Source organism: Periplaneta americana, chromosome 11 (genome assembly GCF_040183065.1).
Source record: "Periplaneta americana isolate PAMFEO1 chromosome 11, P.americana_PAMFEO1_priV1, whole genome shotgun sequence".
NCBI classification, from domain to species: domain Eukaryota; kingdom Metazoa; phylum Arthropoda; class Insecta; order Blattodea; family Blattidae; genus Periplaneta; species Periplaneta americana.
In genome coordinates this window covers 156928854-156995465 of record NC_091127.1, presented here as the reverse complement: position 1 = coordinate 156995465, position 66612 = coordinate 156928854, and the positions used below count along the sequence as shown (strand labels likewise).

The 66612-nt window shown below is 37.5% G+C and overlaps 1 protein-coding gene across 2 annotated transcripts; it reads right to left on the bottom strand.

The window, feature by feature from the left end:
- Positions 1–6007: 6007 nt before the first annotated feature.
- Positions 6008–60774, bottom strand: LOC138709477 (LIRP-like). 2 transcript variants are annotated; one of them, XM_069840269.1, is made up of 3 exons: positions 60574–60774; positions 14156–14348; positions 6008–9226 (listed from the first exon to the last, which is right to left on the bottom strand). In XM_069840269.1, exons 1-3 carry the CDS (start codon positions 60748–60750, stop codon positions 9024–9026), a joined length of 573 nt encoding a protein of 190 aa, XP_069696370.1. In that variant the 5' UTR covers positions 60751–60774; the 3' UTR covers positions 6008–9023. The 2 variants fall into 2 exon arrangements, with proteins under 2 accessions (XP_069696370.1, XP_069696371.1); XM_069840270.1 differs by having other exon boundaries at positions 60583–60774.
- Positions 60775–66612: the final 5838 nt, after the last annotated feature.

Genomic DNA, 66612 nt, shown 5'->3' with positions numbered 1-66612 from the left:
AGGAAAAGTTTGAAAAAGCGAAACGTAGTTGAGCTTTTTTAATTTCCGAGAATTGAAAGAAAACATACCGCTCGTGTATCGTACATTATTTTGTGCGAAGATCGTTTATTACATACCTGAAAGAGGAATTTCTAATTAGTTGCAATCGAATACAGAAATGTGAAGGGCCAGCAGGACCGAGTATATTGAGAAATATACCATACCATACCATACCATACCAATTAGTTGCAATGAAATCTCCATCTTGGTTTCTGTTCAGTGACGGCAAATTTGCAAAACAAAAATATCTATCTTCAACATTGTTGCTTTAAAATGTTTTCTGTGTTTACTATGCTCCAGCAGGCCGTGATATACATCTGTCTTTTTTTTCCCCCAGTCTATGATGAGTCTGGAATCTTGTTGATTTTTTCACGGCTTCCTTAATGTTACTTGCATCGCGAATACAGTGGAGTTGTAGAGTTTACTTAATTTTTGCAAATATTTAAAAACAATAATTAACAGTGCAATTTAGGTGAAATTGCAGTGGTAAGTTTCCAATTTATAATCATTACTATATTGAACGCCCCTAAAAATAATATGTTAAAAGCCTAAAGCAGTAAAATGAATATGTCACTTAAGCGGTAAGAAGAGGGAAATTGTTATGTGTGTTAGGTTGGGAATACTGAATATGGACTTTCTGTGGATTGGTTTTGTGCGGAAACCAAGCAAATACGCACAATCTCGCACAAAAAAATATGTAGTACTATACCTTATACAGTACCTATTTTTTCAATAGTGTGTCATTACAAGCCTTTACCCCTACGTAGTACTACTGTCAGCAATAGGAAGTTTCTTGAAGCTGTTTTTCTCAACTTGTACAATAGTCACTACTTTCAAAGAAATGGTCCCAAGAACTTCTGCAGCATGCAGTTCTTGTCCTGTTATTCGAATGCCTGTACTTCATAACTTATATACAAAATATCTTTCATACATGTCAAAAGTGTTCTGCTAAGTATCAAAATAAAAATGCAAATAATTGAGAGGTTTGGGAAAAGAGAAACTGCGGCTCATCTCTTATCAAAATATGAGATTGGCGTTACATCTATGCACGATTTAATTAAAAACAAATATAAAGTGTATGAAGTATATAAATCTACAACAGGAGGTCTGTACTACTCCTATCTTTCCACAAACAATCATCACGGATTAGGCGGTGCCAACAGGATCCATCACTGGGAACATGTTCTACGCAATGCTGGTGACTACATTGAAGGCTTGTAAAACTTAGAACCATGTAAGTATGTTGTTGTTTTCTAATGCCAGGCGTTTGACAATAAAGTCATTTGACCTCGTGCACTCCAATATTTTTCAAAGATATTATCATGGCCAGCCACTGAAGCACAGATTTTGAGGTGTTCTGAATCCATTTCTTGGTTTGAGTTGCACAATGGGCAGTTAGGGGACTGATATATTCCAATTCTATGCAGGTGTTTGGCCAAACAATCATGGCCTGTTGCCAATCTAAATGCTGCTACAGACGATTTTCGTGGTAAATCGGGAATTGACTGTGGATTATGATGCAGAGAGTTCCATTTGATTTTTTTTTCCCCTTGAGAAATCAACCTGTGTATTAACATCTTTCCTTGTTTTTCCCGATTTATTATCTGATTTCAAAACTTCTTACTGATGATGATGATGATGATGATGATGATGATGATGATGATGATGATGATGATAATTTCCAAGAAATATAAAAACTATGAACAAGAACACCTTTTAATGTCCTTTGGATTTTTCATAATTATGGAAGTATTTACTGTATGAGCTTTATTCTAACTCTTAAAAATCATATTAATGAAAGCAAAGTCAAGATGTCCTTCAATCCCCTGTGATTTGACGCAAAAGTTCTGCAATAAAGACAAAAGGCTGAGTCCAGAGAAACACTGTATTCCAGCCTCTATACCAATGCTTTTGAAAGACTCTTTTCTTTTATTATTGTTGTACATGAGAAACAAATTTTAGATTCATGAAGTTCTTTCTTAAGTCTGATACCCTTTCTCTTCTTGTTCTCTGAAAGCTTAAAATAAGCATAGATTGTATCATTACCAAAAAGATGGGTTGACTGTTAATACATAGGTTGATTTTTTCCTCGCGATACATAGCATACTTACATGGTTCTAAGTTTTACAAGCCTTCAATGTAGTCACCACCATTGTGTAGAACGTGTTCCCAGCGATGCAGAAGCTGTTGGATCCTGTTGGCACTGCCTAATCTGTTGATGGTGCGAATAGAGCGGTAGGTTGTCTGTAAAACGTCCTCAAATATTCAGAAGCGAATCCCACGAAGTGGCTCCTTCATCTTAGAGATTAGATCGAAGTCGCAGGGACTTAAATCTGGAGAATATGGAGGGTGATAGAGCACTTCCCAGCCCCAGCGATTGAACAATTCAGACAGAATTCCTGCTGAATGTGCTCTAGCATTGTCATGCAGAACAATGCTGGGTTATCCATAAAGTGTCGCCGTTTTCTTCTCAGAGCTGCTCGCAGATTGTTTTGCAAAAACGAACAGCAGTACTCCGCATTAACGTTCTGCCTTGGGGAACGGTATGCTTTAAGATCACACCATCCCAATCATAGGCAAGAATCAGCATAGCCTTCACATTGGTGGGGGTCTGCTGAATTGTTGTTTTTTGTGATGACTTCACTCGTCCGAATGGGGTTTCAGCTGAGGTTCATAAGATCTGGCTCAGGTCTCATCAATTGTAATGATACGCTGTAAGAAGACCCCTCCTTCGCGCTCATAGAGCTGCAAGAGAGTATGAGAAGCGTCATATTGCTGCCATTTCTGCATGTCCGTTAAATCATGCAGAACCTATTTCGAGGCAGTTTTCCGCATTTTCAGGCGGTCCCTCAGGATATGAAGCACAGTCGAAGGTGCCAATCCTGTATCTGTTTGGATCCGTCTCCACTAACATGGACACAGTCTGTACATGTTCGTCCTTACTGGTGGGTGACCAGATTGAGACATATCCAACACACTTTCGCGTCCTTGTCTGAAGGCTTGCTACCGTTCGGTAAGGTAACACAGCCGCACCGCAGCCCTGGATGACACTGTCGTGCTGTGTGACCTCTAGCACATTGAATTTCTAACCATCTTCTCTGTTCCTCCTTCGAAAACATTGTGACTGTATTCTGTGACCGCTTGCTCACAACTGCTCGTCTTATTGTTGTCACTGTGAAAGGACATGGAGGGGGAGGGAGAGTTCATTAACTGTGAGGGAGGGGAGGCATGTAAGCAACCTGTGGTATAAACGATATTGTCTGGTTCCTTTGCACGGCATAGTTGCCACTACTAAAAAATCATGTATATGCATTTAAACATGCAGAATAAAAATATATATGTATTTGAAAGGAAAAATCTTCGAAATATGCAAAATAACTAACATAAAACATAAAACTACGATTGGCAAAGATCCACTTTTACTTTTCCAATATGCCAAATCAATAACAACATGCAATTGCATGAAGCTGCGCATTCTGTGTGATCACCACACCATGAACGAAGCTCTTACTTCTGCATTGAAGACCGCACTCAACTACAAGCAAAGGATCGCACCGTGTTCAAACAAGGAATTTCCCTTCTTCCAGTTCTACTGCGTACACTAACATGTTAATTACTGGAGGTTTCACAAGGATGGTATTCGGCAAGCAAAATCTAATCCTCGTAAGATGCAAGGGCTATTGTTTTGCCTTTGCGCACAACCTGTGGAAGAATTTTTTTTCTGTGCAAAGTGTTGGTTTTGGCTAATGTTTTATGAACAATTCCAGAATTTTTACTGCATTTATTTTAGAACAGAGCTTTTTATTACTAAAATAAAACGTGTATTATTCATTCATTCATTTAATGTTCTGCCCAAGGGCAGGTCTTTCACTGCAAACCCAGCTTTCTTCACTCTTTCCTATTTTCTGCCTTCCTCTTTGATTCCTCATATGATCCATACATTATATCTTAATGTCTTCTATCATCTGATATATTCTTCTACCTTGAACTCTTTTCCCATTCACCATTCCTTCCAGTGCATCCTTCAGTAGACAGTTTCTTCTCAACCAGTGACCCAAACAATTCCTTTTTCTCTTCCTGATCACTTTCAGCATCGTTTTTTCTTCACCCACTCTTTCCAATACAGCTTCATTTCTTATTCTGTCTGTTCATTTCACATGTTCCAGTCTTCTCCATATCCACATTTCAAGTGCTTCTATTCGCTTCTCTTCACTTCGTTGTAATGTCCATGTTTCTGCCCCATACAATGCTACACTCCACACAAAGCACTTCACTAGTCTCTTCCTTAGTTCTTTTTCTAGTGGTCCCCAGGAGATGTTCCTTCTTCTATTAAAAGCTTACTTTGCCATTGCTATTCTCTTTTTGACTTCCTGGCAGCAGCTCATGTTACTGGTTACAGTACACCTCAAGTATTTGAAGCTGTCCACTTGCTCTACTGCCTCATTTAGAATTCGCAAGTTTATCTTCTGTATTCTTCTTCCGCTGACTATGCTCTTCATCTTATGTGTATTACGCAGTTTGGTGTATTAACGAGTCAAGTTAATAAAGTAACTTTCTATAGTCACATTGTGCAGTATTGTTTGTCATTAAAAAGTTGAGTAATATGCAAATAAGACCATTATTATTTAAAAAATTAAAAATGAAGAAGCAGGGCTCTCCAGGTTGCAGAAAAATATACCAGGGCGGCATCCTGACATGACTACACCCCTGAACGCAGGACCGACTTATCTACATTGAATCTACTTATCTTTCTCATTCTAGATCGACCGTAGAAGATTTGAAAGATAGGCATAGTGAGATGTTATACAGACTTGGTGGTGTTGAGTCAGAAGCTGAATGTGTGAGCTGAGAAAAACCCTAAGAGACTTAGAAATAGTGGAAATGTTACAGAGACCATTAAACCTACATTTTTTCCTGCCACAAGAATGCTTTAATAATCTCAATAGAGCAGTTTTGTTGTACGAGTACTTTACAAAGGTCATTTAGTACTTACGATGATGAATGGTGACTGGAAACCTCTTGGTCTTGGAAAATAAGGAAGAGTTGGATGGATGTTGCAGAGAGATTTTCTGAGAACCCAAGACTTCTTGTGTTACAATGTTTTGTAATATATGCGATTTTTTTACTGAACACCTAAGCCTAAAATTGGAACTTAGCCAAGTTGGGTTTCATTTTATTGAGTAACTAAATAGATCAGTTTAATGTCGAAATAACATTTCTTTGTTTTAGGACAAAATACTCAATAAATACAAAAAACAAACTGAAAACATGGTATTTTCTAGAACTGCCAGTGATATTAAAATGATGCTGTGTAACACAATTCATACTGTTCAGATCCCACCGGCCGTCACCAACAGTAATGCACTTGCATCTAACTTACAGGTACTCCACAAACTGTTTTATCTTACTTTCCATTTTCTGGGATGTGGCCTTAGACCGAGAATATTTTCACTCACTGTTTCACTTATACGCTATTAATTGGATACAGACCGATCATATGCAACAACGAATCATGACCCTCGTACTACATTATTGCTCAGCAATTATTATTTGATGTTCCCTATCAATCATGTCTGCAGTGAAAACAAGCATTAGATTAAAAAAACAAACAAAATGGTGTCTGAAAGATTTTGGCAGGCAACAAAGGAGGAAATTAATGCGAGAAGCTAAACCTTAGAATACCGAAATGAATAGAAAGTATGTACAGTGTTATATGTAGTATTTGGTTCTTTATTACCATCTCCAATGCCACTTTTAATTTATATTTGGTAATCATTTATTGTAAATATTTCAAATATCTTATTTTATGGGTTTTATTAGTTCCATTACAGTAGAACCCCGATTTTCCGTCACTCTATTAACCGATTGGTGGATTATCCGATTGTATTTCTCTCTCGCTTTTTCTTTTTCTGCAGAAGAAATACGAAGTACTGTGCATTATATTAGTACAAGTTTTTTCTACAGAGTGTTTTTTTTTTTTACAAACAATATGATTTACTCTTCGAGTGGCCGTACTGTCTAACTTCTATGCAAAATGTCTTCCACAGATATCAAAAGAAAACGTGTTGTGCTACGAAAAAAAAAGTACAAGTAGGCCTAATTGAATGGTTTGGAAAAAGAGAAACTGTGGTTCATCTCGCATCAGAATATGACATAGAATTATAACTGGCGGGATTTAATGAAAAACAAATATAAATTGTATACAGTACTGGTATATAAATCTACAACATGAGACCTGTACTATTCCTATCTTTCCAGGCATCATAAGGAGTTTCCTTGGCCATTAAAAACCTGTTGTTGAAAACCAGACTTCTGATTCACTATCTAGCATATTAAAAAAAGATCACGGAGCAAATTACGAAACTGTATTATGCACTCATTTTATGAAAACCTTTTATGAAACGGATTATCCGATTTTTTCGATTAACCGTTCACTCTACCCCTTTCATTAGCATAGATAATAGAGGTTCTACTGTATTTCGTTTTATTCGTGAAATAGTCCAACAGATACAACTCCTAATTTTGAACTTGTGGCATTACATTTGAAGATCAAGCGGGAGAAACTCTTCATGTTCACTTTCGGTGCAAATTGAGATGATGGTGCTATCTGGTGGCATAGCATGAACACTCACGTGCCTAAAGCATTCTGAGTCATTTGAAAGTTGGTTCGGGATTATCTCAAACCACAGACTTGGGACACGAAGTGTTCTTACCGCTTATCAATGCCAAGAGAAAACTTAAGTAGAAAAGGAGGTTCAAAAGATGAAGGTGAAGGAAATCCAGCTCAACTGAAAACAAAGTGAGATAGAGTCACTGGAATCTGATTTGTGTGTTTTCCAATTTTATGTCAGAGAGCAGCAAAAAGATATCTATCCATGCGAAGTATAAACTTCGAGTGAGAAAATGGCCACTGATAGTTTTGCTCGGAGACTTGTTTATTCAGAGCTGCTATTCATGCAGTTAGTTTGAAGGAAGCTGTGCTAGGATTTCTGTCTGTTTCAACCACTGAGGGCTGTCACGTAGGATTCTGAAGTATCTGGAATAGTCTTCTGTCTCATGTCATTCTGTTTAAGATATTAGCTTGTTAGGTTTCATCATTCAGTGGAAGCACTGTCATCACCGAGCATGTTCTACACACTACAGAGGAGATTCAGATTATGAAATTGCTTCCAGAGAATGACCGGTTGTTATATAATTCCTCTACACAGAAAGTAGCACATTTAAACTTAGGCCTATGAACAGGGCTGGGCAGTATTTGAAATACATGTATTTCAAATACGTATTTGAAATGCATTTGTATTTTGTAATTTGTAAGGATTTTCGAAAGTATTTTGTATTTAAATACATAAAATTGATGTATTTTGTATTTCAAATACTCAAAATACTTTTTTCTTCTTCTTGTTCATCAAGTTTTGGATTTGGATTTGAAGAATGAATTTTTGTCTTATTTGCCTACCCATTTCAGTTGTGCTAGCCATACACTTAGTTTTCTTGCCACAACTGATTTCCTTAATGCCATAGAGAAATCTCCAACAGCATCAAGGAACCATCACCCAACACTTGCTAAATGTTCAGCATTATGGAATGCGTCTAGGAGACCCAAATCCTCAGAAATTATATCAGATGTCTTGAAATATTAATTAAAGTTTCCTTGCCCAACTCGATGGAATTCTCTTTATGACTCAATCTCTCAAATTGCAATTCAAACATGATTAAACAGTATATATGAAAAACTAGGATTGCCAACCTTCAAAGATGTTGAGTTTCAGTACCTTGAAGAATATTGTGCAGTTCTGAAACCCATTGCCGTAGCCCTTAATCTAATGCAAATGAGAAGATGTGCTATTACGGCCAACTTTTGTCCACATTAATTTCCCTTAAAAACAGATTACATATTCTGTTACCTAGTAATCTACGCCATCTATTCCAAGTAACTCCAATCCTAACAAGTTCACTTTCATCAAGATTTAAAGTGATGTTTGATCTGATTCCAGAAGAAAATTGAGCTATTTTGGCAGCTTGCTCCACCCATCATTGAAGATAAGATGGCTACCTGACATTTCCTCACTAAGTGATAAGAAGAGGACATAGAATATGTCTGTGAAATCAGCTGAGCAGTTCTCTGCTACACTTTTGGTCAGTTCAGATGATGAAGACGATAAAACAATTTTTATGTTTTCAACTCAAGTACAACAGACTTTGAAAAGCAAAAAAGAAAAGAACTTGTCTACTGCGGAGTATGAGCTCATACAATTCTTCAATGGCAAAGGGACAACCCTGTGCACTCTAGAGAATTACCAACAGTGAAACAAGCTTTTATAAATGTAATACAAGTTTGTGTTCCTCTGCGCCTGTAGAAAGACTGTTCTGTTTTGCAGGATTTATTCATTCACAAGCAAGGGGATCCTTATCTTATGAACATTTGAGGAACTGGTTGTTTTCAAAGGGAGAATAATTATTCATATGTAGCATAATTTCATTGCTGACTGGGAAAAGGAAGAAGTTCAGTTACAGTGTTTTGTATAAAACTTCGAGGTAAAAATACTTTGAATGTTAATATAATATTTTAGATTTTCAGTAATATTCTTATTTCTTTAGACCTATATATTTTATCGAGTATTTGAAATACAAATGTATTTTGGTTAATTTTTTAAAAGTACTTTGTATTTGTATTTCAAATACAATTATTTGAAGTATTTTGTATTTGTATTTGAAATACTTGGATGTCAGTATTTTGCCCAGCCCTGCCTTTGAACATGATAAGGAAATATTCTAAAGTGAAAATATTTGTTACAGTTGTGGTACGGGTAATAACGTGTAATATGACTTGTTAACAAATATCAACATTTCTCATTTTAGCTATGAGTTATGCCACTCTCTTAACTGAACCACATAGTTTAATTAAAATAGTGACAGTTAAAGATGCTGAACAGTTTGTTGAGTGATTAGCTGTCCTGGTTGTGAACCGATACTTTCTTGTAATACTATCGTCTTCCACAGTAGCTCGCCATTTCTTGAACTGTGCAGCTCTTGCGGCAGCATTCATCGTAAACTCCACGCGTGCGTCTCCTGAAGGAGTCAGGAATAAGTGATGCGCTTGTTCTTGAGCGGAATGGAAACTGTAGTTGCGGTTCTTGAACTGGTTGTGATTGAATCCAGAAGCCAGAGTCATTCATATCATCCACATCTGTAAAAGACGAGTGCGATAACAAAAAATTGACACTGCTACATACAATCTAGCGAAGTAAATGCTGCAAGTATTACATCATTGTTAATGAGTAGCATAGAAAATAAAGCTCTGCATCTGTACTAATATATGGCATTGTGCTATATACAGTAGAGGCTCATGAACATTCTTATTGGGGGGAGAGGGGAGGGATAACACTTTTGTGACCAGCAGCATGTGTTTTAATTTATTTTATGCTCAACCATGCCGAAATGTAGTAAATTATACACCTGGTAGCAATCCTTTAATGCATGTCATTAAAGTACACCTATTCATTAAAGTTCAGGTTTTCGATTATTCTCGGATATGCAATCGAAAGACAATGAGGGAAATGTCACGGAGGTTGGAAATCCAATACTGTCGAAGGAGGCTGGAAATCCAATACTGTCGCAGAAGGTTATGTTCTGTTACTATAATAATTAGCGTTAATTGTAAATAATATTCAAATAAATTCAATTTGTCATCTCGTTTTTCAATTCTAAATCAATTTCCAGGTTATATCAAAATTAGTTCATATTATTCTTTACATTACATCAAGGTCAATGACATTATTGTTCCTCGGAAAAAAATCAATACTTACGCGTCTGCGCACATCTCACAATATACGAGCTATGCACAAGGTCACTTCCGATCTTCAGTCAGATACAAATAAAATGAATACTTTTGAATAATTTCAAGTTAGAAATATGGTCGAGCATAAAAAGTCGTATGAAACTTGCCTATAATGATAATTAAGACGTTCGTATGAAAATTATGAAACTCACTTGCGCTCGTTTCATAAACAAACATACTCGCGTCTTAATTACTATCATTATAGGCTCGTTGCATAATGTACTATTTCATGTTGTGTATCTCTAACTACTCTATATTTTTAATTCTGTTATTTAGCGATGCTGTGTCAACTGTATGGATAGGTTGGCGATAGCAAGATGGCATTTATCGAGATGAGTCTGAGAATTCGTTATAAGATTACTTGACATTTGTCTTACAGTTGGAAAACCTTGAAAAAATTTCAGCTCAAGCAGTCTGCTGCTGCCTGAACTGTGACTAGTAGTACAAGTCTAGCTTCATCCTGCTTCCTTCTTTTATAGAATAGGTCAGTGGTGTGCAGTCAACCGTTTCTATACACCGTTATTTTACTATACCTACTATATTCATTGTTACGTAAATCTAGTTTGAATTTCCCACATGCGAATCCACATGTGCTGTCAGATGAGGGCTCGCCAGACCCAGCAATACTGAATTTGCTGAGTCACGCATGCGCTCTCTTTATTTCGGCTGTGCTTTATGGTCGTATTTAATGTAAGAATCCCTGCAAGTTGGCGTCAGTGTTTGGAGCCATAGAGGTACAAAAAATGTACGTGTAAATAAAAATGTGGATTCAGGTCAGGATAGCCAATAGTACCTATAGTGTAGCAGCAAAGTTTTAAAAATATGGTACTATACTATTATTGAACATATTTTACTCGTGTCAAATTGAAAGTTTCCCGTTAGCTGGAATGTAATTTGTTAAAAAATAGTAGGCCGACAAAATTGTATATTTAATATGTTTTATAATGCTGTAATTATTTCTGGACTGACTTTTATTGCATTCAGTTTGTTAACCTGGTAAGCGTGGCCAACTACAATGTGAATTTGTAGAATTTACACGCGTCGCGAATTAGTTAATGCAGATCGCATTGTGATTTAAGTATTCATCTATTTGTTATATTAATTTTATTAAGATCATTTGTAAATTAACTTATTACTTATTGTTGTAATAACATTTATTATCGCGGGCAGTTAGCCCATAATGTGTGTTCATGAAAAAAGAGTGTCGGAGTGCATGAGACGCTACATGGGGAACCATTTTCAACTAGGGGTTTTCAAGAAAAGAAGAGCATTATACAGGAAGGTAGGCCAACCCCTGAGTTGTCAGATTTGGTATATAAATTTAAAAATTGGGTGAAACGAGCGTTGAGGGACTTCCGCCGATTTTAGCAAGACTTCTGACTTCTGTTGCATTCAAATAATTATAAAATACGATAATTTGGTCCAGGGAGCATCCATATTTGGTGCAAAGATAATTCGTTTGGCGTGTTTCTTAATTGAAATTAACCTAAATGGGTCGGTGTCCATTCCAGTGTCCAGACATTTTACTCTATTTTTTGAAATTGTTATTTGGCCGAGATAGAAACATCAGCTGGACAAAATCAGGTTATGTTAACCTAGGGAGCTTCCAGTGGCGGTTCGTGATCATTTTTGTTGATGAGGCCAGATATTTCACAAATTTTGCGATATGCGTTAAATAATGCACTAAGATTTTTTATTCCATTTTAGTTAATTGTTTCTACTTAAAATAATACAACTGAAACTACCACCTACATAATAACGCAAATTCAACATTAAAATCACCAATTTGCAGAATTATTTATAAAGAAGATGTGCTCGTCTGTCCTTTCTGGCAAACTTTTCTCATGACCCTGTTCTGAAGTTCGGGATTTGATGGAGATGCTCCTTAAGAATAGAACAGAAAGCCAGCGAATTCAGCCTATCTTGACCGAAGGTGTTTCTGAGAAATGACTTTATCCTGTTTAATGTGCTAAAACTCCGTTCTGACTCAACTGTTGAAACAGGTGTTGTTAATGCGACTCGAAGGGCTTTTCCCACTTCAGAGAATGAATCTTCAAAGGAGTAATCCATTAAAAAATCAGAACAAATCATACACAGAGGAAATATCTTTAAATGTATCATTTCGATAGATCACTGATAGTTCTTTAATATATTTTTCTTTCGAAATTAAAGGACTATAATTTTTTACGAAAATATTGGCCCGGTCAGTGGGGAACTTATCTCTGTATGAAGCAAATTTCTTTGGATCAAGTATATTAAAGCTGCCACATATATGTGACTGCAGGAAAACGTCAATTGAATTGGTTGATAATGATATTGCATATTTCTTTGGCATCTGCCGACAGGTTTACTTGCCTACTGAGTTTCAGCCTTTTTCTTGGAGGAAACGAACGTTCTTCATCATCGACATTTATTTCATATGTTAGTGTTCTCTCTTATTTCCAATACAGCTGACTCAAAATGTTGTAATGCGTCAGATATTCTCAATCTACTAGCAGTTTGCATCTATATTATATTGTATAATATATCAACATGTTTCATCAAGTCATAAAAGAAATTTAGAAAAACAAAAATTCATTATTTAATATTTTTTTAGGCCAAAAGCTTCTCTCACTGCTACATCATCCCATTCATTTGAGTCATCACCCTCTTCAATCCTTTCGAAGCATTTCAATAGCTCCGATTTATTTCCCTTAACGGAGGATACAACTCGGGACTGAAAGTTCCACCGTATTGCTGAAATGGCTGGTATGCGCTTACAGCACACAGATCGCAGTAGGTCACTGCGTTAGGTGAAAGTGTCGTTCATATTCAACGACGGCACGCAAGGTACTTCCATCGCACAAACTATAAACATACACAATATCGGCGTATTCTGCAGTCGAAAATTTATAAGGCATCTTGAAAAACACAACTTATCATTTCCGATAACTGTACCTGTATAACTACTGTACTGTAGGTAGCTGACTGAACTGCTGTGAACCGATAAGTGATAGCGTATTTGTTGTGACATTTGTAATGCCCCACCACCCGGTTTGTTTCTTTTCTGTTATCTACATCGCTTACAATGCAGATTCCAATCTTACGTCATTCATCGGTGATCTTATCTCACGTCAGCAGCATATGGCAACGTCTGATTCACATTGGGGCGAGACGTTTTACCAAAAAAATGCATCTAGCTCCGCCATCGTTCGAAAACGGACCTATGTTCATATGAACTTTTTCACTCAAAATGGCCTAAGATATCGTATCCTAAATTTTTGACCTTTCCTCGTGAATCACCATGTACAGGGTGTCCGGGAAAGACCTGACGAAAAATAAGTAATTATATATCTGAAGCTGTTACAGTTATTACCTCAATGTTTTCACAGTTAGAAGGAGAAACTCAATAAGTTTTGTTACCCAGCAGCATGTTACACGCGTGCGCATACCATTGCGCTAGAGAAAACGAGAAAAAGCTCGTTCTGCGCAGCGTATATAGTCAGCCTTGCTGTCAGAGCTGCGAATGCAAGTTGTGCGTGTACCAGCCGAACAATGTTTACCACAGTAGAAAAAGCAGAATGCGTTTTGTGACTGGCTGAATTGAAGCCAGTCAAGCGTGTACAACGTCGTTTCCAAACGGATAAGAGCTCACAGTAACAGGTAACATATACCTGGATATGCTGCGAAATTACGCTGACCCACAACTACCACCAGAAACCGTGTTTCAACAGGACGGAGCCCCCCACACTATGCTAACCCTGTGCGCGCTTTCCTCGATGACACGTTTCCTGACCGTTGAATTGGAAGAGGCGGACCTACACCATGGCCATCATGGTCGCCGGACATAACCCCACTGGATTTCTTTCTGTGGGGTTTGTAAAGGACGTGAGTTACGTGGCCGAATCTACGAAGCAATAAGACTAGTCACACCGGAGATGCTTTCGTATGTGTGGCAGGAGATTGAGTATCGCCTGGACATAGCCCTGGTCAAAAATGGTGCTCATATAGAGGTACATTAAAACTTATTGTGTTTCTCTTTGTAAGTGTGAAAACTTCACGATAATAAATGAAATAGTTTCAGAGATATAGTTATTTATTTTTCGTCAGGTCTTTCCCGAACATCCTGTATAACACTTAAATGTTAATGATATAGCATGGTAATACTCGGCGTCATCTCATTGGTCATTAATTCCTTCGTTTTCGTCATCAACAGCGCCATGTCTACGAAAATAACAGAGCGTTCTGGTTCGTGAAAACTTAATTTCCAGCCCAGTTTGTGAAGTATGAATAATTTACCTTGTGAGGACTTTTTGAACATGGGGTAGTAGTTCCCATTGCAGACCAGCTGCAGCATGTTGGCTAAGTTCCTGCCGCAGTACTTGTTGGTGTTCCTCTTATCTGCGAACTGGAACAGATCTGACTGAGCTTGTGCGAGCGTGCAAAGACACAGCGCTGCCACGGCCACCAGTCGTAGACATAGTCTCCACATCTGCAACAGAACCTTCTGAATTGGCCAGGAGTCTGGGCTACAATTTGTTATTTTTATATAAAAAAAGTTGGAATACTTCAATACACAAACATCACAGTATTATATTATAAGCACTTACTTACTGGCTTTTAAGGAACCCGGAGGTTCATTGCCACCCTTACATAAGCCCGCCATTGGTCCCTATCCTGAGCAAGATTAATCCAGGCTCTACCATCACATCCCACCTCCCTCAAATCTATTTTAATATTATCTTCCCATCTACGTCTCGGCCTCCCCAAAGGTCTTTTCCCCTCCGGTCTCCCAACTAACACTCTATATGCATTTCTGGATTCGCCCATACGTGCTACATGCCCTGCCCATCTCAAACGTCTGGATTTAATGTTCCTAATTATGTCAGGCGAAGAATACAATGCGTGCTGCTCTGCGTTGTGTAACTTTCTCCATTCTCCTGTAACTTCATCCCTCTTAGCCCCAAATATTTTCCTAAGAACCTTATTCTCATACACCCTTAATCTCTGTTCCTCTCTCAAAGTGAGAGTCCAAGTTTCACAGCCATACAGAACAACCGGTAATATAACTGTTTTACAAATTCTAACTTTCAGATTTTTTGACAGCAGACTAGATGACAAAAGCTTTTCAACCGAATAATAACAGGTATTTCCCATATTTATTCTGCTTATATTATAAGCACATGTAATATAATTAAGGGTCTTTACCCAAATGACGAAAAAAAAAAAAAAAAAAAAAAAAAAAAAAAAAACATACCCATTATCTGTGTACACTGCCGTTCAAAGATATCTGACCTCTAATTTTCTAATCGTGCAAGCGAATTTTCTTTTGATGTCAGAATCAAATATAACAAATTGACACACTTTGAAATAGTTCCGCTAGTTCTCAGTATATAGTAGAGATGAGAACGGCTCGAGCTTTGCTTGGCCTTTCTCCACTTATATTAGGATTTTTTTCACATTCAGCAATTTATTGATAAAGTACCAAAACAAATATGTTTTCTGCCTTTTCATATTTAGTGTAAATTCAAATAATAATGCACAAGTATTGTTCATGTCCAGCTGTCAAAACAATTGGGCACGGAGACATTAATGTATATGTTAGGAAGTCAGAGGTTGTGGAAAAGTGCATGTTATTCACTTAAAAAAGATTTTGGTGTTATGTGTTTCTTGTAGAAATTTGCATTGTATTGGCCAAGACGCTTCATGAATGGATTTTCACTTGAATTTGCACTGTTATAAAACTTCTTAAAATATTAGGAAACCGGCAATACAGAATCAGTTCTTCATTTCCCCACCATGTGGAGCTTACAGGAGCCGAAGGACCGGGTTTGACTCGCAGGCTTGCAGTTCTGCCTGCATTGCATGGCTCTCAGTTGCTGTTCATGTAAACGTGTGTCGTGTGTATTGTAGTTTATATAACATGACATAGTTGTCTGTAAGGGATGTTATGCATAATCTACGAATAAACTAATTCAAAGTGGGAAAAAATTTGAAAAGAGTAATTAAGTAATGCTGTAGGCTATGGGACAATTTTTTAATTGTTGTAGATGAAGAAGGAAGCATTGTGGGATATGTTCAGTGTAAAACGGGGATTGCCTTCTCCAACCACTTCTCAAAAGACATAACTGTCAGGAAAGGGCGGGATTACAGGATGAAATGTCCGGCCGAGTATTGCCAAGGGAAGTAATGCTTCATCGGAGGTTACTAATGCTCTTTCTCAGATGTGTGCTTTGGGTCTTAGACCATTAGCATAGTTAGCGGGCATACTTTCCAAATTCTTATTGATATTGGAGCACAATATGAACGTATGGCTGCTGAGAAAAATCTTATCAAACAGAGCAAGTGTGTTGGCGTGCCGAAATTATACCCCAGTTTCAAGAAGATTTGAAATTTCACTCAGCTGCTGCAACAACATATTTGGATAGATATCATGTTTACCGTTAGGTAGCCACAAATTTGGATGGATCGTTGCACAAAGATAATATCCTCGCCTGGTGGAAACGGCACTTCTAAACCTAGCACTTGTGGCTAAGAAAACTTTGTGCTTTCCAGCCACAAGTGCACCCAGCGAACGCATTTTCAGTATAGCAGGATTTGTACTCGGTGAGAGACATTGCAAATTGCGTCCTGATGATGTAAATGATTTGGTTTTCCTTCACAACCTTTCTATTTCTTAGGAATTGACCATGTGGCTCCTGTATTGCAGCCGTGGCGAGAACGTGACTCGCGAGACATTGTGGCTCGCAGTGATAGCTGTGCATTTCGCTTGCTTCTAACCTCCGCCAACCCTCACCCTCTCACTCACTGGAGTCAAACTCCGTTCCATTTGTATTTGTCTCTGACCTGCGAGTGGCATATGTCTCTCTCGAAACCATGTATGAAAGTTCCATTAGGATGGGAGGACGCATTTTTGTGCTGTCAATATGATGAGAATATTAAATGTATGATTTGTTCACAAGTATTACGAGGAAAACGGTTGTATAGCATAAAACGGCATTATACTACATGTTACTGATGAAACATTATAAGGTTAAGTGTTACTGTTATCATCATCATCATCATCATCATCATCATCATCATCTCTGTACGTCGACCCTTTTTCAGCAGATGTACGAATAATGCGGTTAGCTCTTCAATTTGAACACACTGATTTACTATGTGATGTTATATGAAAGCTAGATGTAAGGACTTGACAAATGTTGAACTTTCAAATCTTTGCCAAAAAGTAAATACCCGAAGCTTCGTTCTTTCAATTGCTCTGTTGAAGCCATGTTCGCTGCAACTTACGTGTGTGAAAAATTATTTTCAACAATTAAAATAGCAAAAACCAAATTTAGATCACGACTGACAGACAAATACCTTCGTGATCAACTACGACTGGCAGTAAGTGACATAATTCCTGATTTGAAACTTTGTCGTAGAGACATTCTGAAGACAGTTAATTTTAGGTTGTGATATTGTTCATTTCTTTCTTCGTTACACGTACTAAACATTAGTTTGTAGCCTTGTACTGTATAAAATTATATTTAAGTGCTTGACGTAAGGAAAATGAAAATCCGTTAATGAGTCAGACAGTTGCTTCACTTCCCCTTCGGGTGTCCGCCTCCCTCCGTAGGTGCTATGCACGTTGCAGGTTACACAGTGGCTCGGCGCACGATTACATTTTCGCCACCGCTGCTGTATTGGCACGGTTATGTTATTCATTGTTACAGAAATGCAAATGAAATATTCTTTTGCAATAATTGGATTATAGTTAAGTTTGTAGCAAGCTTTTATTTAGGTTTAGTAAGAGAGTGAAAATTTTGTTATATTAGTTAGGGTTTTCGTTGCGTTTGGGAACATGACAAATATTTATTGAACGATCATTTTTTGAGTTGAAAACTTTTCCACATATATGTTCAGTTAAGAGTTTCTTCCAGAACAATGGAACTTTCAATGCGTTATTTCTGTGAAAAGTAATTTATTTTCCTTCAGATGTTTGTCATACTAGAAGGATTTGACTACTGTACATAAGTTTTTATTTCGTGACTTTCGTTAAAAGCTTACCTCATGTGCTCGGAAGATGCCCACAGGGAGAGCTACTGCACATGGGACGTCACGGTATCGTTCGAGCAACTATAACCAAGGCCCTCAAATTACAAAATATTAAAGTTTATGAAGAGATCCATTGTGTAGCTGAAGGTGGAGCATTCGTCGAATAGACATGTTGCAATAAATCTGGAAAAATGAAGTCGGGATCATTGATCCTACGATAAGGTTTGAAGACTCCATCTCCCAGCGTTCTGATGTGGAGAGATATACAGTACACGCCAACAATTCCCTTCTTTAACACAGTTATAACATCAATAACATCTGTGTTACAGGATTATTGCTGGGCTTCAGGGGAACCGTGTCGAGGTTATTTGTTAAATGGCGTGAAAAATATAAAACTAGTTCAGGAAGAAATTGTGATAACAATAATAACATTCTCTGTTGCAATTGTTAGAAACCATTTAAATGGCACACACAGCATATAAGACATTGTTGATTTACATTATCGATTTTCATTGTTGATTTACACGACCGATTTACATTGTTGATTTACAGAACATACCTAATTATTTAGAAACTATATTTTATGGAGAATACTGTTTCATTCCTAAAACAAATATTCTGTGTTGGCAAACACATGTACAGGGACATTATTTTATTTTTACTTCAATTTTTATTGTACCTGAGTTTTTGAATGTACTTCACTCCCACCCCCTCTACTACTAAATTTCCAACCGTTCTCCACACAGAACCGAGGCTGCGTATGCAGTACTGAGTTAGTGAGTATAGTACTTTTCAGAAATATCTTCGCGTTTTCCAGTGACGAAAGAGCTTTCAATATTGAATCATATTTTCGCGCAGGTACTGTCGTCCGTTTTTCCTACGTCGCATCCCGGTTTCCCCCACCCGCTTCTGTTCGCCCTTCTGTAAAGTCTAGTAGCTGGACTGTCTTAGCTCTTTTCTGAGAACATTAATTTCTGTTAGGAATTGGACGTCTACGTAATATTATACAACTGTTTAAAATAACTTAAATAAAAGGGTCTCGTTAAGTAATTAACTGTCACGTGATTCCCCCCCCCCTTTCTACGACCCTGCGACAAAACCACTTGAACGGACAGTAGATAGCATTTCTGAGTAATTTGATCTTTTCGGATCGGGCAGAAGTGAAGATTAAATTTACAGTACGTAAGGTACTCTTTTATAGAGTAGGTATAGAATTATTTCAACATGAGTTAATCGTACGAAGGACGAAACTGGTAATTGGAATTAGATACAATAGTCTATAGTGCGATAATATGCATAAAAGAACTGAAGCCTGTATCGAAATGAACGGCCACCATTTTCAAAAATGTGTTTAAATATCCATATTATGATTATTTTTCAATTTAACTTCATTCTCTATATTGTACGCTAATGTGCTGTAGACAGTATAATATACACTGCATAATTAATAAGTCCGATTGGATAGCTCAATTCGTGAGTTAAAACACTAAGTGTTAATACAGTACTGTATTTTGATTAAACAAAAACCTAATGAAAATTATCAAACTCAAAATTGCGATATTTCCTAGTTTACATAAATGAACTACTTTTCTTCCCTCCTATACCTAGTAAAGCGATTTGTATTTTACGCCATTATCATCGAACTCCAGTCTTGGAATGGGGAGCAAGCGGTGTTTCCAGTTCTAGACCTTTAATCCAAAGATATAGCCTAGACAGGTTAATATTAAAAATGTTAGTAAAAATAAAATGATGTCCCTGTATTTGTGTCAGACTTATATAGATTTAAAAAAGGAAATAAATGTGCCAAGTACGAGATAAGCGTACATGAAGTAGGCTACATATTATTTTGATTTTGAAAGTAATTTTTTTTCTATATGCGTAAATAAAAGTAAATATTCTCCGTACAATTTAAGGTTGTCATTTCTGTTGCTTTGTTTCACTGCCAGGCTAGGTTAGTCACTCTCGAGGATAACGCCTGTCGCAAAGCAATCTGCTAAACATGACGCCGGAGAGAGCTAGGAGCCTTGTTTGCTCATGTCTGTCTACTCAGTGGGCGGCTGTATTATTGCGACGGGTGTAAAAGTACTTGGGAACATTTTTATGTAGATTAAAATATAAATGATTATCATAATTGACAATATCAGCGATTTCCCGCTAAATCTAGTGTTTTTTACAATCAATAGAGGGGGTAAAATTTTGAATTTTATAATGTACTGTTGGTGACTGACTTATTTTCGCCATCTATTCATAGAAGTGATAACTAAAGAAGCCACACTTACACGAAGAAATTATTGATTAGTACGAATCAGATATCTTTGAACTGAACGCCAGTGTACAGTGCCGGAAAGAAATAATGGGCTGTCTTTTGAAGACAGTCCTCCTGTATGTACGGGCTATTCCATATGAAATCGATCAGTAAAAAACCTCGCATTTTTTTATACTCTAATTTTTTCCCTATTTATACAAAGTGCTGAGGAGCGTGCATTTTCAAAAATATACTATCGAAAGTCAAACGGTTTTCGTATTATCGAGCGACAAATTTAGCGTATTTTATAAAAACAAGCCTCTTTCAGCTCTCAGAACTCTGGAACCATTTACTGCAGAACATTGAACGAGAGCTCATTTTGAAGCTGACATTTGGTAGGTTATGTTAAGAAGTAATCCTTATTTTTATTGTGTACAGAGAGACAGATAATCTGATTTTACTTACTTTTAGGCTTTTTGCCCATTTGTAAAAATGTAAAAAAATATTGAGAAAAAACCTTGCATTATTAAGAGGGATTCGGCATTGTTTGCTTAGTGGTATGGCAATAAGTTTCGAGGGTATTAACTAGATTATTTTCACACGCCTGGACTTGAACGGCGCAGTACCGCACGCACTGGCCGAGAGCTGAAGATAAACGAGCGTTGGGCGTCATTTTACTCCTGTGTTTATGAAAACCTGTGATAAAGCTAGCACAGGCATGACTGCTAGACGACACATCACGTGTTTATGTCTCCTGGTCTTGCTTCCCTCGGCTAGCTCCCGCCTCACAGTCAGCTGGTTAGTTCACGCGCGTACTATTTATTTTCTTTATTTGATATTTTCAATACTTTCTTATCAACGTGCCATCAGTAAAAAAAGTGTTTATTTGTACTTTCAATGAGGAATCTAACTATTTTTAAAATATTTTTTTTCCTCGGCAAAGGCGTCTTAATGAGAAAAAATCTAAATTTCTCCATTTCCATAAAAAGTAAGAAAATCTGTTTACATGTCAATATAAACTTTAATTTCTCAGCATCAAAATAAGCCATTATTTTGATCATTGGGTGAAATGGTTTCGGAGCTATAACAGTTTAAAGATGCTAATTTTGTGAAAATACGATAAATTTAAATATTATTAATTTAAACACTATGAAGTTCTGATGCCTCAAACTTTGCACAAAGCATTGTATCACAGTTCTCTACGTACAAGAAAAGTTTTATTGTATTTAGAAATTGTAAGGTCAATTTTTTCTATATTTCGGTCGATTTGAGATGGAATAGTTCGTATGCAACAAGTTTCGCAGAACTGTCCACAAGTAGCATGTATATACAGGCGCTCTTGTTTACTGTACATGCGCATTGCGTTATATCTGGAACTTCATAAAATCAGACGGCCCATTTTTTTCTGGAGCTGCACGAATTTTCAACGGGAGCAATTGGACTGATTTTATCCACACTCAAATCTACAAGTCACTCCATTCAGGAATACCGATAGGCACATGAAATATATATATATATATATATATATATATATATATATATATATATATATATATATATATATACAGGGACATCATTTTATTTTTACTAACATTTCTGATATTAACCAGGCTATACCTTTGAATCAACGGTTGCTATCCCCTTCCACACGACTGGAGTTCGATGGCGTAATATACAAACAAATCACTTTACTAGGAGGAGGGAAGAAAAGTAATTCATCCATTTACGTAAACTATGAAATATCACGCTTTTGAGTTTGATAATTTTCATTAGGTTTTTGTTTAATCAGAATACAGTACAATATTAACAATGAGTGTTTTTACTCACGAACTGAGCTGTCCATGCGGACGTATTCATTATGCAGTGTATATTATACTGTCTATAGCACATTAGCGTACACTATACAGAATGAAGTTAAATTGAAAAATAATCATAATATGGATATTTAAACACATTTTTCAAAATGGTGGCGGTTCATTTCGATACAGTCTTCAGTTCTAATGTATGTAATTCCAATTACCAGTATCGTCCTTCGTACTAGTAACTCATGTTGAAATAATTCTGTACCTACTCTGTAAAAGAGTACCTTACGTACTGTAAATTCAGTCTTCACTTCTGCTCGATCCAAAAAGATAAAATTACTCAGACATGCTATCTACTGTCCGTCCAAGTGGTTATGTCGCAGGATCGTAGATAGGAGGGAAATCACGTGACGGTTAATTACTTAACGAGGCCCTTTTATTTAAGTTATTTTAAACAGTTGTATGGGTATAATATTACGTAGATGTCCAATTCCTAACAGAAATTAATGTTCTCAGAAAAGAGCTAAGACAGCCCAGCCACTAGCGTTTACAGAGAGGCGAATAGAAGCTGGTGGAGAAAACCGGAATGCGACGTAGGCAAATGGACGAAAATGATGCAATATTGAAAGCTCTTTCGTCATTGGAAAACGCGAACATATTTTTGGAACGTACTGTGACGGTAAGGCTACTATGACTGTATATGCGGTCTTGGATCTGTGTGGAGGACGGTTGAACTTCATTAGTAGAAGAGGTGGAACTGTAGTACATTCAAAAACTCAGGTACAATAAAAATTGAAGTAAAAATAAAATGATGTCCCTGTATATATATTCTGAAATAAAAACATGAAATTATTTGAAGGTCTTACAATTAAAATAAACTACACAAAACGGTGACTTATTTTTGTGTAGTGATGAAAATTTTCCGAAAATTTCCCCCTTATTAAACAATTTTTAGCGCCATAGTTTGAAATTGAAGCATGCTTAAAATCTCGATCTCTAACCAAGCTCAATAATTCCTGCCCTGCGCCCTCGCTGCTCTTCTATCAAGATTACAAAATATTCATTTTTGGAAGAGATGCTCAAGGGACTTCTTAATCAGCCTACAACCTCGAAGAGTCAAAGGATTTTTTTAATTCTTGGGTAGTCAGTTGACTGTAATTCTTTCATTAATTGAAGTACGGCAGTTTGTAAGCAATCAGCAACCACTGTTTGCAATTTGTGCAGCTTTGAGAATTTGATGATGAAATTATCATCCTATTGTGTCCTTAAGAATGTTCATACAGCTCTTTGTTCTGAGAAGTCGCTTGTGTGCTCTTGAGGAATGAATTGTTGCCAACTTGAAGATTCTTGACTTAGCCGTGAGAGACCATGCCACGAAAGTGAATTGAACGGTTCAGAGCTATAGTGGGCCAAGCGCCATTGACTAAAACCGTAGAAAACAGTGGTTAAAATGAAGTTGTTACCATAATTCAATCGAAACATATAGGCCTAGCAAGTAATATAAAGTATAGGCTACACATTCTAACTAAATGATATGTCAATCTTCATTAAGCTATGGTATTCACTTAACTTTAACCCTTGCTTTCTCCGTATGTAATAAATGGCCCTCGGCCCACTATGCCTCCGAACCCTTCAATTATCAATATCTTCTTAGGTCGAAGTCCTTGTGGTACTAAATCTGTGGGATTACCATTAGTAGGTACATGTTGCCATTTGCTAACGGGTGCATTTTCCTGAATTTCTGCAATCCGATTAGCAACGAATGTCTTCCATCTATGCCAGTACTACAATGGAGTCTGCCCAGACAGTGGCGTACGCACAATTTTGTCAAAGGAGCGGTTATTATTAAAACTGTTTACAATTTACATTATCGGTATTTTAAATTTTGTGTATTATTATTATTATTGTTATTATTATTATTATTATTATTATTATTATTATTATTATTGTTATTATTATTATTATTATTATACTGCGGTATATTTATTAAGATTATACTATGTTCTAATAGAACACATTCATGAATATCCTTATAAAATCTTTGAAACATTTGTTTCACAGCCATCCAATTTTTAACAAATTTTAACTTCTGTAAATGCTTGTGTCATTTATATGTACATCTTAGTCAACGTTATTTGTATTTGATAGGTAAGACACTTTACTTTATATAACAGGAAAATTCATGGAAACAATTAAGTATATTGAAATAAATTTAATTAAAAACAATAATTGAATATGGAACTAACCAAGGATGAAGAATGAAACTGGCATGATGAATATATTGAGGACTATGCCTTAGGGTGTGTCGATGTAGAGTTTGTTACTCTGACAGTGAAAAATTAGATAAGGGAAAACGATTATGTATAAAAAAATACTCAAATCTAAATGTAATTTTCTTTAAGTTCGAGGGAGGGGGGTTTCAAACCCGGTAACCTCCCTCTTGCGTACGCTTCTGGGTCCAGAGTCGTATTTTAATTGGATTCAAATGTCCCAGAGCCCTTAGGACTCTTCTTAGAATATCCCAATATAATGCTTTTTAATTTGTCATTATTTATCTGTACTAATAATAAATCTGTAGCCGAAAATTTTCTGGTAACTTTCGATTTTCCAAAAATAGTTGGTCCTAACATATATAATTAACCATCCTGTAACCGAAAATCGCTTTTTTTTTTTGAAATTTTTGTTTGTATGTCTGTCTTGATGTTTGTTACCTTTTCACGCGATAATAACTGAACGGATTTCGATGAAAATTGGAATATAAATTAAGTTCGTTGTAACTTAGATTTTAGGCTATATGGCATTCAAAATACATTACTTAAAAGAGGGGTTGTGAGGGGGCCTGAATTAAATAAATCGAAATATCTCGCTTATTATTGATTTTCATGAAGAATGTTACATAACAAAAGGTTCTTTAAAAATCATTTCCGATAAGTTTTATCCTTTGAAAAATTTTGATAGGACTAATATTTAATGAGATAAATGAGTTTTAAAATTAAAATAACGGCCATCTAAGGCCGTGTAATGAAATAAAAAACAAATGACTTCGTCTATAAGGGGCCTTGGACAACAACAATCGAAAGCTATGAAAGATAGCCTACAGAGAATGTTTCCGTGTTTGTATGAAGTAATATTGGAAGCTAAATTAACCGATTTGTATAATTAATTATTATTTCACCATTGGAAAGTGTAGTTTCTCTAGATGGACATAATGCTATAATGTTATTACCAGGGAAAGGATTTATATGTAAATACATATTTACTTATAAAGCTAATATAATTTATATTTTGCATTATCTTTATGTTTCACAATGTGTAGGGTTGAAAAATCCTACTTTTATTTTCCATATTTTTCCATATTTTAGAGTTTAGTACATATTTTCGTTAATTTCCATATATTTTCCATATTTCATATAAAACAGTCCATATTATATTAGGTTTAACAATAAAACAAAACAAAATTCCATTAACTTTTAAAAATACATTTCAACAATAGAGATTTAAACACATGTTCAGTAATCCCTTTAACATCAGAGTTATTTGAAAATTAGCAGTCCTATCAACAATGGGAAAGTAAGTTACAAAACTGTATTAATTTAATTTAAAATTTTTAACAGACTTCAGTTGTGCAGCTCAACAGTTAAATGCCAGTCAGAGTACACATAGGTTCAGTTTTGTAAATCATACTATAAAGACGGTAAATATGCCAAAAGTACGTCATTCAGTCAATTTAAAATCAAAACTAACAAGTTACATTTCAGAATTTAAAGAAGATGGTTTATCAACTGACAATAAAATATTATTTTGTAATTTGTGTCAGTGTGCAGTATCATCTACACAAAAGTTCCTGGTGCAACAACACATTACAACTAGTAAACATCAGGCCAACAAACAACTAAATTCCAAGCAGAGACAATTGTTTTTAACACAACCAACAACATCGAATGTAAGATCTGAGTTTAACATCGACCTGTGCCGTTCTCTCATCTCTGCTGATATTCCTCTCTACAAACTAAAGAATAAGGTCTTCAGGGAATTCCTTGAAAAATATACTCAACATACAATCCCGGATGAGTCAACACTTAGGAAGACGTATGCTCCATCCATCTACGATGAGACAATACAGAAGATAAGAGATGAAATTAAAGATAGTTCAATTTGGGTTTCCATTGATGAGACTCCCGACAAAGAAGGTAGACTTGTTGGTAATGTAGTTATCGGTTTGTTAAGTGAACAATATTCTGAACGAATTCTTTTACATTGTGATGTTCTAGAAAAGTGCAATAACAAAACTATAGTTAAACTGTTCAACGAAGCTATGGGTATCCTGTGGCCAAAGGGTATTATGTACGATAATGTGTTATTCTTTATTAGCGATGCTGCCCCTTATATGGTCAAAGCTGGACAAGCATTATCTGTTGTATATCCTAAATTGACTCATTTTACTTGTGTGGCGCATGCATTTCATCGTGTGGCAGAAGTGGTCAGAGACAATTTCCCTAAAGTAGATTTGTTGATTTCATCAGTGAAAAAAGTATTTCTCAAAGCTCCCAGTAGAGTTAACGTGTTGAAAGAAATGTACCCTGAAATTCCATTGCCACCAAAGCCAATTTTAACTAGATGGGGTACATGGCTAGAAGCAGTTGAATATTATGCCGAACATATAGACTCTATTAACAATGTTCTCCTTGCATTGGACTCTGAAGATGCAGTCTCAATTGATACTGCGAAAACAGTTACCTGTGACATAAGTGTGAAGAATGACTTAGCTCACATTCAGCATACATTTTCATGCATCATAAAAACGCTCAAAAGTCTCCAAAATAGGCACCTTTCACTATCTGAAAGTTTTGAAATTATAAATAGTACTGTGGAACAACTGAATCGTGGTAGAGGTAAAGTTGCAGATGCAGTAAGAGCTAAGGTGGACACTGTACTTTCAAAAAACCCTGGATATGAAGAACTACAAAAGGTTGTTGCTGTGATGAGTGGTGAATCAACAGTGAAGATTAACTTGGACTTATCCCCAGCAGACATTGTGAAATTGAATTATGTACCAGTTACTTCTTGTGACGTCGAACGCTCTTTTAGTCAGTATAAATCTATCCTCAGAGACAATAGAAGAAGATTCACTTTTCAGCACTTGAAAGAAATGTTTGTAACCTATTGTTATGGTAACAGACAATAAAAATTGTGTTTTGTTGAAACTACATTGGAAGATAAGGTACGTCCATTATATTTTTTGTTTAGTTTGATTAAAATGTACCAATATTTAACGTACATAGTCATTTTTTTATAATTTTAAGTCCATATTTAATTCCATATTTTGGTAAAAATCCATATTTAATTCCATATTTTGGTAAAAATAACTACATATATATTTACATATTTCATATATTTTTAGTCCATATAAATCCGTTCCCTGGTTATTACAGTATCTTCTGAGTGAATTGAGGACAGGTAAGATTAAAATAGCTTCTTATGCACAGAAAACTTGATAGGCTATTCTGTACATTCGTTTCCTGTATTTCCTAAAATAATTTTTATGACCAAATGAGTGGTCTCTGGATCAAAATGATCGCATTTTAATTATGCAAATACAATTTAAATTAAGTAACATAATAAACGATTTATCCTTCTATCAAACACGAATGTTCCCTGGATCAAATGTCCTATTTTAATTATGTAATTACTTTATATTTATTTCTAACGGGTGCAGCGGAGTGCACGGGTATGGCTAGTTGTGTAATAAAATTAAGAAGAAAATCTTTATAAACTATTTTCATCGAAACTTTTTTTGGTACAATTGTTGTATAACAATGCAAATAGTTTCATATTTTATGATTAAAATACTCATATATTTCGGATGTCTTAGCAAGTATTACATATGAAGAAAATTCGTCCAGTAGTTCATGATACTGTAAACAGACAGACGGACGGATAGCTCACAAAACGCTATTTTTTCTGGTGTTGCATGTATAAATCTTTGTACAATCTTCGAATTCAATTTTTTAGCATCATAACTTGCGCCATACTTGGAATAATGGAGCGTGAATGCATATAATTAATGAACACAGGGCAAAGAATATGATTATGCCAAATATCATTCGCGTTGAGAAAGCCCTCCCTTGTCGGATTTGGTATGCGAGGTGTAGGTGAGCCCAGCAGACAGCGCGGCTGAATTGCCTCCCCAATTGATCGCAATTTACCAATCAGCAGCGCTAAGTATCTCGACCTTGAGCTGGCGAACTGTGTCCAAGCCCTGGTGAAGGCGTCCACAGTTCGCTTCCCGGGGCTGCTGGTGGAGATTTATTTATCCACCACGACATCAACAAGAAACGAAGCTGTGTTGGAAAGAAAGAATGATGCTGAAACTGTGTTTAGCAAAGTCCGCCATCAAAATACAATGCGTATCCCAGAAAACTGTCACAAGCACTTTCTTAGCAGATTGCGTCAATTTGAATTTTTTCTTTACTGGGGAAGCAGCATGTTTCCGGTCCATAGAGGCCTGCTTTGTTTAGTGGTACGCCAGGACTCATCACAGCGACAATTGCTTCCAGAAAGTTATGCCCTTCTGCAGCGTAACGCCTAAGTGGTCCAAGCATGTCATCATTCGCTGTCAGGTTCTTAGGCACCCAGCGGCACGCTTGCCTGGCGTTAAAAGATCTACTTTTACGAACTGCTGTCTGAAATAGTACATTCTTAAGATCGGGAGCTCCACCGCTGTAGAGAAACGGTTAGCATGCCTGACCCTGAAACGAGTGGGCCCGGGTTCAAATTCTGGTTGGGACAAGTTACCTGGTTGAGGTTTTTCCGGAGTTTTTCCTCAAGACATCTGCCTTAAAAATGTACAGTTGTTTTTCGGCAGCGTAGGAGAAGTTCTTTTTTTTTTTTGCGTAAGTCTGGAAAGACAGCATTTCCGACAAGAAAACTGGCACTGGAAGTAAGTTTCCGCACGATTTCTAATAATAGGCTATACTTCTACAGAAGAATATAAAACTTTAATAATAATAATAATAATAATAATAATAATAATAATAATAATAATAATAATAATAATAATAATATACCAGGCTTTGAAACGGGGACATCTCGATCTTGTAGTCGAATTTTTTACCACTAACATATACCACCGCTTCCTTTTAATATGATGAAGTTTCACTATTACAGTGATGTAGTACGGTCAGCGCTTCTGGCCGCGAAACCAGGTGGCCCGGGTTCGAATCCCGGTCGGGGAAAGTTACCTGGTTGAGGTTTTTTCCGGGATTTTCCCCTCAACCCATACGAGAAAATGCTGGGTAACTTTCGGTGCTGGACCCCGGACTCATTTCACCGGCATTATCACCTTCATTTCATTCAGACACTAAATATTCTACATGTTGATACATCGTCGTAAAATAACCCAATGAAATACAAATAAAAATAATGTAGAATAAGGCAGTTAAGTCTCAGGAATTGTTGTGATTGCTGGAAAAAGTGCAAAACCTCGCTAAGTCCTGCGAACCAAAATTGTCAGGAATATAATAAACTGTTCTGTATTAAATTTGCTTGACATATGAACAAAAATATGGCCCATAAAATTATCCCAGAATCGTGTCACATAATTTTATGAAACATGCTTTTGTTCATACACCAAGCAAATTTAATAGAGAAGAGTTTCATTGCATTCCTAAAAATTGTGGTTGTCAGGAGTTACGAGGTTTTGCACTTTTGCCAGCGCCCTACTAGTACGGACGAACTGTTGACCACACACATGTTAAAAGTGATGTTAACTCGTTCGTAGGTTTGGTGCGCCCGGCCTTGTAGAACACGAGCAGTTCCCTCTCTACCCACAGGATTGCCAAGTCCGTGAGCGACATAGCTTCAAAGCGTCAAGTGCAAAAATTATTACTGCATTTATTTTTGCGTGATCGTTATCCCCAAAAAAATGTTTTCTGTAATGAATTTTAGCTTAAAAAGGAATACATCAACAAAGCAGGCATGAGTCCGAAGCAGTTCCGGATGGCGGCGGACGGAATTGCATTGCTGGCGTGCGCTGGTGCAGGATTGTTGCTCGCTTTGGGTTTGATAATACGGACTTTTAATTCATTTGATAGTTTTTGGAAATGCTATGCTTAGCTTTAATTACCTATAATTTTGGAGAGTGAGCAAAAGTTCCATAGATACAATGACTAGTATCCTTTTATTTTTATTTTTATTTGTCTAAATGTTTTCTATGAATTTTGTTAGCATGAATTTTATTTTATTATTTTGAAAGGGAAATACCTTTCTAACGCCCAATACTTAAAGCGTATCTCTCTGCCTATGCACAGCATTTTCATCTTAATTAGCCTACGGAATAGAAATTTCATTTTTGTTTTGTACCGATAAGCTGCTGTAATTTAATGTGTAACACTTTTATTAAGCCGCCAATGCTTATCTACTACAATAGTCGTTTACATGAGTAAGGTTTTTACATGAACGTTTTCGATAGGTACTATTTTTTTGTATCATCTTCAATGTTTCACACACAACGTTTTTCTTATTCAAAAATGAAGTTAATAATGTTGTTAACTATAAATATTGGGAATTCCAGTCTTCGTTTTGGACTATTTAATAATAATTATAATTTAAAATGTGAATGTGATTGTTAATGGATTATTAACAGTAATCCACATAGATCATTGGATGAATATATTTTATTACGAAAAGGAAGTTCACAGAACACACACACCAATGGCTAGGTTTTCAATCATTTATAAACTTAATTTATAATTATAATGCATCTGAAGATGATACAAAAAATAGTATGGAAAACGTTAATGTAAAAACCTTACATGTAAACGACTATTGTAGTAGATAAGCATTGGCGGCTTAATAAAAGGTTACACATTAAACTACGGAATAGAGTTCACACTCAGTGTAAGTTGGAAGATTATCTGAAGTAATGCAACATACTTCTACAGGGGCATCATTTTTATTTTTACTAACATCTTTAATATTAATCTGGCTATACCTTTGAATTAACGGTTGAAAACCGGAAACGCTGTTCGCTACCCCCTTCCACGACTGGACTGGAGTTCGATGATACTGGCGTAATATACAAACAAATCACTTTACTAGGTATAGGAGGGAAGAAAAATAGTTCATCCATTTACATAAACTAGGAAATATCGCAATTTTGAGTTTGATAATTTTCATTAGGTTTTTGTTTATTCAAAAGACGTAAAATCTGAACAGAATATTTCATTACGTCTATAGCAATAATTTTCAAAATATTTAAAGGAATTCCAAAAGACTTAAAACATTCAAATGAGAATTTTGGAATTGTTCCCCTTGCTCCGAACAATAGGCCAAGTACTTCAGTCTGTCCTTGTATATGATAATAATCTCTAAAGTATTGAATTGTAGGGTCATAGATTGTCTTCTTTTCTTCATGGACTGCTACAGGTTGTTCAACTGCAGTTTCAAAGCTTACGGTGGGATTGATGATAATTGCTCTGACATATCTTCTATCAATGGCAATGATGTCAACTCGCCGAGAACTTCCATCTTTTGCAAGGCAGTGGACTTCTTGGTGAATCTCGTAGAAGGAAGGAAGACTTTTAGCAATAAGTTCTCGTATTGCGTGGTGTCTAGTATTCCGGATGAGAGTTCCCTGTTGGCAGAACCCCAGGATGTGGGGTAAGGTTTCTATCTCAGTGCAGTGTCTGCACTGGGAGCCATCCTGGCATGGCACGCACGTTTGACACTTGTCCTATCATTTCAATTGCCTCCTTCCACTCGGATACAGAGAGACCATCCCTTGTTTTTATCCAACGGTTAGCTGGCGTCTATTCCTCAAATAATGCCACACCTCTGCATTTCAGCTTGAGTGTGCACCATTTTTTGTGTTCCTCATCTCTTAATATATTTCTCAGCATTGTACTAGTTATTTCTTCAATCATTGCAAGCAATTGTTCTCTTTTTATGCCCAATTTATGTGGGGAGCGCTGTCAATGACAGGAAAGAGAACTCAATCGTACTGTGTACCACAGTATTGCGAAATAGTCACTGAAAAATTTGGCAGCAGTCGAATGGTTTACTTTGCTTCTGAGAATTGCTGAATATGCCATTTTTTGTTTAAGAATATTATGTCCAGAATATGCAATTTTTAGGAAAATATTGCGTGCAATGTAAATAAATCTTAAAATATGCAATCATAATAGCTCCTGTTATTCTTACGCTGATGATACGGTGGTGATTTTCAGCGGTTTAACTTGGGAGGACACTTATAAACATGCCAATGTAGGTATAAATTTGATCAAAAACTGGCTTGATGCAAATTTGCTATCTCTAAATATAACTAAAACTACTTTGGTGCCATTTTCTTTAACAGTCTCTGGATTGAACAAATTGAAATCACTTTCTCATTTAAAATTAATAATCCACAACTCATTTTGTAAACTCTCTACAACCTGTAAACGCCCTTGCCTGAAAGAATCTGTAGATGTGAAATATCTGGGAATTATTGTTGATCAGCACTTGAAATGGGATAGACAAATCACCTTTTTATGTCACAGGATCCGTAAAACAATTTACAAATTTGTAAACCTTCGCCATTACTTGCCTACTCATGTATTACGTTTGGTTTATTTGGCTATAGTTGAATCTATTATCCAATATGGTATAACTGGATGGGGAGGCATTACAAAAACTGCTCTTCTTCCTCTAATTATGCTGCAAAAACGTATAATCAAAATTTGTTTGAAAAGGCGACGGGATTATCCAACAAATTTGATCCATTCCTAATTGAATGTTTTTAGAATTGACCAAATTTATAAATACTCTTTAATGAAATTCTATCTTAAAAATAGAATGAAATTTGTATCTCAGCCACATGATCATAATAAAAGACGAAATGAAATTCTTAAATTAGTTGAACCTAAATGTTTCACATCTGCTGCTTTACTACACAGTACAAATTATGGTCCACGTCTATATAATTCGATAATAAAATTTCATCCAGAATTGACTACTTTAAGCAATGAAAATTTCAGATCCAGAATTAAAAAATTTATATGACAGACTTCCCTGTAATTATATTATGTACCATGTATTGTAATAGTAATATACGTTACAAGAGCGGTATGTTGACGTTTTTTAATTTCCGAGAACATGAAAACAAACATACCGCTCGTATATAGTACATTATTTTGTGCGAAGATCGTTTATTACATACCTGAAAGACGAATTTCTAATTAGTTGCAATGAAATCTCCATGTTGGTTTCTGTTTAATGACGCCAACTTCGGAAAACCAAAATATCTTTCTTCAACATTGTTGCTATAAAATGTTTTCTGTGTTTACTATACTCCAGCAGGCCGTGATATACGTCTGTCTCCCCCCCCCCCAGTCTATAAATGCGAACTTAAAACAAACGGTAAGGTTATGTAATGATTTATTTTTCATTTTAATATTTTAACAATATTATTTATATAACATATTGCAGTAATAACATCGGCATCTGCAATCTTGTTGATTTTTTCACGGCTTCCTTAATGTTACTTGCATCAGGAATGCAATAACTTTTGTGGAGTAGTAGAGTTTACTTAATTTTTGCAAATATTTAAAAACAATAATTAACAGTGCAATTTAGGTGAAATTGCAGTGGTAAGTTTCCAATTTATAATTATTACTATATTGAACGTCTCTAAAAATAATATGTTAGAAGCCTAAAGCAGTAAAATGAATATGGCGCTTAAGCGGTAAGAAGAGGGAAATTCTTATGTGTGTTACGTTGGGAATACTGAATGTGGTATTTCACACTTACCGCGTATTGGTTCTGTGCGGAAAACAAGCAAATACGCACGATCTCGCACAAAACAAGTTTATTTCTATCCTAAGTGTATTTTCCTATCTTATCTTGGTTACTATATCAACATGACCTGCACTAATTATACTACTAATAATAATTTAATATTAATCCATCAATCTCAACATCGTCTCTTTTTCCACTCAGTTATTATTAGTATTATTATTTACTAATTTTATTATCATCTTTATGTGAGCTTTTTTCTTCAGTATCTTGTCTACAAAGTATGTGTATCTATGTAACGGAACTGTCCCCGAACACGAGCTTTGCTCTTTCGGGGTATTTTAATGTAACGTTTTTATGTATATGTTATTATTAAATGAAATCTAAAATCTAAAAAAATATGCACTAACGAATTTAATGTGTTTCAATAATAATAATAATAATAATAATAATAATAATAATAATAATAATGGCTTTATCTAACCTGGCTGAGTTAAGGCCGTAGGGCCTTCTATTGTCATGATAAATCGAAGAACATCATGTTTGCATAATTATTATGTAAGATTAGTTCGCATGCAATATACATTTTGCATATAAATCCGGGTTTTTAAATGGAATAATGCGTCGTGGTGGATAGCAGACTCTCGCACAGTATTTTCAGAGCATTGAAGTTGTTGGAGGCCTTCTGCAGACGGAATGGCGGTACTGCTGCACTCCAAGTATTTCCGTTTTGTGTGCCATTATCCTGCCCCCCTCCCCCCGCGCCCTCGCCCACACTCGACCGCGTGTGCTGAAAAAAATCTCGCAACTCGTTACGACGCGTGCAAGGAATGAGCGACCGACCGACTGCACATCTCCAGCTTGCTGCATGCTGTAGTCTGCGAAATGCAATTGAGGAGCAAGAACATAGCACTCGAACGCGGGTTCGATCCCCGGCGTTGACTGGAATAGATATTTGTAGTGCCCGAGGTCGCAAGATATGGGGTTTTCTTCCGTTCCCTTCAACACTTCCGTCATATCGCTGAATTTTATGAAAGGTAGGGATGAGACGATATTAGCTCCCAATCATGGTAGAAGAGCTCGACCTTGATCACGAGCGCATAGCGCATCCACTACGTAGCGTCGCAACGTACTGTCCGTTACTCAGAAGACGAGGGGCAAGAATGTGACCTTCTTGACTATCGCTGCTGATTATTATAAACATCGCTCAGATAAGCATCCCAGTAGCCAGGTTATTACTCGTGCAGGAAACATGAGTAACAACGTGTATGGAAATTAAAGCTAAGTTGAACAGAAGGAGACCTAATGTTTCCGCTTACTGCAGTACAAATATTGCACGTGTTGTCGTACGTTATCTGTTCACATCCCTTCCCCCTCAGTCCGCTCTCGTCTTCTCCTGAGTCACCGACAGTAGACACAAGGATGTACAGTATATGCACATGCAGCGAATAAAGGCAGCAATTATTACAGTAAAGGTTGGTTCACAATAAACCGGGAACGAAAACCAGAATGAAAACGAGAAGCAGAGAACATGAATATGAAAATGTTTGATTCACAACAAACCGAGAACGTAGACGACTATGCATATCGATATGCATGTCAATAACGATATGTAAAGTCGATATTACGCATTCTGATGTTATTTGTGTATAATTGACCAATGACATTCTCTCATGAGTACAAGGCAGCCAACATAAACACAGGTTAACCAACTTCGAAATTTCAACTGAAACATTTCATTAGGTACGGTACTATAAATATGCCCATGCATCTTTATTATCACAACCTATTTTAAGTCTACCATAACGTAAAATAATAATTAGAGAAGAAACATTTGTAATAGAACAAAAATGAACACAACAGTAGTTATTGAATTGAAGCATGAATATGTAGTGTGTAATACAACCAATACAGTAATAAAATATGATTCGCTTCCGATCGGTGTTCAAAGACGCAGCTATTGAAAGTCACGTATTCTCCTTCATTTTCTCATCTTTATACGAGGCGCACCGCTTATCGTAAACGTGAGGATTTCAATATTAGAATCTCATCAAATAAAACTTGCTCCATGATGCACAGCACAGAACAAAATAATGCATAGGTTATGTCACGGTCTTCTTGCTACAAAATATACGACGACAAAATAGCTTTTAGATGGCAATAGAATGAATCTAGTGGGCAGTGATCGGAAACGTGAACGCCAAAGTTGAAACTTGGGCAACTCTCCGTTCCCGATCCCGGGCTCCGGCAAGCTTTTCGTTAATTGTGAATGCTCACATTTAAATGTAAGTTATACATTTTAACAATTTTACCGTTTTCGTTTTCGTTCCGATTCTCGTTTCCGGTTTATTGTGAACCAGCCTTAACTTGCGTTACTAAATTTCTGGCTATGTAATAGGGCTAATTATTCATTTGTTTAATATACATGTACATATTGTGACAGCGACGTGAGAATCGAACTCACGACCAGCGTCCCGCAAGAAAGCAGATCGCACGGGCTCCACGGAACATTGAGTGACGTCGCGCGGCGGAGAGAAGGGAGAGAGGGTGTATTACGTCACGCGACGAGTCTGCGCGCGCAGCTGCTACGCAGTGGATGTGGAACGACCTTCCCGATTATTCCAGACGTCTGTCGATGTAGAGATATTGAGATAATTCTCTACACACCTGTAGAAGGTTCTCGCAACTATGATTTTGCTATAAAAGAGCAGGCGCCAGCGAACTAGACAGAGTCTTCAGAGTTTTCAGTTATTCAGTCAGTGAGAAAGCCAGAGCAAGCAAGCCAGCCGGAGTTCGACTCGAGTGTGCGTCGGCATCTGCGTCAGACTCCGAAGGCCTGAGTGCGAGTGCAGTGGGCCGCAGTTGGAGGGACCTGAGTTCGAGTGCAGTGGCCGGAGTTGGAGGGACCCGAGTTCGAGTACAGTGAACTGTCTCTGGAGGTCTGTGGTTCGAGATACTGTGAACTCGAGTGACTGAGATAGAAGAACTGTGAACTGAGAACTGGTAGTTCTGATTTGTAAATAGTACTGTGTAAATATTAGTTAAGATTAACAGTTCATTGTTGTGCGTAATAGTCCAAGTAAATTGTCATTGTCGTCGGTGGAGTGCTATAACGAATATTGTGTTGAGTGAAGATCCAATTGTTGACGATAGCGTTAAGGTGAATTGTAGAAAGGAATTATTGTTGTGACGAATAAATTACATTGTTGCTACTAATAAAATTCACACTGGTGTCAGAAGTGGGATATTATCGACAATGGAGAACCTACAGCAAATCCTGCAAGCCATCGCGGAAATGAAAGCTGAAATGAAAAACGACATAAGTGCAGTAAAAGCAGAAATGAAGAACGATATCAGTGAAGTAAAAGATAACATGAACGACATGAACAGGCACATCAGTGAGGTTAAGAACGACATAAGTGATGTTAAAATGGAGATGAAAAGTGACATAAGCGAAGTGAAAACAGAGATGAAAAGTGACATAAGCGGAGTGAAAGGCGACATAAGCGGAGTGAAAGATGACGTCACTACACAAATCGAAAGTGTTTCGGCCCACGTAGATGGAATTGTCGCCATTGTGAAAGACGAACTTAAGGCCGATCTGGATAAATTAAACCAGAATTTTACAACTATAAACGAGACAGTAGCCGAGTTGAGACAGGATGTAGACCATTTCGACGGAAAAATCCGCGATCTCGAGCGTCGTCAAGAGGAAACGTGTGTGCTGATGGACCAACATGCTGTAGAAAACAAGCACATCCTCGCGTTGGTGGATCGCCAGGCTAGAGAACAGAAACAGATAATTGCCGAGGAAGTTCAACGGGCCGTGGAAAGATCGACGTCAGAATTGAGGACCTCATGTAGTGGCCATGTGGAACCATCGCCCTCAGCCAGACATCACAACGTCAAGACGCCAAAGTTCGACGGTACGACGTCTTGGGCGATATTCCGTCGCCAGTTCGAGGCCATCGCAGAGCACAATGGGTGGACGCCAGCAGAGAAAACCACTCAGCTGCTGGCTGCGCTTCAGGGACAGGCGTCGGAGATTCTTCACAGCGTTCCAGAAGACGGGACAGCCGCTGAGATAATGGCGGCCTTGGAGGGACGTTATGGTGACCATCAACTTGCTGCAGCATTTAGGACCCAACTAAAAACGAGGGTCCAACAGTCAGGCGAGTCCCTGCAAGAATTCGCGATGGCGGTGGAACAACTGGCCCATAAGGCGCTCAGGGGCCTACCTAATGACTTCATCGCTGGAGAGGCGGCCTACACCTTCGGCAGCGGAGTTCGAGACCCGGAAATAAAGCAACAGCTACTCCTGGCAGAGCATCGCACCATCAATGCAGCTCTGGCGGCGGCCCTCAGGATGGAGGCAGCCAAGTTGACGGCGAACGTCTCGGCATCGCACCGGATTAGGAGCGTCGCGGCGGCCGACGTCGAGGAACGTCAACCGAAATCACCCGAGCGACGAAGACGAGGAGTGCCCACCTGCTGGTCCTGCGGCGAGCCTGGACACCTGAGGAGGGACTGTGACCGATCTGGTCACAAACAGGAAAACTAAAAGGGGCCGATGCGACGAGGGGCACGTCGGCGCCGTCATCACCATCCCCTCGGCTGATCTTGAAGACGGTTAACAGAAGATGCGACGATGGGCTGATTGCTGACGGATGGATAAGAGGCCGCCCATGCAGAGTACTGGTAGACACCGGGGCGTCGCTCACTATCGCCAGACCGGAAGTCGTGCGTGGACTACCTGGGAGGACGCCGCTGCGCCGGTATGAGCTACGTACTGCCTCAGGCGAGAACCTGCCCATCCAAAAAGAGGTTTTCCTGGACTTGACCTTGGGAAAGAGGAGACTGGAGATGTGGGTGTTCGTCGCCAACATCACTGAAGACGTCATCCTGGGACTCGACGCCATGCGGATCTTCGATGCAACGGTGGACGTCCGGCGCCGTATCCTCCGTTTTGGTCAGGATGAAGTGTTCCTGAGGGACGTCGAAGACCAACCCATGGCCGGCAGACTCACCTTGGAGAATCAAGTGACAATCCCAGCAGGCTGCGAGATGGTGGTGACGGCAAGACTGGACGGACAACCTAAGAGAAACCTGCTCCTCGATTCGCAAACAACTCCGATAGATGGGGTTTATGTGGCCAGATCCCTACTCCCGAATCAGAAGGTGGTACCGGTGAGGGTCCTGAATGTCGCCAATCGGGACAAGGAGGTGCCTAGTGGAACTGTACTAGGTAGCGTCGAGCCGGTGGTGTCTGTGACGTCGCTGGCAGAAAACGAGGAGTGTCACCGACCACATCCAGATCTAGACCCATCACTGAAAGAGCTGGCTCGAGAATTGCCGGCGAATTTAAGCAAAAGAGAAAGAAGACAAGTCCACGATCTACTGACAGAATTTCAGGACGTGTTCAGTCTGTCTGAAAATGACTACGGGAGAACGGAGAAAGTTCATCACCGCATCGACACCGGAAATGCTCGCCCAATCAGACAACCTCCTCGACGCGTCCCTCTAGCTAAACAGAGGGAGATTGACAGCCAACTGGAGGGCATGAAAGCAAGAGGGGTCATCGAGGAATCCGACAGCCCTTGGTCATCACCTGTGGTGCTGGTGAAGAAGAAGAATGGGGACCTGCGTTTCTGCGTGGACTACAGAAGACTGAATGACGTCACCAGGAAAGACTGCTTTCCCCTTCCACGAATTGACGACACCTTGGACACCCTGGCCGGAGCAGAGTGGTTCTCGACGTTGGATCTCAAGTCAGGATACTGGCAGGTGGCGCTACATCCGGAGGATAAGGAGAAAACGGCATTCTCTACAGGCCAAGGACTATGGCAGTTCACCGTTATGCCGTTCGGCCTCTGCAACGCCCCGGCTACATTCCAGAGACTAATGGAGTCCGTAATGAGAGGCCTGACATACGACACCTGTTTGCTGTACCTTGATGACGTCATCGTGGTGGGCAAGACTTTCGGCGAACAGCTGTTGAACCTGAGGAAAGTGTTCGAGAGACTGCGACAAGCCAGACTGAAGTTGAACCCGAAGAAATGTCATCTATTCCAGAAGAAGGTCAACTACTTGGGACACGTAGTAGGGACCAACGGAGTGGCCACGGACCCGGAGAAGCTACAAGCCGTCAGAGGATGGCCGAGACCGAGGGACAAGCAGGAGCTGCGCCGCTTTCTCGGCCTCTGCACTTATTACAGAAGGTTCGTAGCTGGGTACGCCAACATCGCTAAGCCTCTAACCCAGCTGACCGAGGAGAAACGACAATTCCAGTGGACGGGCGAGGCGGAGTCATCCTTCCAGTCACTGAAAGAGGCGCTCTGCACTGCTCCTGTACTGGGATATCCCATCCCTGGAAGGAAGTTCACGCTCGACACGGACGCTAGCAACGTAGGCATCGGCGGAGTACTCTCTCAGGAACAGGACGGGCAAGAGAGGGTGATTGCCTACTTCAGCCGAACACTATCCAAGGCTGAGAGAAACTACTGTGTGACGCGTAGAGAACTTCTTGCCATTGTGGAAGCCCTGAAGCATTTCCACAAGTATTTGTATGGCCAGGAATTCCATCTGAGGACAGACCATTCTGCACTCACCTGGCTATTGGGCTTCAAGAATCTGGAGGGGCAGACCGCCCGTTGGGTTCAACGTCTGCAGGAGTACAACTTCACCTCTGAACACCGACAAGGGAAGAAACATTCCAACGCTGATGCACTGTCACGACGTCCGTGCCCGGATGGCTGCAAACACTGCCTGAAAGTAGAAGAGCGGGATGGCGCCCACGCAGTCCGAGCAATTGCCGCCCAGCCGAGCCCAGGATGGGATAACGCCGCCATAAGGAGGGAGCAGCTGGAGGACCCAAACATTGGACAGCTACTACGTGATGTGGAGTCCGGCCAGAGACCAGTATGGGCCGATATCGCCAACCGTAGCACCACTTACAAGAGCTACTGGGCCCAGTGGGAATCCTTCACTGTCAAGGACGGTATCCTGAAGAGGATTTGGGAGTCGGCCGATGGAAGGACCCGCATAGAACAACTTGTCCTGCCCAGGAGCAAGGTGAAGGAAGTGCTGGAGGAGACTCATGCTGGAGTGACTGGAGGCCACCTGGGAGCCAACAGGACGCTGGACAAGTTAAGGCAGAGGTTCTATTGGTTGCATCAGAGGACCGACACGGAACAATGGTGCCGAAGATGCGACACCTGTGCAGCCAGTCGCGGACCAAGGACCCGCAGCAGGGGAGCCATGCAGCAGTACAACGTGGGAGCTCCTTTTGAGAGGATCGCCATCGACGTTGCTGGACCGTTCCCGGTCACGGATCGCGGGAACCGCTACCTGCTAGTCGCCATGGATTACTTCACAAAATGGCCAGAGGTGTACGCGATTCCCAACCAAGAGGCTTCGACGGTGGCCGACGCGCTGCTTGACAACTTCATCTGCCGATTCGGGGTGCCCCGGGAATTGCATAGCGATCAGGGGCGCAACTTCGAATCCAACCTGATGGGAGAATTGTTCGAGCGTCTGGGGGTGCATAAAACCAGGACCACTCCCCTCCACCCACAGTCCGATGGTATGGTGGAACGCTACATCAAAACCTTGGAAGAGCATCTGCGGAAGGTGGTGTCCAACCATCAACGAGACTGGGATGCCAGAGTCCCACTGTTCCTCTTGGCCTACAGAGCTTCGGTTCACGATACAACAGGGATGACACCGGCAAACATGGTCTTCGGGAGAGAGCTGCGCCTGCCCTGTGATCTGCTGTTTGGCACGCCACCCAGCGCCGACCAGCCAGCGACTGACTATGTGGCAGAACTCACCGAGAAGTTGAATGGAATTCACCAACTGGCCAGAGAGCACCTCAAGATGGCCAGCGACAGGATGAAGGTGCGCTACGACAGATTAGCCAACTCTGCAGGATTCCAGGAGGGCGACCTGGTGTGGCTGTATCGACCTACCAGGACCAAAGGGAAATCACCAAAGCTGCAGCGTGCCTGGGATGGACCATACCGCGTGGTGACCCGGATCAACGACGTGGTGTACCGGATCCAGCGACAACCTCGAGGGAAGATGATGGTGGTGCATCTGGACCGATTAGCAGCCTACCAAGGGACTGCCCGGGACGAGCAGCCCTAAGGAGGGGGCAATGTGACAGCGACGTGAGAATCGAACTCACGACCAGCGTCCCGCAAGAAAGCAGATCGCACGGGCTCCACGGAACATTGAGTGACGTCGCGCGGCGGAGAGAAGGGAGAGAGGGTGTATTACGTCACGCGACGAGTCTGCGCGCGCAGCTGCTACGCAGTGGATGTGGAACGACCTTCCCGATTATTCCAGACGTCTGTCGATGTAGAGATATTGAGATAATTCTCTACACACCTGTAGAAGGTTCTCGCAACTATGATTTTGCTATAAAAGAGCAGGCGCCAGCGAACTAGACAGAGTCTTCAGAGTTTTCAGTTATTCAGTCAGTGAGAAAGCCAGAGCAAGCAAGCCAGCCGGAGTTCGACTCGAGTGTGCGTCGGCATCTGCGTCAGACTCCGAAGGCCTGAGTGCGAGTGCAGTGGGCCGCAGTTGGAGGGACCTGAGTTCGAGTGCAGTGGCCGGAGTTGGAGGGACCCGAGTTCGAGTACAGTGAACTGTCTCTGGAGGTCTGTGGTTCGAGATACTGTGAACTCGAGTGACTGAGATAGAAGAACTGTGAACTGAGAACTGGTAGTTCTGATTTGTAAATAGTACTGTGTAAATATTAGTTAAGATTAACAGTTCATTGTTGTGCGTAATAGTCCAAGTAAATTGTCATTGTCGTCGGTGGAGTGCTATAACGAATATTGTGTTGAGTGAAGATCCAATTGTTGACGATAGCGTTAAGGTGAATTGTAGAAAGGAATTATTGTTGTGACGAATAAATTACATTGTTGCTACTAATAAAATTCACAATATATAAACAAATCGCAAAGGGAAGTGGTTTTTTAGGAACAAAAAGAGAAATAGGAAAAGTTAATTGTATGTAAATACTTCACTTCATTGGTTAGGAGAAACTAATAGGGTCTGCCTGCTCGACGTGTGTGATCTGTAAGTACTTTTGAGTATTTGTTGAAAAAATAATAATGACAATATTAATTGAAATAGAGTATATTGATTGTGTGATTGTGAAAATGTAGTCCTTACTCTCCAGTCGTGATTATGTAATGAGTTTTCTTAGAGTGATTTGTGAGATGCACGTAACACGAAAAAACAAATTGATTAAATTAAGATATTGAGAGCCATCGTAATTTTTGGGGTGAATCATTTAAGGGGATATGTATGATTTTTAAAACTTCCACAATTTTCGGCCAAAATTTGTGTAAAGATATGTTGTTGTTATGTATTGTGGTGAAATTGTCTTTTTACCTTTCTTATCAACAAGAACAAGGCATTACAATCACAGCTTAAAGTTCTTCTAACATTTTAAAAGTAAAACCTTATAACCGAAACACGTGTGGATTCAATAGAACCAGCTGAAACTGGTTCAAAATCAACATCAACTCAGAAGCCACTAGCTGGAGTCTTGAAGTGGGTTAAGTCAATTAATATAGTGTACTGGCTTATTAAGTTACAAGCTTTGTCAGACAAGATGCAGGGGGCCGTGAATATCACAAATGGCCATTATATAAAATTCCTTTCGGCCGGACATTCAGAAATCACATGTAATCGATTATAGTTCAGAAACCAGAGTCAATGAGATAATAATAATAATAATAATAATAATAATAATAATAATAATAATAATAATAATAATAATAATGCAAAATCGATTTATCTACGAAGTAAATTTTAAATTTATAAAGATGCATTATGAATAATTAGGCTAATTGAACGGAATGGATTCAAAATGTGAAGGTATCATAACGAAACTTTTCACATCATTTTTAAAGCATTAGGTACTGAATATCGAGATTAGACGATGGGACACTTCGAAGTCAAGTTGAATTAAAAGAACGTAGGTATATCACATTGTTATTAAGTCCACAAACCATGCCCATACTCATCTTCGAGTGGAGAGTTCAATAGTATCAATAGTGTTTATTTATTTCCGAGACCTGCAGTTTCATTTCCTTGTGGAATAATTAATGCTGAGATAATGACATCAGTGGCACATAACCTATACGTAACATTTTCACAAGAGAAATTTAGAACTTCAAAGTTAAACCATCTTTGAGTCTATATAGAGTACTCAAAATTGTAACACATATTCTTGAAGAATGTAAGATTATTTGTAGAAATCTTAACTGCTTAGAGCCAATACTGGCTAATGTATTACATTTCAAACTCCAATTCAGAAAATTTTAAGAAATTGATTCACCTTGTTCTTCCCGTGTGATCTTCATAATACACATACTACGTGTGTTTCACGTTTTGGGGGGAATGCTCTGAGTACGTAATAGAATATCTATATGCCACTCCTTGTCCATTCTCGTAACAGCTTACAGTACTGTACATTGTATTGATGGGATTTACTGCTCCTTTCCCTACACGGCTAAATTAATGCTAATATTTCAAATTATTTCAGATCTTTTTAAGGAAACATATTTTTCTCAAGCATTCCCGACAATAATATATATTTACAATTTGGGGTTATTGACGTATTTTTCACAAACTGACGTATCTATTTTTGAATTACTACCATCTTCGTGTTCCTCGTGACGAGCTTACAACCTCTCTATAGCCAGGCAACATACATTTGAAAATGCGCAGAAACATCTCTTACCGGTCATACTGGAGTGGGGATTAAGTCATGTAAAACAGTGACGTCATGCGCGACTCGACAACGGTAGAGCAGCATTGGCGTATCTCATTCAATACGAACTGTCGTAAACAAAAAATACACAGCGGTGACCAAAACTGATTACACACGAGAGACAGTCTACAATGAAAATTAAACATCACGTAAGCGTTAACTTAAGAATATAAACGTTACGGTAAAATCAAGAAGTCATACCATCATTCACGATGGGAACATAAACATAACAGCAAACATACTTGGTAACCATGGAAACATAACAACGACGCCATTTCCTCATATTCTGTCGTATACTTCAGCGCTCCACGATTGTGTTCTGTTTGCAAATCACGTAAGCATAAGCATGAAAGTTTGTAGTTTGCAAACTTTCATGTTAACATCTTACGTAATGTTTATGTCAGTGCTTATGTGAATCATTGTGAATGATCCCATTTGGTAGCCTGGGCGCAAACTTCTGTGTTTATGTTACGGTTATGTTTAATTTTCATTGTGAATGGACCTTAAGAAGTAAGGAGACGGGGGAGAGGTGCATGGCATGAAAACTACAACCAGTGGTGGTTCGTGCACTAACATTGAGTTCTTCTTCAACCCGCTAATAAAAATCGCAAGCTATGCTGTATCAGTAATGTCACTACTGTCATCAAGAGTCAATAAAAATATATACATATTTTCTTGCTTTTTTTTAAATATTCCTCATGAACACAAATCAAAAATTTCCTGAATTCTTTTCTGGATATTTAGTCGAGAAATGCGCAGTTTTTCAAAATTAATTAACAACTTTCAATGGACAAATTATTTCAGCTACCTTGATCATTACGCTTTTATAAAACTCTCCTCCGTTGGAAGGCTTAAGAGAACGAGCTATTTCGTTCGCCACTAGATAGCTGGCTTCCTTACATTTATTTGTCATCTTTCTCTTCATGACGACGATTTAAGGCTGATTTCAGTTCTTGGAGTTTAATAGCTCGTTTCATTACTACACTAAGACGTAATATTCAATCAGTTTCTCTATAATAATAATAATAATAATAATAATAATAATAATAATAATAATAATAATATACTTGTAATGCCCTGTAATGTCGCTTCTATATAGGCCTAATACTACTAATTGAACCGTTGAGCAAAGCAACATATTACAGTTTCTCCGACAGAACAGCGAATAAATTCCTCTTCCCATTCTGTGCTAAATCTTCTGTTCCTGCTAGAGACAGAGGTTTATAGAGCGACAAGGTACCGACACTGCTTACCTTTAGTGCGTGAACGACAGAGAGCAATGTACAGAAAACTCCCCTTACCAGTATGAACGTCTTTGACTACACGATGTAATCACGATACCCAGTTTGGTCACCGCTGATCTAAAGAATTTCCAACAAGGTGTTCAGGATATAACCCCTACTTTCCCTACGTACTGGCACCATTTCAGTCTCAACATCAACAGATCTCAAGTCCCTCGCTATATTGCATGCAGAGGATTAAAATAAGCCTCGTCATCATTTTGAGAGATGATGCTGAATCATCAGATGGAAATGATGTCAGAGAACTTGAGAACACATGAGGAGGGAGATACAAAAAATATTCTGCACTCCTTTACATTTCAGGTCGTGCTACTAATCTCCACATTTATTCATCAGACACCGATATTTTTGTCCTTCAACTGAGGTGGTCACATTTTTCCCCACCAGATAGTACGTTTGCCATAGGAGTTAGAGCTAATACGAGTAGTAGAGTTGTAGAGTTCAATCGTGTATTTTCAAGTTTAGGGTTTTACAAATGTAAGTGTAATGTTAGATCTTCAGAAGGAGATATTGCTCGATTCTTTAACGTTATCCTTCTGGAAAGCATTCAAGATTGAAGAAGGAGAAGCCCTTTAGAGTTTGGGAAGATTTGGCTGTTCAGATAATTTAAATGTGAAGATCAACAACGGATAGAGTGATTCATTTGTCAAGTCTGCTCCCCAAGAACAAGGATTTCGGACATTGGTCAACTGTGCTGGTGGGCGATTACAAAAATTAACTGCAAAATGAAACCTGCCACCTACAAAATCCTCTCTTGCATCTTAAGGACTGTTTAACAGGTGATGGAGTGGCGACACGCTGATCAACAATACCCACATCTTCACATCTTCAGTGCCGTCAAAATTTGATTGAGAGTTGTCAGAATGAACATTCTCCTACTGAGTACGCCTGCATGTGCATCGGAATCGATATCACGGCTGGCACGTTGCAGGACGCTGCGGTGGCGATGACAGCAGTGACTATGATAAACTGTTGCACTCGGAAGATGACTTTTAAAACCTTATAACAGGTATTGTGGTAATAAATAACTATTATTTTTTTAGATATAAATCAAGCTATTATTTCATGGTTATTAAACTAGTCATACACATTCAGCGATATCGTAGAAACGGTGGAAAATATAAAAAATGCATACGAATCTTTTTATTCTCTGTCTTATTAGGAATAAAAAAGTTCATTACGGCAATTGTCGCAGAAGCGACCAGAAACTAATTATGGAGCAAAAGGAAATAAGTGTCTGTAATGTCGTTTATCTTGAAATGATGACGTCACACAGACCCTCTGTCACAGATTCAGACAAAACACCTGGTAGTACGTGATTTTGTGACTCATAAGCTGTAATATTCAGTAGTCATACTATTCTTTCATTTAAAATCCCACTAAATTGCATAAGCCCCTACACTATAAGTAAATAAGTAAGTAAGTAAATGAATAAATAAATAAATAAATAAATAAATAAATAAGTAAATAAATGAATAAATAAATAAATAAATGAATGAATAAGTGAATAAATAAATAAATGAATAAATGAATAAATAAATAAATAAATAAATAAATAAATAAATAAATAAATAAATAAATAAATAAGCGAGTGAGTAAAAAATAGATAAATGAATAAATATATGAATAAGTAAATAAATAAATAAATAAAAAATAAATAAGTAAATAAAAAATGAATAAATAAATAAATAAATAAGCGAGTGAGTAAAAAAATAGATAAATAAATAAATAAGTAAATAAATAAATAAAAATAAATAAATAAATAAGTAAATAAATAAATAAATAAATAAATAAAAATAAGTGAGTGAGTAAAAAAAATAAATAAATAAATAAGTAAATGAATGAATAAATGAATAAATAAATAAATAAGCAAATAAATAAATAAATAAATAAAAAATAAGCGAGTGAGTAAAAAATGAATGAATAAATAAATAAATAAATAACTAAATAAATAAGTAAATAAATAAATAAATGAATAAATAAGTAAATAAATAAATAAATAAATAAGTGATTGAGTAAAAAAATAAATAAGTAGATAAATATATATATATATATATATATATATATATATATAAATGAATGAATGAATATATAAATAAATAAATATATATATATAAATGAATGAATGAATATATAAATAAATAAATAAATAAATAAATAAATAAATAAATAAATAAATAAATAAATAAATAAATAAATAAGTGATTGAGTAAAAAAATAAATAAGTAAATAAATATATATATATAAATAAATTAATGAATATACAAATAAATAAATAAATAAATAAATAAATAAATAAGTGATTGAGTAAAAAAATAAATAAGTAAATATATATATATATATAAATGAATGAATGAATATATAAATAAATAAATAAGTGATTGAGTAAAAAAATAAATAAGTAAATAAATATATATATATAAATGAATGAATGAATATATAAATAAATAAATACATAAATGAATAAATAAATAAATAAGTGAATGAGTAAGTAATAAAATAAATAAGTAAATAAATACATACACAAGTAACCGAGCGAGCGAAGGAATGAATTTGGGACCATATAAAATGTCAGTGGCTCAAATACTGAATAACCCCGATTGCAACATCAAAATTAAATTTTGTGATTAGTTTCTGCAGTCTGTACATGTCAGGATTGTGAGCCCAGAACTAATATTTTTTTCCTGACGAAGCGTGTCTATATTTTGTCGTAGAACTACGAGGTGGATGAAGGGCGCGTAAGGAAGTGGTCAGAGTGCTTGGTACGTAGAACCAAGGACCCGGCTTCGATCCCCGGCGCCGGAGCGAATTTTTCTCCTCAAATATTAATTGTCAACATTCCAGAGATCATTCTGTAGGACAAATTAATAAATTCATAATATTCTTTTTATTTTTGCAAATATTTCGCAACATTATAAACAACTGCCCTAGCATTGCTTTTCAATACACAGCACTTATTATTCATTCTTCACCTTAATTGAGATTTAATGACAAATAAGGAAATATTAAGTATATAAAAAATAGATACAGCAATACGTTTTCAGAACTTGGGTTTCAAAAGAAGGTAAAAGGAAATTTTAAACAAATGGAAGGAAATTAGTTACTACAAACAATTATTTAAGATTAAAGACAATTCAAAACACTAGATACGAAGATGGATAAGGAATAGATTAATATGAAATGAAAAACTCAACTTAAACCTGTAATTTATGCATACTCAGAATCACAAAATACACGAAGCGGCTCTGAACCCCACCACTACGTTCTGCGCAGTGCATATAAGTGGTCTGTGGCGCAGATTCTTTTCTATCTTGTACACCATAGCGCACAAGTGATTGGCACGTTACGAAGGAAACCCTGCATATCGTCGTTGTTCCTGCAATAACTCCTATGTGACATGTTTATCGATTTTCAGATTTTTGTTTTATTAAATAACTTAAATACTGATACAGAAAATACTAACATCTCCTATATGTAATTTTCTTTCTTTCTTTCTTTCTTTCTTTCTTTCTTTCTTTCTTTCTTTCTTTCTTTCTTTCTTTCTTTCTTTCTTTCTTTCTTTCTTTCTTTCTTTCTTTCTTTCTTTCTTTCTTTCTTTCTTTCTTTCTTTCTTTCTTTCTTTCTTTCTTTCTTTCTTTCTTTCTTTCTTTCTTTCGAAAATGTAAGAATTCGCAATTCCCTATGCACGGCTGCCATAGGATGAATAAATGTGTTTTTTCCTCCTTACTTACTTACAAATAGCTTTTAAGGAACCCGAAGGTTCATTGCCGCCCTCACATAAGCCCGCCAGCGGTCCCTATCCTGTGCAAGATTAATCCAGTCTCTATCATCATACCCCACCTCCCTCAAATCCATTTTAATATTATCCTCCCATCTACGTCTCGGCCTCCCTAAAGGTCTTTTTCCCTCCGGTCTCCCAACTAACACTCTATATGCATTTCTGGATTCGCCCATACGTGCTACATGCCCTGCCCATCTCAAACGTCTGGATTTAATGTTCCTAATTATGTCAGGTGAAGAATACAATGCGTGCAGTTCTGTGTTGTGTAACTTTCTTCATTCCCCTGTAACTTCATCCCTCTTAGCCCCAAATATTTTCCTAAGCACCTTATTCTCAAACACCCTGAACCTATGTTCCTCTCTCAGAGTGAGAGTCCAAGTTTCACAACCATACAGAAGAACCGGTAATATAACTGTTTTATAAATTCTAACTTTCAGATTTTTGGACAGCAGACTGGATGATAAGACTAAAAAATTGTCTATTTTGCACATAGGAGTTATTGCAGGAACAACGACGATATATCTTTGTCACGTATGTACGAACCATCTTAATATTATGATCTAGGTGCTCATCGTTTTCTCTGTACTGTTACATCCACATTTGCTTCAACCATGCATGTATGATTTCTTTGGCGTAAGGCTGAATTTCGTATTGCGGAACTTTGTATCCAGTTTTGGTACGACACAGTTTCACGGTATGGTAGGCTTACTACAACACACGGAAACGTAACAGTGAAAAAAATTCTGAAATTTCGGACATACTTTAATTTAACAGAACTCTTTTCTTTGTTCGGCCTTAATAATTTAATGGAAGTGCATTCTTTGTAGGAGTGATTTTTTTTGTACTGACGGATGCCCAGATATGCACGTGGGATATCTCCGAGAATCGGTTCTGTGTCTTGTCATTTACAAAAGAGTTATACAACTTCTGACCCGTTTAGCGTTTACTCTGTCAAGTTAATTAATTCTATTGCATACAATAACATATATTGAGATGAATGGCCTGTGGACTGCAGGCTGCTTTCCAAAGTCTGATGTAACGTAGCCATGGCAACAGCTGCACGTGTCGTATTGTATCCCGTGGATATCTCGATGCGAGGCAATGTTCTTATTTCGTGAAGCAGACACTCTTTCCACCGCTTTCAAAATATGGTGTGGTAAGGGAAACAATACTGTTTTAATTATTATGTAAAATTATTTTTTCTTGTATACTTGATATGGTGGGTATATTTTCGTATCATAACAACTTAAGCTAAATAAACTAAATTTTATCAGCAGGGAAAATGCATTCACAAAATTTTGGTTATGAATATTTGATAGTTTCTGACAGAAAAGATGCTCTTTTGTCGTTAATTTTCTTCATTATGTTTTTCATATTCATTTTTAAAACCGATTCTTCCAATAAAAATAAAAAAAAAAAATCCATGCTTAATATTATACTCTTTTAGCATCATGATTAAATTTTTCATGAAGATTCATGGAGAGTTTAATAAGGTGTGATGGTTTACTTTAAGTTAACACAATCAGACTAGCTATGGCACGCACTACCCAGAGCTCTTGAACATTTACGTTCGGAAAAGTTCTGCAGTAGTAGGCCTATTTAAACTATTCACAAAGAAGATAAAAATTGTAGTATTCACGGAAATAATATTGTAGCAGATGCAGAATAATCCACTTAACAAGTTTCATCTTTCAACTGTCTTACACATCACTTCAGCTTTATTAATTTCATAAAAACTTGATATTAATATTTTATGTAATTTATAAAAAAAAGAAGGAAACAAGCCTGTAGGGGGTTCGATTCCCTCTTGGGCTGACTTGGGTTTTTTCCGAAGTTTTCCCTAACCGTAAGGCAAATGTCATGTAATCTATGGCGAATCCTCGGCCTCATGTCACCAAATATCATCTGGATATCACCAATTCCATCGACGCTAAATAACCTCGTAGTCGTTAAATAACTAAGTAAAAAAACAAGCCTACAGTAATTCAGTTGTCATTGCAGTATCCTCTCCACTGTGGAGGTCAGGTATCCTTCATATGAAATAAATTACTTATTCAGGACATATTATTTCAGTTATGGTGACTGTAAAACTACATGGACGTAAGAAGAGGGCGAAAGTCTCGAAAATCACGACGTTTCGACGAATCCTCTAGCAGCGGCCAGTGCTGCGATAGGCCTTTGTAATACACACGAGTTGATGCACAAGGAGTTGGTTTCGAAAGGGAGCTTTGCGTTGGGAACGAGACTGCAATTTCAGTCAGATTCTTGGATATACAGAGTGGTTCAAAGGTCTGGAACCATATAAATATCTTCCATATGCTTCGATTACTATAGGTGTTACCAGTATTTGTCCCCTACTTTTTCTAGTGTTCTTAAATGATCTTGCCCCCCTAATAAAAGATGTAGGTCATCCCATATTATTTGCAGATGACACAGTAAATTCTGTTCAAAATATGTGACTGGTTCTCAGTCAATAAATTAGTATTAAATTGTAACAAAACTAACATAATTCAATTTAAATCCTGTCCAAATTCAACCTCGCAAATTTCTAGCGCAATAATTAACAATAGATTCCTATTAGAAACAACAACAACAACCAAATTTCTTGGCTTAAAAATCGATAATGTGTTAAATTGGAAAAATCATATTAAAGAAATTATCCCCAAACTAAATTCAGCATGTTTTGCTATTAGATCTATGCAAAAGATAGTAAATATCAATACCTTAAAAACAATATACTTTGCATACTTCCACTCGGTAATGAATTTTGGAATAATATTCTGGGAAAATTCCACAGATAGTAACAGTATATTTCTATTATAAAAAAGAGTAATTAGAATAATAGTAGGTGCCAAATGTAGGGAATCGTGTAGGACTATTTTCAAAAAACTACAATTATGTCCATGGCTTGTCAGTATATCTTTTCATTAATAATCTTCCTCGTATGTAATCGTGAAAACTTTGTAACTAATTCAACAGTTCATAGCATAAATACACGTCAAAGAAATGACTTTCATACTCCATCGGCAAGTCTATCGTGCTATCAAAAAGGAGTGCGTTATATGGGAGTAAACATTTTTAATAGCCTCCCTATCGATATAAAAAATGAAACTCAAAACGTAAGATTATTTAGTCCAAATTAAAGAAGTACCTAATTTCTCACGCCTTCAATTCTGTAGGTGAATTCATGACATTCAATAACACTTCATGAAATTGATAGTAAAACTTTGTGTTGTACTAGTAGACTATATTGTAAATCTCGTCTATATATATTTCATCTAGACTGTAACTATAAATTAAGACTTTATAATAGTATTAAGTTTTTTGACTTGTTCCATATTCTAGCTGTAAGCAATGTATGGATAGCATGGAATGTTAATAAATACAATACAATACAATTGTCAGACCAAATGCTCTAAGAGTGGCACATTCGATTCTAGCCCTCAGCTGTCTCAAAAGCCGCCATTTTGGATGCAACTTTGAAATTTTAAATGGAAAAGGGATCATATAGATACTTAAAATCATTTGAAATTTTCTGGAAAAAAAAAATGGTGCAATCTGTTTTGAGATATCTCTAATCGTTTTCAAGTTATTTAAAGATAACTGTCATAATGACACAAACATTAGTTACTGAATCTACAGATATTTTGTAACTTGGTACAGTACTAAGGAGACTTTGGAAAAGGTATTTTTGTGCAATCCTGGTAATTAATTTTTCCTGCTTTACTTTTGGTTAACCCGTGACAGTGTCAATGCATTAACAATGGTTCAATCTGTTTTGAGATGTCTCTAATCGTTTTCAGCTCATTGATAACTGTCATAATGACACGAAAAGAAAATTCTACAAAATGTGCTCAATATGTTGTCCATTTTGGACGATGCACAGTTGTAGATGGATTTTCCAGTCGGAGACAACATTTTGTAGCATTTCCGGTGTGACTTTAGCACAGGTTTTAACGATACGGTTCTTTAAATGTTTCAAATTCTCAATTTTCTCTTCATATACCAAGCGCTTTATTTAACCCCGAAAGAAAAAATCTTGGGGTGTTAAATCTGGAGACCTGGCCGGCCATTCTACTTGTCCACGTCGACCAATCAAATGTCCAGGGAACTGTTCGTCCAGATAGTTTCGAACAGCAAGACCTAGTGGGGTGGAGCGCCATCTTGTTGAAAGAAGATGGAATTCACTTCCCTCGTTTAGTAAATCAGGAAAGATGTTTTCTTGCAACATGTTCAAATAAGAAATGGCACTCAGGTTCTCCTCAATAAAATACGATCCAACAATACGATTTCCACAAATTGCACGCCAAACAATTATTTTACCAGCACCTTGCAACATTTCTGTGGCTTACCCCACCAGAATGAAGAATATCAATTCCTCTTTCGATAATGCCATCACGAAAACCAAGAAATTTGTTATAGGAAAGCTTAAAATAATCACAGCAATGCATTAAAACTGCCACAGGTTAACCAAACAGTAAAGCAAAAAAAAATGATTACCATAATTGCATAAAAATACCTTTTCCAAAGCCTCCTTAGTACTGTACCAAGTTACAAAATATCTGTAGATGCAGCAACTAATGTTTGTGTCATTATGACAGTTATCTTTAAATAACCTGAAAACGATTAGAGATATCTCAAAACAGATTGCACTATTTTTTTTTCAGAAAATTTCACATTATTTTGAATACCTATATGAACCTCTTTCCATTTAAAATTTCAAAGTTGCATCCAAAATGGCGGCTTTTGAGATAGCTGAGGGCTAGAATCGAATGTGTCACTGGTAGAGCATTTGATCTTACAAATAATGGTCTGTAGTCATCGAAAATCAAGGATATGGGCTATTCCATATGAAATCGATCAGTAAAAAAACCTCGCATTTTTTATACTCTAGCCACCGGCGTGGCTCAGTCGGTTAAGGCGTTTGCCTGCCGGTCTGAAGTTGCGTTCGGGAGCGGGTTCGATCCCCGCTTGGGCTGATTACCTGGTTGCGTTTTTTCCGAGGTTTTCCCCAACCGTAATGTGAATGCAAGGTAATCTATGGCGAATCCTCGGCCTCATCTCGCCAAATATCATCTCGCTATCACCACATTCATCGACGCTAAATAACCTAGTAGTTGATACAGCGTCGTTAAATAACCAACTAAAATAAAAAAAAAAATTATACTCTTAATTTTTTCCCTATTTATACAAGGTGCTGAGGAGAGTGCATTTGCAAAAATGTACTATCGAAAGTCAAACGGTTTTCGTGTTTGAGCGACAAATTTAGCGTATTTTAGAAAAACAAGCCTCTTTCAGCACTCAGAACTCTGGAACCATTTACTGCAGAACATTGAACGAGAGCTCATTTTGAAGCTGACATTTGGTAGGTTATGATAAGAAGTAATCCTTATTTTTATTGTTTGCAGAGGGACAGATAATTTGATTTTACTTGCTTTTAGGCTTTTTGCCCATTTGTAAAAATGTAAAAAAATATTGAGAAAAAGCCTTGCATTATTAAGAGGGATTCGGCATTGTTTGCTTAGTGGTACGGCAATAAGTTTCGAGGGCATTAAATAAATTATTTTCACACGCCTGGACTTGAAAGGCGCAACACAGCACACACTGGCCGAGAGATGAAGATAAGCGAGCATTGGGCGTCATTTTACTCCTGTGTTTATGAAAACCTGTGATAAAGCTAGCCCAGCTATGCGCTACTAGACGAAACATCACGTGTTTATGTCTCCTGGCCTTACTTGCCTAGGCTAGCTCCCGCCTCACAGTCAGCTGGTTAGCTCACGCTCGTACTATTTATTTTCTTTATTTGATTTTTCAATACTCTCTTATTAACGTTGCACCAGTAAAAAATAAGTGTTTATTTGTACTTTCAATGCGGAATCTAACTATATATTTTAAAAATATTTTTTCGTGGGCAAAGGTGTCTTAATTAAGAAAAATATAAATTTCTCTATTTCCATAAAAAGTAAGGAAAACTGTTTACATGTCAATATAAACTTTAACTTCTCAGCATCAAAATAAACCATGATTTTGATCATTGGGTGAAAGGGTTTCGGAGCCACAACAGTTTAAAAGTTGCTAATTTTATGAAGATACGATAAATTAAAATATTTTTAAATTAAACACTATGAAGTTTCGGTGCCTCAAACTTTGCACAAAGCATTGTATCATAGTTGTCTACGACAGAAAAAGTTTCATTGTATTTAAAAATTGCAAGGTCAATTTTCTCTATATTTCGGTCGATTTGAGATGGAATAGCCCGTATGGAAGATATTTATATGGTTCTAGACTTTTAATTCACCCTGTAGATGAAACAAAAGACATGAATGTAGCTGGTGTAGATTAGATAAGATGCAAGCAAGAACAGAAGTTAGAAACGCAAGGAAGGACTTAGCGTAAAGATGCAAGCAGAAGTTAGAAACGAAGATATAGGCCTAGTGTGTGTGTTTCAATGTGGTACCTACGTCTTTGTGCACGATGGAGGCAGAAGAGGATTAATTCATGATTGATACTTTATACACACAACTCCCATTCCCAGGAAGTAGGGTGAGATGATTGGGAAAAGCTACTGTGCCTTTTCAGTAGAAATTATCCACAACGGTCACACGAATACCAACAGAACGCCTCCGACTGGCTTCCCTCAGATACCGAAGGCACAGAGAACATATCCTGTTGGTGAGGGACTTCTTGTGACACTGGTGCGCCAATTTACTTCACTTCAGCACGAAGCCGTAATTTTTATAACGTAAAAATGAAGTGGTAGAGTAAGAAAAATAAAACAACTCCATTTCAAGCGAAATCGACACAGAGGATGCGAGGGGCTAAGACTCCCGACTTTACAGACAATAATAATAATAATAATAATAATAATAATAATAATAATAATAATAATAATAATAATAATAATAATAATAATAATGTTTTATTTTCGCTGGCAGAGTTAAGGCCATAAGGCCTTCTCTTCCACTCAACCAGCCTTAATCAATACAATACATAAATTTAAATTACAAATATTTACTCTACACTTAAAAGGTTCTCCAGCAATATTCTTCACTACACATTTATTTAAATTTAGATAAATCTATAAGGTAAAGTAGTAACTTAATTTATGAGCTAATTTAATTCAATGAATTATAATTAATTTAATATTTGAAATAGCTAGTAAAATGATGAAAATTGAATTTAATATAACCTTACTAGGACTATGTTACAGGGAGAATACATATATTTCTATTTCTATAATGAGAATATTAATGTAATTGCCATTAGAGGTTTTGTAAATCTATTTAGAGAAATTAATGATAATAATAATAAGAATGGACAGATGTTAGTTTCATTATAAGTAACACATATTAATCAGCAATTCATCTGTAAGTAAGAATTTATGTAATTTTGACCTAAATGAAGTTATTGTCCAACAACCCCTCACATCACTCGGAAGCGAGTTCCAATCGGCATTAATGACAGTAGGAATGTTAGTCCTACGTTCCCGCCACCTTTACCCCCCGAGTACCACGACCCGCTCACTCCCCAATTCTTCGTAACATAACTTTGTTGTCATCTCAGTTCCCACCTTCTGTGACAGGTCGGCCATATCGCGAGGAAAGAGCGTTAAGAGGCAAACCTCTGAGAGTGGAAAAACACCTTTTGTTAAACGATAATACAAACCACAGCAATCCCAACTTGGAGATTTGCCGCTGAAACCAAAACTTGAGACTACAAAATAAGGTGGCTCGTGTTATACTGTACATAGTGGTGACTACTCTGTTAGTCATGACTTGGACCTTCCATATGTAATGCATGCAGTCCAAACATTGGCTACAGCAACCTACATTAGTGAGCGATTGAGTGAAAATTAACTCACACGTGACAGTGTCCTTCCACCACAGCCTGAGGAGACCGTACGATCTACTATAACACAGTGCTGCATGCTGAGGACTTTCCAATAAACATTCAGTTTTTCAACAGTAATTTCACTAGAGGTCTTGATTTATCTAGAGAAAATCAAAACTCGAGTGGGATTTAATTGACTATTACACGATTAGAAGAAAGTATATAAAGATTAGAAGTAACGAAGTACTCCAATACAATAAAATATTAATTGACTGACGAAAATACAACTGTCTTCAAATGTATTATTGTACCATCTCAACATTATGCTAGATGGCAATAGTGTGTTATTAGTTGTTATCTTGTTATCAGTTGTGCCAACTATGGAATCTTCATTGAACTCTGTGGACGGTTACTAGTCAAGAAGGCTTTGTAGATTCAATTTAATTTTTATTAAAACATTTGCATTCCACTTCAATTATCCGGATCCCAGTAATCAACGTCACTTGACAGATGATTTTCAATAAATCTTAGTATTAAACAATCTCTGATACGTGACTATCCTAGATCATATATACTAATATATACTTATTATATATACTTATATATGATCTAGGGTGACTATCCATAATATCATATAGCAGAAGCTATAACAAACATAATCTAAATAATAGAAACAAGTGTTAGAAAAGTTTTAATTAGGGATGATGAAATAAACAAGAAACGTTTTAATTAACGATGATGAAATAAAAAATAAACATGAATAATTTTAAAAGAAACAATTATTGAAAGTATAATTTTCAAATTTGAATGTTTTAGTGGTTGGTGGTTCAGTTGATGTTATATTGGAGGTGTGCGTAAAAGAAGTGAACTCGTTGATGTACATGGTGTATCCCTAAACTTATTAAGGATTTCCGAATGGTGCTCTTCATATATGCACAGTGATCTTTATTAATACTTGTTCTTGAATGCCAATCCGAGTCATATTTGAAAGTGCTGTGCATCGACTGGAGTGGTTTGTAATTTTCTGTTTTTTGACGTCCAGACCAGTGCAGTTTGAAATGTTGGCAAACAAAGAAACAAATGCTAGGTAGTGATAAAAATAAACAAATGTTAGGGACGCGATAAAATTAAACAAATGCTAGGGACGCGATAAAATTGTGCAATAAGCAGCCTGATTGGTTGAAAGACGTCCTCTCGTACCGTTTTATTGGTCAAAAGTAGTGTGACGTAGTAAAAGTGTAAAGGCCCATTCACAACGAAAATTAAACATAACCGTAACATAAACACAGAAGTTTGCGCCCAGGCTACCAAATGGGATCATTCACAATGATTCACATAAGCATTGACATAAACATTACCGCAGTGGCGGTGCGTAAATAAGAGCACAAGAGCACGTGAACACCTTGTTTCCATTAATGCACGACTAGTTTTATTATTTGATATCGTATTGACGTAGTGGGGATGTATAATATCAGAATCGAGTATTTTAAACTTCCCGCATCTTGCATAAACTTCTTATGTAAACTTGGCAACATCCGTTCACGTACAAGCCGTGCTCTTTTCGAGTTGGTTACAGGAATTTCACGCATGCGCGGGAGAAAATTGTCTTTAGCTGGCCGCTTATGACTCGTCAAGAGCACAAAGCGTTAAGTGAACATGATGAGTATCTATCCTACAGATGTCAGGTCCATCGATGCCTGTCGTTCACGTGCTATATCTCGAGGAGGAAATTTAATAGCCTGTAGATGTCATCATCTGACTGTAGGAACGTTTACTTACATGAATGTGTGTACAGTGCTGCTACGAGAGTGTAGTTTGTGAATTACTATACTTCAGTGTCGGCATAATAGCATAGTTTGGCTTTCAAACACGTGCTGGCTGACTGTGGCGGTGGTATGAATTTAAGTATCTGTATGGCAGTGTATAATATTTAAGAATAATATTTACTGGCATGTATTTATAGTAATCTATGCGAGTGGGATTACAATACTGGTATAGGCTATAGCGTATCAGTGTGTTGTGAATCAAAATATATTACTGAACGCGTTTGTAAATAACGAGACCATGGTATGTATTCATTTTTAACAAACGTAAACAGTGAACTCTGTTCAAGTAATTTTGAACAGTAAAGAACTGGGTAAACTGTCTTACCAAGAAAAATTGGAAATAAAAAGACTGAGTTTCATTATTATTATTATTATTATTATTATTATTATTATTATTATTATTGTTATTATTGTTATTATTATTATTATTATTATTATTGTTATTATTGTTATTATTATTATTATTATTATTATTATTATTATTATCATTATTCTTATTATTATATGTTGTTTTGAATTTATATACGGTTTTTTTTTTCGATAGTGAAACATTGGAATCATGACATTTCATATTAGACTAAACGTACGATTTCAAATTCTCTTCGATTTTGGAACCACAAAATTGTGAACACACATAATATTTTATCACGAGCCGCCACTGCATTACCGTAAGACGTTAACATGAAAGTTTGCAAACTCCAAACTTTCGTGCTTAAGCTTACGTGATTTGCAAACAGAACACAATCGTGGAGCGCTGAAGTATACGACAGAATATGAGGAAATGGCGTCGTTGTTATGTTTCCATGGTTACCAAGTATGTTTGCGGTTATGTTTATGTTCCCATCTTGATTTTACAGTAACGTTTACATTTTTAAGTTAACGCTTACGTTATGTTTATTTTCATTGTGAATGAGCCTTAATAGTCAACATAATTTAGTTTCATCTGCAATTTTTCAAGTGTTTGTACCTCCTTTCTTCTGGTTTTATGGATGTCAGGGAGCCTTAAGAAGAGCCATGGTGACACTATTCAAATTGTACATAGACGAAAGGTCATGAGACCATCACCTTGGTAACAAGTCATACAGTGAAAAAGAAGTAAACCTCAGAGCCTTGGTACGACCGAAAGGAAGATCAGTAGAATAGAATGAAATGTTTAATGTTGAGAACGCCAATTGGGGAATGGTGAGTCCGCTGAGAATACAGACAGCAGACGTGCTACCTCACGCATCGCGAGAATACAGACAAGCGGAAAACGAAAGAAATGAACGAAGTTGAATGCGCTGCAGCTTGGAGAGATGCAATGTAATAGTAATAATAATTGTTAAAGAACTCACTTCGCTCACCTTGTCTGGTCGCTGCGGTCCCCAGCGCGCGCCCCGCGTCTGGAGCTGCCCTACTCCAGCGACGGACTGAACGAACACCACGGAGCCGACGGCACACGCTAACCGCCAGTCCCTCCCCCCGCCGCCGCCGACTTTAAGTGCTTCGCTGCAGGCGACAAGTAGTAACATATTCACGTCACCTTGTTGATCCGCAGAGCGCAGGGTTGGCAAATACGGAACTGTCACTGGTTCGACCACCAGCAGTGCCAAGAACTATTTTCTTCGCCGTTAATTTTATTCCCTGCACGTGTTCAACTGCACATTTCACGAGCATCAACGTAAAGGCTTGTTCACAATAAACCGGAAACGAGAATCGGAACGAAAACGAAAACGGTAAAATTGTTAAAATGTATAACTTACATTTAAATGTGAGCATTCACAATTAACGAAAAGCTTGCCGGAGCCTGGGATCGGGAACGGAGAGTTGGCCAAGTTTCAACTTTGGCGTTCACGTTTCCGATCACAGCCCACTAGATTCATTCTATTGCCATCTAAAAGCTATTTTGTCGTCGTATAGTTTGTACCAAGAAGACCGTGACATAACCTATGCATTATTTTGTTCTGTGCTGTGCATCATGGAGCAAGTTTTATTTGACGAGATTCTAATATTGAAATCCTCACGTTTACGATAAGCGGTGCGCCTCGTATAAAGATGAGAAAATGAAGGAGAATACGTGGCTTTCAATAGCTGCGTCTTTGAACACCGATCGGAAGCGAATCATATTTTATTACTGTATTTGTTGTATTACACACTACATATTCATGCTTCAATTCAATAACTACTGTTGTGTTCATTTTTGTTCTATTACAAATGTTTTTTCTCTAATTATTTTACGTTATGGTAGACTTAAAATAGGTTGTGATAATAAAGATGCATGGGCATATATATAGTACCGTACCTAATGAAATGTTTCAGTTGAAATTTCGAAGTTGGTTAACCTGTGTTTATGTTGGCTGCCTTGTACTCATGAGAGAACGCCATTGGTCAATTATACACAAATAACATCAGAATGCGTAATATCGACTTTACATATGGTTATTGACATACATATCGATATGCATAGTCGTCTACGTTCTTGGTTTATTGTGAATCAAAACTTTTCATATTCACGTCCTCTACTTCTCGTTTTCATTCTGGTTCTCGTTTCCGGTTTATTGTGAACCAGCCTTAACATTCCGAATATGTTACAGAATAGGTTACCCCTTTTTCATCAAATCAGCAGAGATAGATTATACACTGTGTTTGATAAAGATTTGTGGGGTTAAACAACTGTATTGTGAGTAAACTATTCAACTTACGTTAATGAAACCAGAACTAACCAGGAATTCAAACAGTGTTTTATATCTACAAATGTTCAATATTTGTACCATGGTTGACATGTCACACATTCACACTACAGAACAATTCTTGTCACATTCGCATCAACAAGGACTATTTGATAGTGTCAACCGCTGCGATGATACGCTGCCTTAGGTCTCTGATATTACGCGGCATCTGTGAGACGAATACCTTATCTGTACAAACAGAAATCACACAATGTCAGGTCCGGTGATCGTGGGGGCCACACTGTTTTTGACATGTCCAGATCTCCAGCCACATTTTCTGTTGATTTCTGTGGAAATAGTGGGGTTAAAACTTTTTTGAGCTCACATGTTTGGGAAGGGTGAAGGAATGAAGGGAAGACCGACCAACAACAATCTGGCCACATTCCTAACATTCTTTTGTCATTTGCCTTGTACTCATGAGAGAACGCCATTGGTCAATTATACACAAATAACATCAGAATGCGTAATATCGACTTTACATATCGTTATTGACATACATATCTTGGTTTATTGTGAATCAAAACTTTTCATATTCACGTCCTCTGCTTCTCGTTTTCATTCTGGTTCTCGTTGTTTTGACAACTTACTGCTTGCGAATGCAGTTACCTTTGAACTTCATTTAGCCATAGAATATGTTTAAGGAAAGGAAATCCAAAACAAACAACCAAACGCATTGTCATTATTAACAGAAAACGTGTGAATAAAATTGGAAAAACTGTTTACACGATTTATGTAATATGACTAAAAATATGTTTTTATACTGTTTTTGGTAAAACTATGACTTAATGCTAAAATAGATAAAATATGCATTTATATGACCAATAAAATTGTGTCATCGTGTTCAGAAAAGTTAAGAATGCGTTTAATTTAATTAGTTTATGAAAGAGACTAGCATAAAAAATATGACGCCATAGAAATCCGAGCCTTACTTATCAGTGCATTCTCTGAAAGAAGGTGATCCACCTTTACGAGTAAAGTTGGATTTAGACTCCGTGGAAGGTGTCGTAATTTAGCCACAACTTCTGTTTTCCTCAGAAGAGTCGTGGTTTCGTCTAAACAGCCACACGAACTTGGGGGAGTGAACGTTAGCATACTTACGCAATATTCCGCATGCATCAGACAAGATGGTCGGCATTTACAGCAACTGTCACAAGGTAAGCGTGTTGTGATTTAATTACGCTGGTACGGCACTAATTCTGGCGGTCGCAACCGCAGTTCTTGCCGAGGATCCGCACGCCGGTACGACGGTAAACCAACCGATAACAACTCTGAACACGTATATATGGGTTAATGAGCAAATTACTCTTTATGAAGGAACCATATCGCCGGCAGAACAAATTAAGCGTATGTATGTATTTATTCACACTGCAGTGGGTATATACCCGGTGGCAGTGGTAACTAATTACACTCAATAATGACAATAATAAACTTATTAATTAAAAATACAATTAATAATAATACTAATAATTAATACTAACAATAATTAATAATAATAATAGTAATAACAACAACAACAACAACAGGGAATATACTAAATTAAATGAAACGATCACTTAAAATAACATTTGAAATAAATCTAATAGCTCAGATATCCTCCAAACGGTTTTATTTAATTCATCATACGAGTACAATCTGATCCTGGTTAAATAAATAAACTACGCAATGAACTAAAAGCAAATAGTTTACACATCGGAGAAAGTGAGATCACTCACAAGGAACTGAATTATGAGCTCTAGGATTAAGTGTAAGGTTTTGATATCTAAAAATGAGAGTTTCATAATTCACATGATAATTTGGATAAGTGAACCTACACGCTCTTCTCTGTCAAGCCACTTAACGTTGCAAAGAAGACTTTAATGTAATCGCATTGATTTCCAAGCATTAATAAACTATTATAGTGGACAAATACAATAGAATGGAGTTAAGCCAGTAATAAAGTTTTATATAAAGTCTGAAAATAAAGCAGTTCACTGTTTTCAATAATAATAATAATGTACATCAACGAAGCTGGCTTCAGTTCCAGAAATCGAAGTGGGTAGGGATAGCCAACAAAGCAACTAAGTAGATGTATCAGGGTTGTCATGTATTTGCGTAGCCATGCTGTCGCAGTATCAGGGTTGCCATGTATTTGCGTAGCCATGCTGTCGCAGTATCAGGGTTGCCATGTATTTGCGTAGCCATGCTGTCGCAGTATCAGGGTTGCCATGTATTTGCGTAGCCATGCTGTCGCAGTATCAGGGTTGCCATGTATTTGCGTAGCCATGCTGTCGCAGTATCAGGGTTGCCATGTATTTGCGTAGCCATGCTGTCGCAGTATCAGGGTTGCCATGTATTTGCGTAGCCATGCTGTCGCAGTATCAGGGAATCTCGTTACTCGTCAATATCAGATGCGTCAAATTCCTCACAATAATTCGTTCACTGCTTGTGTATTTGTGACCTGGTGGAGTGCAAGAGAAGGCCTTATAGCCTTAACTCAGCCAGTATAAATAAAATAATTAGTAAATGAGTGAACACTGATAACATTCAAATTTCGAAGGATGATCATGAACTCTGACATCATACTTATGTAATCATACGTTGCTTTCATAAAAATGAAATGTAGCGCGCTCGTTCATCTCAAGAGAATACACCCCAGCCTCTCTGGCAAGTGACTGGGAGGAACCGGTATTCTTCATGTTGCTAAAATGTGATATGTTGTGGTATCGTACAAGATAAAAATTTAGTTTGGCATAATGCAAACAGAATTTACTTCAATGTTTTTCCTTTAGGCCTCTAATAGGCGTATATCAGGCTTTTAGGGGATTTGTCCACACTTCCTCAAAAGTCAAGTAAATTTAAAGACAAGTATTTTCAAGTAAGGATGTGTACCATTTTTAGAGTTACCGTCTGTCTGTAATATGGTTTCACTTTAATGTCATCTTCGTCACCATCTTGTTCTGACTGTACGCGTGTTTGTCTGCTGATTCGGAGGTGCGCTCGGGAGTGGGTTTCATTCTGATTATCTGGTTGGATTTTCTCTGCGGTTTTCCCAACTGTAAAGCGAATGTTATGTAAGGACATGTTGAATCAAATACCATCTCGCTATCACCAATTCCATCAACGCTAAATAATGTAATGCTTGATTCAGTCGTTATATAACAGAGTATATTGTTATCTTAAAGCTGTTATTTGACTACGCCTACCACTTCAAAATATCAAATTCAGAAGAAAAGGAGTAATTGGCTGTTAAGACCTCAGTAACTGGTCGATGAAGACTTTCTGCAGTATAAAGGTCTCTGTTACTGAAGTGTTGTTTTAAAACCCCAGATGATGCAAGAATGATGAGAATGATGAGGAATGGGTGTTCATTTTACCCAGAGCTGTAAGTAAAGGCCCATTCACAATGAAAATTAAACATAACCGTAACATAAACACAGAAGTTTGCGCCCAGGCTACCAAATGGGATCATTCACAATGATTCACATAAACACTGACATTAACATTATCTTAAGACGTTAACATGAAAGTTTGCAAACTCCAAACTTTCATACTTATGCTTACGTGATTTGCAAACAGAACACAGTCGTGGAGCGCTGAAGTATACGACAGAATATGAGGAAATGACGTCGTTGTTATGTTTCCATGGTTACCAAGTATGTTTGCTGTTATGTTTATGTTCCCATCGTGAATGATGGTATGACTTCTTGATTTTACCGTAACGTTTACATTCTTAAGTTAACGCTTACGTTATGTTTAATTTTCATTGTGAATGAGCCTTAAGAATGCCACTGCGGACCCGAGTCCTAAGACAGCGTCATGCCACAACATCGATTGCGCCTGATTTCTCACACATCTCACCCAGCGCGCGGCTTGAATTCGACAGTTTCCGGTTATCTTCACCGCGTGACGTATCCCTGTGACACTAACTTAAAATTCAACGCCTTCCACCCAATTTGTTCTAGCGAGCTTATAATTTAATGCGAACTTTCACAGCTCATTCTTTCATCGAGGAAAATAGCGACTGCGGGCTTCATGAAAAGGAATAACAGCATTATTTAATTCCTCCTCTCCATACAATAGGAAGCTTTCTCAGTTATGACTGAATACAAATACCCGCATGGCAGTTGATCACGGCGATTGCAATCTCAGAGACATTTCTTTAAAAAAAAATCGCTGTTGTTGTTGAAATATTGTAACGTGAATGGCTCAGGTCTGATCAGTATTTTCTCCGTGGCCGTCGCAGGGGAAGCGCTCCAATTGGACGAAATTAGATTTTCTCTATTACACTACGGAACCAATCTGCAAGAAACGTCCAGTCTCTCAGTTGTTTGTATCAAATCCCCTGCTCCACCCTTCAGATATCATCCCCTCTCCCTCTCATCAGTGTGGGGTCGACAAAGGGGAGAATGATGCATTGTGACCGGTTCTCCCCAAATCCTCCACGATGTCCGGTCAAGATCCTCCCCTAATCATACACTAATCGATCACGTATTCCTTGTTTTGTGTTGGTAACACTGATCATATCCCATTGATGCTACTGGTCAGAGGAGTAAGTGTTTTTAGCAGGCTGAAGTCAGCAGTAAAGAGACTCTGAGTTAGGCCCGTAACACACTTGAAGAGTTTTCGCTAGCGAGAGATATGTTGCGAGAAAATTCAAAGATTGATAACATGGATTCAAATGGACGT

Coding starts and splice junctions, on each gene's coding strand:
- LOC138709477 (XM_069840269.1), bottom strand. CDS start 60,750: ATGTTACTACTTGTCGCCTGCAGCGAAGCACTTAAAGTCGGCGGCGGC. Junction 14,349..60,573: donor GACCAGACAAGGTGAGCGAA/GTGAGTTCTTTA, acceptor GTTCTGTTGCAG/ATGTGGAGACTATGTCTACG. Junction 9,227..14,155: donor GTTCAAAAAGTCCTCACAAG/GTAAATTATTCA, acceptor CGTCTTTTACAG/ATGTGGATGATATGAATGAC.